Consider the following 72089-nt stretch of genomic DNA (forward strand, 5'->3'; position numbering starts at 1 on the left):
CAAGGTGTGACGTTTAATAATGCCTACACATGTTTACAACTTTATGAGAAAAACATAATTGGAAGTATTCACAGTGGTACTAACAGAACACCCAACATGAAGAGATATCTTAAACCGGATTCTGATTTATTGCATTCAGAATTCAGTTGAGTGTGCAAGCAAGTAGATCCGAGAAGACAAAGCACGGTAGAATATTTAATTCTCAGGTGTCTGATTTGAAACTCGGTCGACGGAGAGAGAGAGAGAGAAATAGGGATAGAAAATATAGTAGAAGAGTAGGTGAATGTGAAAAGTCGTGGGAAAAGTTGTAGACCTTTTATTATGGAGAGGGAGAAACAGCATCATTTTGTTTGGCTGTTCCGAGGCTTCGCCCCTTCATCCTTCTAACAAGAGTAGGAGTGAAAGTGAAGACGAAACTCGGTCGAGGTAATGCCCGTCCTGACTGAGCGTTTACTCGGTCACACAAAAGCTCCAAGCTCCTTCAAGCTCCTTCAAGCTCATCAAGACGATGAAAACAAACAACTACCCAACTAACTATATGACACATAGTCTTCCTTTGTAAGTTCACACTTATTCTGCTGATCAAAAATATTCCCAGCTCATATGGAACTGGTAGGTTCGTTAACAAAAATGCCCGTCATTGCAACCTACCCTAGCCATATATAACCAGTGAATGTCTATGTATCTTTTTCTCTAAGATATTTTTCAGTGTTTTCCTCCTAACCCTATAGTATCTATGTCTAAGCCCCCCCAAGTGACATTTGCCTTACAGGTTTGGCCACCAATGCACTGAAAATTTACACATATGTACCGTGTTCCAACCAAACTCGACTCCCTTCATCTCATCACCTTAACCAGATCAGGCGACAAAGAACTGTAAACCTCTTCTACATTCCGCGGTTTCTTCCCCTTAAGGTAAAGCTATCCCTGCAACAAGCCATGGAGGCACATGGGGTTGTGAGACGGCGAGGCTCACAGATAGCGGTGAGGTTATCGGCATTAAGCGCCGGCAGCCCTTTACCCCCATAAAGATTCCTGGCTGAATCGACCACAGGGACACAGTGCGGGTGGAAGGATTAGGTAAACTGAAAAGTGCAATGGCTTCATCAGGATTCGAACCCCTCCTGTGTACGAGACTGAGTACGCCCCAGAGCCAGTATGGACGTTGTGGTGTAGAGAGAAATCTTTTGCATGTACCGATAATCGAACTTCCACCCTTCGGTTGTCCAGCCAGCAGCCTAGTTTCTATACCGGCTAAGCCATCCCGGCACCTATGCGATAGTACAAGTAATACGGCAGTAATAATAATAATGTAGTTAGAAAGCTAAAGCGCTCCTTGTCTCTAAGCTCCACGCCATTAAGGCCTGTAGGTAGAATAGATGTAAAGGTGTACACATTGTTAAACATTGTCGCGTGGTCAACGCAACAAATCCCCACGGCCGTTAATTTCGGTTTTCTGGGCCGAAGCCGCTATTTCCTTGAAATAGCTCTTCAATTATCCCCAAGGCTGAGTGGACCTCCTTCCAGACCCACTATTTCTCAGAAACTCTGGCAGCGCCGGGAATCTAACCCGGGACCTCTGAATCTGTAGCCAGTAACTCTGACAGTTAGACTCAGAGGCGGTCCACTATTATTAATAAGAATAATAATAATAAATCAATTCGAGAATTTAACAATTAGAAATAAATATATGAAATACCTGTAGCTATGTAGCGAATCTCCCATACCTGTCTCATCGAAGACCAGTTAATGTCTGTTTTCATGAAACGGATAGCCCGCAAACCGCTACAACTTGCTAATGCCCCTCAGTGTGCTTCTGTTATTTTTATTGCAGATGAAGTGAGGATATGGGAGAAAACCACCATGTAACATAGGGTCACGTTGCCTCGGTTGTCATTCCGTTTCTGTGCGTGCCACCGCACCCACACGTCGCGTGAACGTTCCAGTCGCCGCCCATAACGGAAAAGGTCGATCAGTTTGTGTCTGTGTAGGTTACATACAGAGTATATGAGTGATATTCTGACTGAGGAACGATGACTTTCATAGTTGAGTGATTTACTGGAGATTACATTCATCTATTGTGTTCCATTCCTTCTACAGAACTCTATCCGTCTTTGGTGTGAAGGTCAAGACATTCAACGTTTGTCAATTGAAACTTGTCACAAATGAATTATTGTCCTTTCGACTTTCTCTCTGTACGTGGGTATATATCGAACTCTCAATGTTACGTAGTTACACAGCGCATCTCTTGATGGCTATGTGTGGAAGCGTAGAAGTTGTCCCTGTGCTTAACTAATTAAGCATTACGCCATCAAGGTGTATGGGGGGAGTGTCTGTATATATCCACACTAGTTGTTGAATGGTCAGCTTCACCCAACGGCCGCTTAACCCCCCCCCCCNACGGCCATCCAGCCCGTAGCCAGTCGCTATACCGACTGCGCTGTCCCGGCTCCCTGTGAAAGTGTATTTTAAGGAAAGTACCAAATTTTCCCAAGATCTTTCATTACGTCCTTTGGGTGCTTATCAAATAGGAGATGCAAATCAATAGAATGGAGCCTCGCTAATCCAAGCCCACATTAATCCGAAGAGACTTATAATGCCTCTTATAATGCCCAAAGAAAACTTTAAAAAATTGTTCTTGTGCTTAGTTAATCAAGCACCACGCCATAAAGATGTAGGAAGGAGTGGAGGTATCGCTGAACCATTCTTGAGCTCTGCACTAGGTGGAGGTGGGTGGTCTCCTTCACTCCCCGGTCTCTTTACCCCTAAATATGCATTGGATAGGAGGCTGGGTGGGCCCTAGGTGTGTCTGGACGGTACGCAGAAGAGAAGAATCTGTTACCCATCCTTCAAATGGAACTCCGGACATCCAGCCCGCAGCACGTCTCTATACCGACTGAGCTATCCAATCTCCCTCTTCAGGAAAACTGCACCTCCTCAAATTAAAAGTTTTATATGATTATTTTACTCTTTTGCAGTAAAAATGAATTCTTGTGAAACATTACGTACTATGTGTGAATATACAAGTACCTGCCTCTGAAAATGGTGACATATGTAACCTGGTTATCGCTTGCCCCGAACTCGGCGTATAGGCTAACATCAACTGATATTAAAAGTATATTTTACCGTTTTTGGCTCGTCATATATAAAATGTACTTATAAATCTTTTGAACAAACAGTTTTACTTAAAACTTTGTAATCAGTAATCCGACCAATCCGATAGTTCGAACACACGAGCACTTTAATTGATTCGAATTGTCGGGGTTGTGTTATATTGTTTTTAATTAGTCTGGTTATAATTCGTTGTTAATTTACGTAGAAGACCAAGATGAATCGGTTTGACTTATGGTGTCTTTAGAAAGATAGAGTAGGACTGATTGATGTAGAAACATAACAGTATAAGACAAACTTCTTATGTCCATACATATGCAAATATTAGTGTACTGTGGCGTCTGTATAACCTGTACTTTATTACTCTTCGAAAGTATAGTAATTTTAGGTGAAATATAAACATTTTTATGAAAGTGAGAAATTTCTTCCATGAAAACCATGCATTTACAGCACACATCCGTACACAGGTATATGGTGAATTTCACCATGGAGGTAGCGTACCCTGCCTGTCTATATTTGAAAAGCGCTAATATAGTAAACGTTAGTTATTCCATGTTTCTCTTTACTACTAATAAATTATGAAAATTAAGTGAGCATATTATGTATTTAAACGGACAGCAATATTTATTGACTAACCAGCTCTCTCCATATTTGAAAAGATTTTCATGGGGCGATAATCTAAAAATAAATGACCTTGTAGAGGTTTATATTCAGTAAACATGACTTCGTCTTTCAGAATCGGCTAACGTGCAATACTTGGAAAATTTCTGGTCATTGTCAGAGTTGATATTCTACACGTTCAGCACGAACACCGTCCCATACGTAGACACAGTGAGAAGGATAAACCACTGCTCTGTAGGCTATACATGTATATAAGGTTTATGAATATATACTTGTGTTGTCTATGTATTTTACGTTATTCTCACGCCGTAGTATTTTCCATGTACCTACATATTTGGCATGTGTGTGTGTTCAATTCGTTCGGCTTCACCACAACCCAGGCCTTAAAATTCTGTTTTAAGACTAGCCTTTGTCTCCGTATTCATCTTCTGCATCCCAACATATACGAAATTCTTGTTCTCCAATTGCGCCTCATGTTCACTTTAACGTAACTTCTTTGATTTAATTGCGATTAATATATCCACTGATTCTTCATGAGGACAGTGCCATAATTCGTCTCAGTTCATGTGTCAAGACACATCACATTTGAGTAATCTTATACCATTTAAAACCCTCTGAATATAATTTTTAAAGTAGATATGTTCTAAATCGTCGGGGGGTGTTTGAGGGGCTATGCTACAAACCGGAAGGTCGCAGGTTCAAATCCCGATGAGGTCATTGGATTTTTTTTTTCAGTTGACCTAATCCTTCCAGCCGCACTAGTCCCTGGGGTTTACTCAGCCTCTGACTGAAATGAGTACCAGGAATTAATTAAATAATTTTCCTGGGGAGTAAAGCGCGGCCGGCGCGTAAGGCTGACAACTTTACTGCCATCTTTGAGCCGATTGTCTAGATAATGTGGGACCCTCAACGTCTCACAACCCTATGGGCCTTCACGGCCTGTTACAGGGACAGCTTTACTTTTTTTTTATTTTATGTTCTAATTCGATTCCATTGTTATATAACTAGCCGCTCTTCAACCCGTTCCCTTGTGTTACTTTTCTTTCTAGAAATTGCGCCTAATTGTTTCTTCGTAATCGATTCGGTTATCAGAACATGGTTTGAGCTATTTTTTAACCTGAACATTAGTCTAGAAGCCTGGTAATTCCTACATTTGACAGTAACGTAAAATATAACCTTGCTTTGTAACTGTGAAATAAAGGCTTTCCTCGTAGTGCCTGTTTCCACGACTTACGTCCTTTGTGCAGTGCGCGGTCCACTTATTACACCTGCTGCGTGTATTTTCGCTTAACCTAGTCATTAGATTCACTTCATCATTATTTCCCACTTTGAGGACGTCGCCTTTTGTTCTTGCTCCGCGCCTGTTTCTAAGGCCATCATTACGTGATACATCACAATCAAAGTGGCATTTTGTAGTTGTTGCTGGAAGTTACACGTGTGTTTTCGCTTTTACGTTGTTCAAGTATTCGTGCAGTTCAGGATGTTCTGCTTAGTGACGCGAAACTCTTATTGTTAAATAATTAGATTACTAAACTTAATCTTAAAATTTTGCGAAGGAAGAAACTGCGAACATAAAGTGTGAAAGCGTTAGGAAATAAATATTCCCTTAGAAACATGGAAACAAATACTTATAAATGTATTAAATTTCTCTTAATTATGTCTGTAAATTATAATAAACACTCACGAAATTGCGATAGGAAATTACTTAATTGTGACAAAGGTCGGATGCTTATACCAGTCAAGAGAATACATTTATATAACAAATTTAATTTCTCCTACTTGAGAATTGTTATACTTAATACAAAAAAAATAATAAAAAATTTTAACGGAGAATGTTAGATCTGACAAAAAATATGTACACTAGAAGATAACAGAAATATTTTCAAGTATTACGTTTAATGAAAGATTATTTGAATATTAATTCAAATTCCGATGTTCAGTGTTTTTAACTATCAGCATATCACAACGAAGGTCATCATCATAGTACGATTACGTATGTTCAAACAATGTAACATTCTTCTCCCTACAGAACTCCTACGTTCTTAAATAGGAGTACAGAGCAGAAGTTGAATGGAAGGATATTTCTATGGCAGAATACTTATATTCATTAGTAAACACTTGTATAGGCCAAGTTGTGGATCTGCGCTGATATGTTCGGTGAAGTTTTATGCAACTTATCACAATCCACTCAGTTTTGGTGCAGATTTAGGGAAAATGTTATTAAAATTAATTAGGCTTAATCTGAAACCGTGAACACTAGACACCGTTTATGTGTATTTCACGAAATACTTTGTTATGGGTGTACTACTCCATTGAGAAAGTACTGATTGCTGTGTAAAATGTGTCTTGGATTTGTCGAAAGTTACGTTGGTCTCGAGATTGTTACTGTGTGAAGAAAAGTGAGTTTCCAGAGTAACAATGTAGGTAAAGGTAAAAAAAGGTAAAGTTCTCTGTGCTTATCTAATTAAGCACTACGCCATGAAGGCGTATGGGGGATGGATATATAGATTAACATAGTCTTGACTTCGGCACTAGCTAGAGGTTAGTTGGTCAGTTTCATGTCCCAGCCGCTTTATCCCCGGGGAAAGAGAACCCGTTACCCATTGAATAAGAGGTTGGGTGGACCCCAAAGCCGGTCTGGACGATGTGGAGAAGAGACAATACTTGACTCTACGGGACTCGAACTCCGACCCCTCTGTCGCCCAGCCCATAGCCAGCCGGTATTATTTTTTTTTAATTCGATAGTGGGGGTGGAGTCCAGCTGAGCCCACTCGTCACGGCGGCCACCGATTGGCCTATTGTACCTGCCCCGGGTGATTATGATGATGGAGAATTTGGTGGAATGGAGATTGGCAGGGGAAACCGAAGTACTCGGAGAAAACCCGCTCCAGCGCCGCTTTGTCCACCACAAATGGCACTTGACCACACCCAGGATCGAACCCGGGCCGCCGCAGTGGGAAGCCAGCGACTAAGCGCTTGAGCTATGGCGCGGCCTTAGCCAGTCGGTATACTGACTACGCTATGCCGTGTGGAGCAACATTAATTAGGATATACTCATTTATGTATCTCGCATTGTGAATACATTTCCTTAAGCCGTTTGTAGCACATTAGTTTCTTTTAACAAAGACACAGGAACCATGTATCTGTGTGTTATGGTTTAAATATAGACCTCGTGGCACGTCTTGGTGCACTGAACACTATACGTTTCATGTTTCAAGTTAAATGAAGATATACGTTTCGGCAAGGTTGACAGACATTGAAATATGAATTGTCAGTCCTGACAACCCTAGTACTTCATACTTCTCCCAGAATTTATAGTTATAGTTGGCAACATTTCATGACTTAGAATTATGATTGGAGTCTAGACACAGAGTCTAGTGTTAGCGTGCAGCGCTGTCTCAGAATCGACGACATCTTGTGACACATCTGCTTATATAGCTGTCGGCTGTCGGATTGCGTCGTGTAAGATTTGTATTCGGCTGAACGTCTTTGTTTCTGCAGCTAGAAAATCTCTGTAGATTAAGAAGAATTGCACATAAACAATAACGATTTTGGTAATTCCAAAAGAGAATGTTGCTTTATAAATAAAGGAGATATTAGAAGATAACTGAAAGTTATTCTAAAGTGGTATTTGTTTGGGGCAGTTAAGATCTGACACAGAGGCTACAGAATGAAAAGGAAAGGGATGTTTATTTGAAGAAAGCAGTCTTCTGGGATTTGGCACCGTGTATATGTGGTGTTAACCGACGTTTCGGAGGAACGTATGGCCTCCATCTTCAGGGTAGAAGGAAAAATATAAGAAATCCGCAAGCGAAGAGACCGTGAGAACCGGTTACGTTCCTCCGAAACGTCGGTTACCATATATACACGGTGCCAAATCCCAGAAGACTGCTTTCTTCATAGTCATCGCCGTGAAAGCCTCAAATCTTACATACAGATGTTTATTTGTTTGAAAATAGGATACGGTTTTGTATAAAAAGTGAAATATATGAAATGTAAAAAGATATTTTTATAGGTTTAGGACGAGTTGTGATGCTTGAAAATACTTTTGGAAGAATATGATTGTATTTCTAATGGTTGTGGTTTTTGTGAGTGGGGTCTAGTCGCAGACGTACCATTAAGAGGTGACTGAAAATTTACTCTAAATACAATTCCTGTAAAGAGACGTTGCTCATGATTGACGAATAAGCATTTCGGAAGATGCAAAAATGATACCTGCATAGCGGAAAGCGTTAATGCTGGCTTTAAAAATCCTCGCGAAAGAAGGGAGATTATACTGTCACGATTTTAGGGATGCGACAGTAGACGGGGTTTGGGTTGGTGACATGATTTGATGCACACTTATACATCTCGTTATTACACTTCAAAAATCACTTCATAACATGCTATATCTTCTTAATGTGTTAGAATCTTAATTAGCCGTTGCTTGGTAAAGGACGTTAGCAGTGGCTCTTCCTCTGCTTCCATGCCGAAGTCCCGTACAGAACTCCTGTCAACTGTCAACGTAAGTACCTGGGTACCAGGCTGGCGGCCATTTCATACAAACCTCCTAGTCTTCTCTTCACAGGCTGACTTCCAACTGAACTCCCTCACTCACCAAACAGCTACTTCACGCCACTTCATTGAACTGAACTGCTGACAACTCCAACCAGCAACTAACTCGTCAAAGTTAAAGTTACTTTACGATTGGCGGTATACCGCCAGTCAGTTCGTCTTAGATTCAAGCCCTTTGAGACCCACTAACAGATTTGTTTTTCAACTGAACCCTTGCGGCAATACTTCTTATGCAACGCCCTCTCCGACGAGAAGATGGGGTTGTCTCAAATGAATATGCTTGGCCTTTCGTCAAGTGTATGTGTCACACATGTAGCATGTTATTGAAAATTCTTCCTTTTGTAGTATACACAAGTCCTCTGTCAGTACAGGCTTTGCAAAGCAGATCATGCCTATCTTAAGTACTGTTGATAGGTTTACAAGCCGTTACTTAGAAACGAGTGTTAGTTTATCCGCCTATTGCATAGCAACGGCTGTACTCGTCCGTTTCGAGGTCTGTGCCCAGCAACGAGTCTGTACACCAGAATATGAAGAAGAAAGGATATGTCCGTGTAAGAAAAAATGTAAAGCTATCGCTGTAACAGGCCGTGAAGGCCCATAGGGCTGTGAGACGTTGAAGCTCCCACATTATCTAGTCAATCAGCTCACAAATGGCGGTAAGGTTGTCAGGCTTACGCGCCGGCCGCCCTTTACCTCCCAGGAAGATTCCTGATATTCATTTCTGTTAGCGGCTGAGCCGACCACGGGGCCATAGTGCGACTGGAAGGATTAGGTCAATTGAAACATTTACCTCGTCGGGACTCGAACCCGTGACCTTCCACTTGTAGCACAGTGCCCCAACCAATTATGCTACCGCGTGCCCTGGATATGTCTGTATATGAAAAACAATTTGTTTGTTGACAAACAACGTTTTGGAATATGTAACATGGCTGAAGGAACGAAGTGTCCAATGAGAGAGACTTCAGTGGCTGCGGGGTGGAAGTCTACAGAGAAAAGCCACAAACCTCAGAAGTTGTGTAAATTGTGCGAGACTATGCATTGGTCAGCACATACACTTGCAACCTCACACACAGTGCAGTGGCGTGTAAGTAGGAGGAGATCCGTGGTGACATTGAAGTGTTGAGGTGGAAGATGTCGGTGGTCGTGTTTAAGCCAACGGTAAGAGGACGGAAAGTGCGAGGAGAATAACCATAGTGATAGTTAGGAACAGAAGTGAATGATCAGTGGAACTTGAGTTGTTTCAAAACAAGAGCAGCACAAGTACATTCGCCACTCCTCCCTTCTGCTCTTCCTTCTTTGTGATTCGAAGTAAAGAATAGTAAAGCATAAAATCCTGTAGACAGATTTTGTTCAAAGGACTGTACAATAGATCTGTGTTTTCTGTGAGGTAATGATGGGTAGGACCACAGAGCATGTGTCCGTGGGGCGTGACGCAATAAGAGATCCATGACGTCAGTGCTGGTAAAGAACGTGCAGGGGCTGCTAAGGCAACAGCAGGCCAGCACGCAAATGCGATATTTCACTAATTCGTTACGCCTTTCGATAAGGGGTGGGGGAATATCTAAATCAGTGAGTGGATAAAAGAATATTATATAATACACGGTGTTGTTAGACCGCTAAATGTGCGAATGTCTTGATGAAAGGAATGCGCAACTTCTGTTCATTGATGGAGCGGCATCCATTGCAAAAGATATTCTCATATTGGAATGGCATCTCAGCTATTCAAGGCCAATATTCTTTACTCTTTAATGTAAAACCTCTATAAACTCATACTGCTAGATGAAAAGAGGTTCCTTTAAGAAGTAAAGGTAAAGGTAAAGCTGTTCCTGTGTTTAACTAATTAAGCAATATGCCATGAAGGCGTATGGGGGAGTGGATGGATAGATCCATATTTTCTTGAACTCTGCACTAGCTGGAGGTGAGTGGTCAGTTTCACGCCCCTGCAGCTTTACCCCTGGTGAAAGCGCCCGCGGTACCCATTGGTTCGACCCCAGAGTCAGTCTGGACGACATGGAGAACTGGAAATTCTTGCCCCCACCGGGACTCGAACTCCGGCCCCTAGGTCGTCCAGCCCATAGCTAGTCGCTATACCGACTGCGCTGTCCCGGTTCCTTTAAGAGCTTTGTAAATAATCTAAATGCCATTTATAATTTCAATGCATCATGTTAATAAATTGAAGTACTGCATTGGTAGCTTCTCAAGAAGGGTTCAGCTCCAGGAGTGAGTACTGCATAGAATTCAAGAGTGAACAAAAATATCTTGGGGTTATGATAGGATTCTAATTATAGGCATTGATCGAGGACTTTATTTTTTCATGAAAATGGTATCGATATTTCGCGTATTTTAGGATGAGCTTCAGTCTGATAGAAGTAGAAGAATGGAAATGCTCCGTGTAGATGTATAGGCAGAGGGCGTGGTCGGAATTATGACTGCAATTTCGAATCCCTTTACGGGCGTGGATAGTTCGGTTTCCGTGGTTCTAGGCAGCAGTAACGACCTCCCGGAGGGTTAATCCCTCATCCAGTAATTCATAACATAAGTTAAAAAAAAGTGGAAAAAATAAATCTCCTTTGCTGTTATACGACACGGATTCTATACGCTACTCATTAGTAGACACCTTTCGTATAATAATCAGTACAGATTAGTTGTGTTTGCAGGAGTAGAACTTACATCTAACTTACATCTGTAACCTTAATCTAGTATATACTAAATATAATGCCTAGAATCTGCCCGGCAGAGCATTTGGCGCGAAGCGTTTAAGTCTGCTGTTCCGAATTGGCTGGCTCATGAGGTCTGTTGCTAGTGCGTTTGGATGCTTGTTAAATCCGTTACTACCGTATTTACGCATGTATAGGCCGCACATTTTTTGCCAAAAATTTCCAGAGGAAAACTGGAGTGCTGTTTATATTCGAAATATTCGAAATCACACTTCATTTAAAAAAATTATATTCATAATTAGTAATACAGGATGTTCTACTCCTGAAATAATATTCCAAGAAAATTATTTTTTCTATAATTTCTGTCTGAAAATTGTGCTGCGGCCTATACACGCAAGCGGCCTATACATGCGTAAATACGGTATATTTAACACTAAGTTACATTGAAAATTTTGGTTGGAGTATCTCACGGAAACAGACAACTACGGTAGATGTAAGCGATATTATAATAGATTACAAAGTCGTTAACTTGACCTAAATCTAAGTTCTGAACGGTTATTACGATCGTGTGTATTTTACCTGTCTATCTCTCTACAGCCCTTTTGTTGGGCCTTGGTCGCTTTTCAGTTTCTCGACCATTTACGAAGTCGGTAGGACTCCTTAGACGGGGGATCAGCGTTCACAAGGTCGCTACCTGCATACAGGACAGCACAAACACAGAATAAACGCACACAGACATCCATGCCTCAAGTGGGATTCGAACCCACGATCCCAGTGTATGAACATGCCTCACACCGCGTGGCCACTGTGATCAGCGTGTATGTTTTGTACTTAGGATTACATAGATTCTGTACTTTGCACATCCATTATTGTGAAACAACACAGCGTTTCGGATATTTAATTTGTTTCCATCTTAAGGTGAAAAGGTTGAGAGACATCTGCTCATTTAGGTCCGTTGGGGTAACCTCAGTGATTGGGATTAGCTCAGTCATTCTCGTAGCATTTCTGAATGAAAATTGTCGATCACTGGTGGTACGAATCCACAAGTTCGTATACTGAAAGCGACCTCACACATGACAGTTTCCTTCTCGTTCAGAAGTTCCTTATGGTTGCTGTTGATTTAGGTGGTTGTGGCACTATGCTACAAGCCGGAAGGTCGCGAGTTCGAGTCCCAATGAAGTAATTGGATTTTTTTCAATTGACCTAATCCTTCCAGCCGCAATATGGCTTTGGGGCCGACTCAGCCTCTAACAGAAATGAGTACCAGGAATTAATTAAATAATTTTCCTGGGGAGTAAAGCGCGGCCGGCGCGTAAGGCTGACAACCTTACCGCCACCTTTGATCCTATTGTCTAGATAATGTGGGACCCTTAACGTCTCACAACCCTATGGGCCTTCATGGCCTGTTACAGGGATAGCTTTACTTTATTTCTTTTTACGTACAGTTGGGCAGGACTATCTTAGCGTGCCATATAAAAGTCCCCAACTGGGATCCATCTTGGGAGTGTCTGCCAGAATTCCATCCCCTGGATGTGTTAGTTGTTGTCACAGGTTAATTTAAACAGTAATTCTGTAACTGAAATCCATGACAAATATCCATTTTGTTTATACAATTCTATTAACAAATTCTCGGCTTATATAACAAATCAACCTCATAGTTTAAGTAGTGCTGAATGGTAGGATTCTTGTGTTGCAAACAGTGTTGACTGAAGCTGGGGTGCCTCAGTTTATGGTGGCGTCCCATAATTTGTTGTGAGCCGCGGTAGCGCAGTCGATATAGAGACTGGTTGCGGGCTGGTCGGCCGAGGGTTCGGAGTTCGAGTACTGGTAGGGGAAAGATTTAACAGACCGGTTCTAGGGTCCACCCAGTCTCTTATCCAGAGGGTACCGGGGCTGTATCCCGGTGGCAAAGCGGCCGGGACGTGAAGTTGACTACTCCCAACTAATGCTGAGGTCAAGAATACCTGGATCTATACATCCACTCCCCTATACGTCGTCATGGCATAGTGCTTAATTAATTAAGCGCAGGAACAAGCTTACCTTCACCTTACCCCCAAATTTGCCAGGAGGGACTGAGGAAGACGTAGAAGAATCTCGGTCAAGACAGACGGCCTCCGGGCTCCGCCTCCAACCGGGAAACTCTTCAGTACAAACGAGAGTGGTAACTCCACAACGGCGACAGTTCGCACTCCTCGAATTAGGGTGCTGAAACGCGGTTGATATTGATGTCGCTTGAAACTGTAGATAGGTACATCCACAACTGGAGCCTGTATGAGATAAAAGAAATATCTAGCATTATACCGACGAGATAAATGTATGATATCAGTGTGTCAAAACGAACGTAAAGAGAATTTTATTACAATTTCGAGCGGAAGAACATAATCATAAAATCAGCAACTGCTCCTCGATCCTCCCCCACTTCCAAAACGTGTCGATAGCCTTCCCATAAACGTCAAGCGTGGCATATAAAAATATCATACGTAGATTTCACTTATTGCTTGTCATCATTCATCATACATCGCCTCCCGTGACACATGCCGTATGCCGCCATTTGCATTATCTGCATGCAGCTAGCATTGGCGCGCATAGGACAACAACTGACAATCTCGCTCCGTGCACACTGCCTAATATCAATTTGTTCTAGCTGCTTATTTCATGCACGTTGTTTGTTTACCTAGTTTCGCATTTTATGCATTTGCCACGTTGCAGTATGCATCCTAATGCCATGGCTGAAGGAAAGCATATCGTTCATGACATAAAGCAACTTATTCAACTTCTCTTCCAACTAGTTACTATAGGATTCTGACGATGGTGTATAACACACTGATATATTGGGTTTTTGGACTTTATCCATCGTCCTGGTTTTTAAGATAACTAATAAAAACAGACGTTTCGGAAACTGGATCACTGTGATTGAGGCTAGCTCTTTCTAACGGACCCAACAGAATAGGTTTTTTCCTTCGCCTGAGGACGGAAACAGATCCAGTTTCCGAAACGTCGTGNACCTAATGCCATGGCTGAAGGAAAGCACATCGTTCATGACATAAAGCAACTTATTCAACTTCTCTTCCAACTGTATTTGAATACGTGTTAAGACGGCAAACACTGAAACTGTTTGAAATGTTGTTATTTCTGTAAGTTCAAAAAGAAAATAACTTTAATTTAATAATTCTTTAGAATTCCGTCATGTCTCTATGCAAAGGCCTATATGTGTATTCCGCCTTAATACACTTCTAAACAACTTAAGACTTACATAAAATTTGGTATTCACATTATGTCACTGAAGACTGCCCTGTCTGTGTAGATTTTGTACTCTTATAGATTGAAACATCAACACAGCTGCTTTGCTGACTTCTCATTTGGAAGTACGACTGGCACCATTAGAAAGGAACTCTGTAGTAAACCTTTGTCAAGTACGAACATTTTTAATGACAATTTGTGTGTAAAATGTACGAGTAAATCAAAAGCATGGCTACCACCCGAAAGTTATGTACAGGCAATGAACCATTTTTCTGTGCATTTGTAATCCTGTATACCAGTAATAAACATATTACGAATAAATTTATAGGCCTATGGATAGATTTGTACATGTCAGAATTTACAACATGGTGGTGAGCTACCAGATTTTTTCTGAGAAGTAGTGGGTCTGGAACGGGGTCCACTCAGCCTCGTGAGGATAATTGAGGAGCTATTTCAAGGAAATAGCGGCTCCGGTCTAGAAAACCTAAATTAACGACCATGGGGATTCGTTGCACTGACCACGTGACACCCTCTATCCGCAAAAGTTGGCATTAACTTCGCCTACAAGCGGCGGTCGCTCGGTCGGTATAGATCACTTGAGGACTAAAATCACGGAGTTTTTTTTTTTGTTTGGTGCGAAGTTTTGAAGCCATTCGTGGGACATTTAATACACTCGAAGTTTGTATTAATATGATTGTATTTTAAATTTCTGTCTATTAATATAAGGCATGAATTGTCTTCGCTCGCTCGAACTCTGGGATCACGGGTTCGAATCTCACTCAAGGAGTAGATGTTTGTGTGTATTTATTCTGTGTTGTTCTTTATGTAATTAGCATTCTTGCGACAGCCTGATCCCCTGTCAAAAGCGGCCAGAGTCCAACGAAAGAGTGTAGAGCCATAGATAGTTAGGCAGGCAGGCAGAGAGATACATGGATAGATCCTGAGAAATATTTCGATCCTAATTTCTCTACAGATCTTGTTTCTTTTAATATATTTCCCTCTCTTAAGGAGGAAAGTGAAGCTGATAGGAGCATCATATGTGTCTCTTCTAAATTTTAAGTCATTTCACTGAGATTCAAGAAATTAGGTATGAGCAATACACCATTGGAGTGCACTCCAAACTCACACTTTCTGATTTCTTGCAATCGGAAATAACACCATGGCAGACACGAGCTCCTGAGGTAGGAACGCCACTGGCGGCACATAACATGCGGTCCCAAAGTGACGTGCTGTAATAGATCTTCGAATAAAAGTGTAACTTCATAAGTCTTTTTATTTGCTTTTGTGGAATGTAAAACGACATGGCTGAATTGAAAACCTTTCGTTTAGCTTTCAGTTTGACAGCGATAATTCATGGACTACTGGAGATATGAAACTGAAATTTATTGTGCAGATAGAATAGGAACATCCATACATATATACATACATATGGTATATTGTTTATAAGCCGACAGTTACGAAAATGGTAATGGTACGAATCTTTGAGCTTATACGCAGAAAATCTAACGTACACAAAAATAGTACTTAAATAATAACAACAAACTTATGCTTTTTTCCCAAACAAGAAAGTGATGATGATGATGATGATGATGATAATAGTAATAATAATAAAGGAATTTTTTAGATATTAACAGTTAAACTATTCGGTCTGGAGCAGATTTGAATACTATGAGCGTACACCTACGCTTGAGTCCACCACAGTGCTCCATAAGCAATTTTCTGTTGAATTACTAACTTCCAGTCTGCAACGCCTATATAAAAGTAGCGATACAGCGTTTGCAAGATTGAAATTGTGTGTACTAGTCGTTATGAGTTCTGCGAGAAATCCTTCTTCGATTTATAATGGAATGTTTTAGGGAATAGTTGCTTTTGGACTTCACGGTAGACGTAGAAACTTGGCATACATGTACACTCTCGAACCAGAACTAAGTTTCATAATTAAGCTTCGTGTAGGTAAGTCACACACAGCCTGATGTTAAGAGCATGGTGAATACACAAGATTAGACAGCTGCATCTACATCCGCACGTTGTGCGACATAACGGAGATGAAATATCTTTATTGCCTGGATAATGGAATTGTGCGTAACTATCACGTCAGTCCCCACCCCCGTGCTGCAGTTTACAGATGCTGTGTACTGTAACAGAGATTCCCACCCCATCGTGGCAGTGGTTTTTATCTGCCCATTATTTGTATTCACTTATCCGCTTGCATGGATGCTCATACTCATATCACACTCAGAGAAACACTGTAATAACCCTCCACCCACACATCCCTTCAGTTAATCGTGTTATATTTCATCGAATGTAATCGAAGGGGAATATCTGTACACCCTGATGGTAATATATAGGCTCATTTTTATTCACCCCACTCTAAAAGCAAGTGCTACAAGAACGCACTACCTGTGTTTTTAGACTTGGCTGTTCTGAACACAATGCACGTTTGATTTAGGCAAATACACTTTGATAACGATTGTAGGGTGTGTATGGTTATAATAGGGCGTTAGTTGCACCCTCTCACAGTGCAGCTGCAACCACTGCGCTGCTACTTCTTCTCATAAACAAGCCAGAGATCAGACGAAAATATAAACATGGCTTGCATGCTTGCTGAAAAGAGTGAATTAAAATTGTGAAGCAGGGCTGTGCTGTTTCTGTACACTGTCGGGAACTGTTAAGCAACAATTTATACATCTGTAGAATATGAAAACATGTGTAAATAACTGAATTATTTTATGTAATTTAATTGGGGTTGAAATTAAAATAAAGAGTTAGAGTCAAGAGTTTTACATACTGGGATAAAACGCTGTGTAGTCAGTTGAAATTCAAACGAAGCAGGTAGTACACGTAAGCTCTCTTGCTACCTGCTTCATGCTGGTCTCTTGCTTGGCTTCCTTCGACCATGAACATTAAGGCGACATATTCCTACTAAGCTTTGATATTCAATGGACTACACGGCGTTATATCCCAGAAGATATAACTGTTAATAACCACAGACGTGATAACCTCAAATCCTACAAACAGTTACCGTGGCTGGATACCCAGCTTTTCTTGTTCTGTTTTTTTAATACGTGCGTTTTTAGGGGTAGATGAGACAATGTCTGTCACGGTAGCCGAGAGGTCTAAGGGGTGTGTTGTCTTCGCCTGCTCGGAAGCCGGGATCGTGGGTTCGAATCCCACACAAGGCATTGGTGTTTTATGTGTGTATGTGTTTATTCTGTTTGTGTTGCCCTGTGGTTAGGTAGAGGCCTTGCGACAAGCCGATTACCCGGCCGAGGAGACCAACCGTGTGTAAAATGATCATGAAACTGAGAAATCAGCCCTGTGCTCCAAAGTGAGAGCAAGAGGAGAGAGAGAGAGAGAAAATAAAGATGGCGCATCGTCAGACCCACTGCCGCAGTTGCTAGGGACACGATGGTAAACCGTCTGATTACATAAACGCACTGAACTTCTTGGGCAGCAACGCTCCAGACCCTGTAATTAAGGGTTCATATGTTTATGATGGTCATGATTTAGGATTTCAAAATGAATTGAGACTGACAGTATATTACACTGGTTTATATTGAAAACCAGAAGGATTTCTAGAACCAGCGTCTCCAGCGGTCTCTGCTCCCTCCAGTGACAATCGCCGAGGATGCTGCAATTCTCGTATCTTGTTGTCACTCTAAGTTACAGCCACGAATTAAAGTAAAAAAGTAAAGTTGTCCTTATGCTTCACTAATTAAGCACCAGTTATGAAGGCGTACGTATACATCCACATTTTCTTGACCTCGGCACTAGTTCGAGGTGAGTGGTAAGCTTCACGACCCAGCCGCTTTACCCTCCGGGGAAAGAGCCACCGGTACCCATTGGATAGGAGGTTGGATGGATCCCAGAGCCGGTCTGGACGACATGGAAGAGAGAAAATTATTGGCCCTACCGGTACTCGAACTCCGACCCCTCCGCCGTCCAACCCAAAGCCAGTCGCGATACCGTCTACGCTATCCCGGCTCCTTAGAGGCATGAATTACAGAAAATGTTTGGATTTTATTAAACACGTTTATAAAACCATTGTCCCCATCAAGACATAAGGGATTCTATATGACGAAATTGCCCTACGGCATGGAAGTGAGAGCCATAAGAACTGATAGCAGGTACTCTGTAATCAGAAATACTTTCCATGAGACGGGCAAAAGGTTTCATCCTTTCTAACCATGGAAAAAAAGGACACAATTTTAATTGTAACAGATTTTAGTCCCTGTGTCATACCTGACATGAAATTTGAAGGATTTGGTTTGATTTAAATTTGAATATGAAAGGAGTCCAATTAAACTTACAGTAAAATTGATGTCTAACCAATGATACTTTATACGCCCAGACCGTTTTGTTTTGTTGCAATAGCTCCCCTGGCCACACTAGCGAGGGAATTTGTTTTTCTACATAACAGAGGACTCAGATATTGGCTAAAAACAGAGGCATTAACGCTGCTAGTAGAGACTCTGTACTTAGGATGTAAATTCTTTCGTTAGAGTAGTCGCCTGTTGGAAATTTTATCACACGGAATGAACGTTTTGGGAGAAATTTATAATGTCTACCTATTTCTTTAATTTTCAGAATTCACTTCTCTTTTCTACCTCCTCTTCCTCCACCCCTTGGCTCCCACATTACATTTGGATTGTAATAAGTGATGCTCTGGGGACAGAGTCTGAGTAAAACTTTATTCCCCTTTGGATTCTAGGGATTTACAGCGCAGCTGTTTTCCATTCTAATCTTCGTTGTTCTCCGAAGATAGTACTGCTGCTACAACAACCCTTCTCCATGTGCCAACTTTTAAAATCAGACAAAATACTTTGCCTTATATTCACTGGAAATATATATAGGCAGGGTGGTTTGGATAATGTATATCCCGCCTGAAGCTGGGCGGGACCATAAATATCTCTCTGAAATAACTTAGAAGAAAACATTTCGAAGACTTCTTAAAGGAACGAGATTGAATATTATACCCTATGTATGTCAGACACACGACTCTCTCCTATGTTAGAATATGTTATAGAATTCGTGATGAAAGGGCAGGACAAATGGTACAGAATATATGCTTGAAACACAAAGAAAATTTAGTCACTACATTGTCTTAAATTCTGTAATGATTTATTGTCTTTGATGAAAATGTTGTCAAATCGTCTGACCGTAACAGAATTGTATCCACTGGAACTGGTAATTCTGTTTTCTATCAGAATTAGTCGCGGTTCTTCTGTCCTCAGGAGCCCGGCCGAGATTTGAATCAGATGCCCCCTACTGCTAATCTGGAACATTATCAATACACTAACGTGCTCGGTAATTCTTTTTACATTCTCATATTCGTGGTACACATGCGAAGGTATTGTAATCTTAAAAACAATCATTCTCAAAATTTTGACGGATTTACACGTTTCGAACCACCCTGCAAAAGAAAATATATTTGGGGGTGGGGGAAGGGGGAACAGCTGTTTTACTGTGCGTCTGTATGTATGGATGGATGTGCACCTCTGTAGTGCCTCCCGAAAATTTGGATGGATTTTATTCATAATTGGTTTTTAAGAGTGTATCCGTCATAGATCAATTTATGGTGAACATGGTTACCAACTGCTTGGCCCCAAAGTAGAATGACAATTTTCTTGAAAATAGCTCAGACTACTTTGATTAAATTTCAGTAATTTATGGAGACAATATCACAAAAGAAAACTGCATAGACTGTATCTTCAGGAAACAAAGTTGCGGGCACTAGTGGTCCAAAGAAAAAATGTCGATTTTCTAGAAATCTGCTTTAACTGTCTGACGGATTTCTTTGTTGTTCGAAATTTAGCAGTCACCGGGTCCTACCGAGCGACTACAAGGTCAATCCTATGTGAGGAAGTATGTTCAGTGTTTCTGCGCCGGTTTCTGTTCATGTTGCAGGCTAATACTCGGCGGACCGCTTTGTTTTCTGCGGTTTCTACCCATACGACCGACATTATAGTCTAAATGCAGGCAGTTAACCGTGCTGTCGTGCCTCGGGTTCCGTCATAGGCAGGTGCATTTAGTGACGCAGCATATTGGTCACTGATCTGGCAATAACGCAGCTCTCTGTCTGGTGGGTACCGAGGATACATTTCCTCGGAATAAAGATGACCTGATTATGAAGTTCATATCGCGTCTTGGACACCGAACTTATGTACCCTTAACTCTGGTTTCTAAAATTCATTGGATAGCCGGGGAAATCGTTATATACCGTCAACCGACCATCGCAAGCCGATCACAGTAGCCGCGAGGCCTAAAGCGAGAAATGCCTTCACCCGCTCGAACACTGGAATCGTGGGTTTGAATCCCACTCAAGGCATTGATGTTTGTCTGCGTTTCTTCTGTGTTTGTGTGTAGGTAGCGACCTTGCGACGGCCTGATACCTCGTTCAAGCAGTCCTACCGACTGTCTAAGATTAAGGGCGATGACACACGGATCGGTTTTCGCAGACTCGGCGCGTAGTTCTAGTGGATCAGATGGAATAAAACAGACAAGGCGGTGCTCGCCGACAGGCGGCAGATTTGCCGACTCGGCCTGTCGTCTGTAGGCGGTGCAGCGAGCGATTTCAAGACTTGCTCTATAGCTTGAATACATTCTCAGCAGTTATTGACGCGTCCGCCGAGTCGGCACAACCGCTCCGTGTGTCATCGCCCTAAATGTCTGCATGGACCTATTGCTTGAAAGCCTTGTAGTCTAGTGGTCAGAGTTCGATTCCCGACGCTACCAGATTTTCTGAGAAGTAGTGGGTCTGGAATGTGGTCGTGAGGATAATTGAGAAACCATTTCAAGGAAATGTCGGCTCCGGTCTAGATAACCGAAATTAACAGGCGTGGGGATCCGTCACGCTGACCACGTGATACCCTCTATCCGGAAAACAATTGGCACTAACTTCGTCGACAAGCGTCGGTATAGTTCGCTTGCGGACTACAGGCCACGGAGTTTATAGACCTATTGCTTCCTTGGGATTTCCCCCACAATCACAGCCGTTTTACAGGATCAGGCACGTTACGTCTTATCTTTCACATTGACAAATTTGACATTATGAATATAAACCGTATAGGCCTACTACATAATGAGTCAAATAATTCAGACACGTAGCACTGAGCGAGAAACACTTGACTTAGTTGATACTAAAATTTATAGAAATAAAAAATTCGTTTGAATTCTGTTACAGTCAACGTCAGGCTTACGCTGTAACCTATCTATCGCAACACTAATTATCTTCTCATCTGAGCATCTTATTGGCGTGTTGGCTCAAATATAGGACAATGACCGCTTAATACAGCCCATAGACTTACTCGTATACCGATGAGCTATGCATTTCTTTGCTTCAGGCTTGTCCAGTGGCGCAGTGTCACACACAGGAGCAGCTGTCGGCCCTTTTGTTCCGCGTCCTCACAAATAATAAAGGGAAAATAAATGGCGTCATTAGAACAGGGCCGTGTCCTTACATTTTTGCTCGCATTTGTCGGCTCCATTCGCCTTTTCATCAACGTCAAGAGAGGGGAGACTGTGATTTGTCAAACTGGCATAGTCTCACCCTCTTCCTTAGCTCCTGGGATACGATGGTGACAAGTCTCGTGGGGGATGGATGAATGGGTAGATGAGAAGGCGGAGAAGTCTGCAGGAACTTGCAGTGGCCATGAGTGAAACAACGAACACATGCAAACTTAAGACTAAATGGGGCGAATTGTAGAACTCTTTATTATAAATTGAAATCAAGACCGTGCACGAGCCATAGAAATATATAAAAACAGAAACCGTAATTATTGTCTAATCGTTAAATTAAACAGAAGTTTATTTTCTCTAAGAGACGTAGCTCGCTTTCCGGTATCCATCAAGTTTCCTCTCCCACGGGTACCAGCACCACACTCCTCAGACTGCAGTCAGCCAGAAGGCCGTGCCATAGCTCAGGCGGTTAGTTGCTGCTTCCCACCGCGGCGGCCTGGGTTGGAGCACAGGTCAGGTCATGTGGGATTTGTGGTGAACAAAGTGGAATTGGGGCAGGTTTTCTCCGAGTACTTCGGTTTACCCTGCCAATTCTTATTCCACTGACTGCTCCACATTCATAATTTATCATCTTGGAACGGTACAATAGGCCAAACAGTGGCCGACGTACCAAGTGGACTCAGTCTCGCTCCACCCCCAACAAAGTAACTAAACTAAATTCAGCCAGCCTGTGAAGCTAACCATCTTCTTCCAAGTGGTATCTGTTTTCTGAAACTTAGAGCGAGTCACAGCAGTGTCCTTCGGTTTTGTGTTGTTGTACAGTGTGGAAGTACTGATCAGTGCCATCCGCCTAAACAAAAGTAATTATTATGAATTTTGGAATTATATTTTAGTATAACTATACTTATTCCCGTTTCAAAAACGTATTCATACTTTTCATTTATGGCCTAACTAAAATAGTGAATGCCGGTCACTGTGGCCGAGCGGTCTAAGGCAGGAACTGCCTTCGCTCGCTCGGAAGTCGGGATCGTGGGTTCCAATCCTAAACAAGGCATGGACGTTTGGGGTGTGTATGAGTTTATTGTGTGTTTGTGTTGTCCTGTGTTTAGGTAGAGGCCTTGCGACGAGCTGATCACCCGTTCAAGGAGCCCTACCATCTATAAAAATGATCAGAGAAGCTGAGAAATCAGCCCTATGCTCCAAAGTGGGAGCGAGATGAAGAAATATAGTAGTGAATATAAGAAAGAATTCTACAATCGTTCCATTGGTTGGAGAGTTCCATGGCAATTTATGTCATTATAAATTCCACAGAACTGTGACTGTGATGTGTTAAGGATTATATCAAGTATAATCTTTATATCTTGGAAATTTAAGAATGCTCTTCACTTTGCTAGAATTATCCTTAAAAATGGAAAAATATATACGGTTATTAATGTTCAGTCCCTCCTCGCCAACTTTAAATGTTTGTGTAGGCATGTAATGTAGAATTATGAATATGTGCTTGCATGCATGAAAAGGCCTGTTGGTTTTACTAGTATTCAGTATTCTAAGATGTGAATATAGGGAAAACCAGAAAAAGTAAAATATTTCATAAGGAAGACTTCCAAGAATTTTGATGATAGATCAGTTAACCCGGCTCTTAGCATAACAAACCGGTGCTAATAGCAGTTAGGACATTACAAGGACATTACTTATTATCCACCATTTACCATTATCCTCTTAGTCAGGGAAACCTGCAAATAGACTCGAATATGAGCAGTAATAAATTCACACATCTGAAATTATGGAAGACTTTCGAGTCTCCTTCACGGTAACTCTTTTAAAGTAACCGAAAGTCGTATTCGTAGGTCTGTATGATCTTATTATGTACATTTTCCAGTGCCGACGTTAGCACTTCACTTTTCTTGACGTATCAATTTTTTGTGCAAACACCTACTCTGAAGACGTGTGAACAGATACGTTGATCAAGAGATCAATGACAGAATTTGATATGTAGCGCTAATGAACTGCCAATGTTATACATTTGTAACCATTTTTCTTTAATTTGTTCAGTAGCTTTAAGATGACGTCACTTCGGCAACTACTGCTTCCTTCTCAACAAAGGAAATAACCATAAAATTGAAAGAATCCATTCATACTCATTTGAATGTAACGCCCCGGCATGCTTGAGGCCCTAAGCTTACAATTGTTGCTTCAATCTTCCAGAGAATGGAAGTTATGTATCTCATACAAATATCACCTTAACCAAATATTGTCATTTGTTGGAGGTGCTTTGAATTGCGTCATATATCCTACAGTTCATAATAATGTATGTAAACCGCTTATAATTAATTCTAAACCAGTTAGCATATGTGGTAGACTCTTGGTCGAATTGTTCCGTTTGTTTATGTTATTTGATCTTCGTTTCAAAATATTGAGTTTGAACATCGTAACATATTTTGTCGCTATCGCTTTTTAGTTCTTTTATTTTAGTTTTTCATATAAAAAAGTAGCCTATAAAAACTACAGTATGCGCCAAAACTATACAGTACTGAAATGAAAAGACGTTCTGTTGATACCACTGTCTATTCATGTGAAGGCCCCTTGCACGACAGAACCTTCTCAAATCCTGTCCCATGTCCATGTAGCGTTCATGGGTGATGGTAAGAGCATTGCCTTCCTCATCCTCAGTGAAATAGGGGCATAATATACCGTGTTCTGAGACGGCACACCATGTCGTCACACGTGTACTATGTAGCTGTTTCTGGACGATAACATATGGCCGCTCAAAACCAAGGAAGCGAGTTGTCTGGCGACCACTTCCGTATGAGCGGAAATAATAGTCAACTATGAATACTTTTTCCTCCGTCGAGAGACCCGTTTCCAACAACAACTGCACAATACAACTTCCTTTTCACTAATGGGAACACGTGCGGCTGGAACTATGCCCCGTCGACAAACACACATGCGCATTCGAGATGCGCGAGTTTCATTATTGCATGTTTTGGCGCATACTATACATACTAAGAAATGGGGAGAGGTTTTCTGTACTTGACAGTAGTTGCCAAGTACTATAGAACAGAAATGTAGGCCTGTATGGAAATGTAGAAAAGTGCTGAGCACAATAGAGACAACCCTCTTATAACCTAATACAAGCAATTAAAAACTGTAATCGGACAATGTTGCAGATTGCCCGGCCATTGTCGGTAATGACACCTCCTCTTTGGCACCATGGACACTGGCCTTCCATTATTGACAACGCCTCTAGTTTTGGCGAATGTTTATTTCATTGTGTTAAGGCAGACATGTTGGATACTGGCCGGCCAGTGTCTCTCATTCCCTGTTGTCCTTTATTGACAATTACTGGTAAATATTAATAAATTGTTATTGTCAACGATAGTGGCACGGTGTGTAGTTCAGATCACACTGTAAATTACCTGAGACTTATGACTATTGTCGGCAAGAACTGGCCAATTTTAACAACGCCCAATTTCGGCTTTTGACATAACATGCTTTTATGAAATATGCAATCAAGATGCACAGATTTAATGTTGAAATTATTTACTCATAAATTCCTTAAATATAAAACTTGTGTGTGAGATGTGTTTCATAGGTATAACAAATGAAGGTTAAAGTGTGAGGCCAGGGACGATCAACAATTTTTGCGCTATATGTACAATTTGTATCATTGACACATTATTATTTGAAGTTTACTTTCTGTACAGTCTGTTATTTCTACGAAATCATAGAGTTGTTTAATTGGGTAACGCCCTCAGCTATCTATCTTAGCTTCACTGTCAAAATTTTATGTTCAGATTATTTGTTTTAGTTCGTTTCAGGATGGTTTCTCCACTGCACAGAATATGAGAATATGACAGAGAATGATAATTGTGAATGATGTAGAAAGAAAAGTGTGTGACCAGGTTTAATGTAGCCTGCAGTGCCAATATCTGCCTAGAGGAACCGAGGCACTTCACAAAAAAAAAGTCATGTTATCAGGCCTGCAGAACCGGGATCAAACCCGAATAGGAAACATGAAATAAGTCTTTGAAATAATTACGTACTTAAAATATTATTTTGCTGTAAAGTTTTCGTGACGTAACCCAAATTTACCGACTGATTTACATATTAAATTTCTGTTGAGGGTCGGTATAGCGGCGGATTATGTGCTGGATAACTGGGGTTCTATTCCCGGCAGGGGCAAGATTTTTCTATTCTCCATAGTGTTCAGACCGGCTCTGAGGCCAACCCAGTCTCCTATCCCATGGGTACCGGGAGCCCCTTCCCCGGGGGTAAAGCAGTCGCGGCGTGACGCTAACCACTCGCCTCTCTCTAGTGCCGAGATTAAGAAACTTGGAGCTATACCTCCACTCCCCCATATGTCTTTATGGCATAGTGTTTATTTAATTAAGCACATGGATAACGTTGCCTTTTTATCGAGTTTCTGGTGATTATGTTAAGTGTAAACAATCAATTAGAAATATTGATCGTTGTAATAATTGTTCAGAAACTTGTTTTCAGATGGGAAAATAGTCCTCCTAATGCTTCTCCATTAATTGACAAATATTGAAATAATCTGTCAATCATCATCTGAGACACATACACATGTGTTTTTACGTATATAAACACACAATTTTTTTTTCCTTGGCACTACAGCCTAGGTAGGCCTACGCCTACCTCCATGAACTTCTCCGTTCACTTAGGTTTTCTAGATCTTAGACATACGGTAGGACTCCTTGCGGGTGATCAGCTCGTCGCAAGGCCTCTACCTGTACACAAACATCCATGTCCTGAGTGGGATTCGAACCCACGATCCCGGCTTCCGAGCGAGCGAAGACAGTGCATGCCTTAGACCGCTCGGCTACCGTGACCGGCTAAACACACATATTTTCGTACACATATATGCGTATTCGTACGTAGACACAACTGTCTTTTAACTCTTTAAAGCTCAGGGATGACTGCATGTGCCACCAGCTTTACTACGGATAACTCTGCAGTTTTTCCACTCAGTGTATCTGTGCGTTTCGTATCATTCTCACAATAAACAGCAATTATCTCCCTAAACAACATTCACCAATTATTCTATGTAATGTAGGCCCAGTATGTCTACATCCAGTAAGGTGGGAACTGGATTCTTAAATATTATTTAGACAAATAAATTTTCTGTCCACCCCCTTTCTTGTAGTGTCTCCCACAACACCCCAAACTTTCTCTTCTGTTCTCTTCTCTCTTTCTTGCTTCAGAGGTTAATAGTGTGGCTGGTGTAATCATTCTTAAAAATATGATTTTCATCCGTCCCGCCTCAATCAGTCCCTTAGATTAAAAAAATACACGAAATTGGCAGAAACACATCCAGGTTTCTTCTGGCGAAGGAGACATCAGTAATAAATTTCTGGATGATAAGACTGGCATACATGTTTCCCTCCATCACAAATCTAACACAGAGGTGATATAGCAGCAGTACAATAATGTTGGGCCACGGGCTGGACGAACGGGGTTCGATTCCCGACAGGGGCCAGAAATTATTCTGTTTTCCACAGCGTCCAGACGGGTTCTCGGGCCAACCCAGCCCCCTGTCCAATGGGTACCGGGGGGTTCGTTCTCCGGGAGTAAAGCAGCAGGTGCATGAAGCTGATCATTCACCTCCATCTAGTGCCGAAGTCAATAATGGTGGAGCTATACGTGGTGCTTTATTAATTAAGCACATGGACGACTTCACATTTTACCTTTATGCAACAATGTTCTTAAAAAAACAAACAAATTCCGTCCTTAAAAACAAACACATTCCTTGGCCTATAGTCCGCAAGCGAACTATACCGACCGAGCGACTTCCGCTTGTCGGCGATGTTAGTGTCAACATTTGCGGATAGAGGGTGTCACGTGGTCAGCGCAATGGTTCACCACGGCCGTTAATTTCAGTTTTTTAGACCGAAGCCGCTATTTCCTTGAAATAGCTTCACAGTTATCCTCACGAGGCTGAGTGGTCCCAGTTCCAGACCCACTACTTCTCAGAAAATCTGGTAGCGCCTGGAATCGAATCCGGCATCTCTGGATCCGTAGCCAGGAACTCTGACCACTAGACCACAGAGGCGTTTACAACAATGTTCTTATTCCAAAATAAAGTGGCAACATTCCTTTGTGTCTGTACAGTATCCCCGGACGTATATCCTGTAGGTGTAGTTTTTAAAAAAAAGCCACAATCACCTCTCTAAAATCGACATAACATTACCAGCAGTTCCATAAATTATTAAGTCAGGATCAGTATGGCCTTAGATATCTCCGACTAACGCCACTTAATTTCTTAATTATTTAAAATTAATCCTGCAGTTGCCCCCATAGGCATGTTTTCATACCAGGATGCTATGCATGTGTACAATTAATTACCTTCTTCCTACCGCAGGCGCAGTGGTCTGCTACATGTGCGCTATCTGTACGTGTGTGAAAGAAGCTCCATTCCTTCTATAGCTGTGTGTCTCTTCTTCCCATCCTTATTCACCACACTGCAATGAATCAGGAGGAGGGTTCAGACCAACGAAACCTGGTGATATAGTAGACAAACTCAGGAATTCAGATTTACAACCCCTTTCCTTTAGAAGTGTTAAGAAAGGAATTACGGTCTGGTGAGTAAATGAGATGTGTCGGCAGACATACATAGTTCCTGCAGGCCAAGCCATCCATATCATCTACGTAAGAAATAGGATCCAGGAAATGATGTGTGCAAAATGCACGCAAATCCACTTCGGCCGTAATCTGAATTATAAATAAGTCTAATAGCATTTCTTTTGGCAAACAATGTCACTAGCTCCCTCAGTGTGAGGTACTAAATTTCTTTAAGAGTTTCATGTTACAGAAGATAACTCCATGCATCTGAGTCCTTCTTGAGAAGCTGCCAGTCACTCAACCACTCAAGAATTTCCTTACATTTTATCGACCCCGAAAGTTCATTACCGTGTTCACAAGGGCCTGCCACTGGTCCCTAACCCTTACCAGATGAATTTATTCCATATCAACCCGTTCTGGTTCTCTGATATCGTTATAGAAACTTAAGGCCAAAAAGTTCAATTTAAAGGTGCAATGGAATTCAGCTCTTGAACATTTGTTCGATTATTGAATTTGAATATGTTGAGTTTTATGATGTAAAATAAATTTACTTATTTACTTACTCATGGAGCTAAGCCCTACTTGAGGAGCCGCCAATTCTGCAGCTACTGAAGAATTTCCCAGCATTTTATGGAACCCGAAGGTTCATTACCGTGTTCACAAGAGCCCTCCGCTGGTCCCTATCCTGAGCCAGATCAATCCAATCCATACCATCCCATCCTATCTAAGATGCATTTTAATATTGTCCACCCACCTACGCCTTGGTTTCTCCAGTGATCTCTCTTTCCTTTAGGCTTTCCCACCAATATCCTATATGCATTCCTCTTCTCCCTCATTCGTGCTAAATGCCCTACCCACAAAATAAAAGTACCAAGCATATTTAAAGGTACGTTTATTATTATTATTTAGAGAGGGTGGGTTTCCCCATGCACCGCGACCAGTTTGATCTGTTGTGCTTCCCTCTATGATACTCTGCCAGTCTCTATAGCCTACCGATAAATGGTGCGTACCATCAGTCCCGCCGAGCAAGCGAGTTCGGCCACTAGCTTAGCGGTGTCTATAATGCTTCCCCCATCTATTGGAGGCCTTAGAGACTATTGTTGGGCGGGAAACGTCCTGGAATTTGGCTCAGTGATCCCCTTTGGGGATATGAGGTTCTTTTACGTGCCATAAAGTTACGACACGGGACCCACGGCTTAAAGTCCCTCCCGGAGGACTTGTTCCCTGAATTTTTCCGCCCTTAAAAATTCGACAGCCTCCGCCGGGTATTTGAACCCGCGTACTACGAGTCATGAGGTGGGAACGTTACCTCTAGACTACAGAGGCCGCTTAAGGTACATTACTTTGTTCTATAAGTATTTCACAAGTAAGTAAACAACGTTTTCTCATTTCCTGCATCCTTATCTATGCGCATGTCATCAACAAATGAGTTAGCTTCTCTCTCTCTCTCTCTCTCTCTCTCCTTGGCACTACAGCCCCAGTGGGCCTAGGCCTACCTCCATGAACTTCTCCGTTCACATCGGTTTTCTAGATCTTACACATTCGGTAGGACTACTTGGGCGGGTGATCAGCTCGTCGCAAGGCCTCTACCTGTAGACAAACACACAAAAACGCACACAAACATCCATGCCCTGAGTGGGATTCGAACCCACGATCTCGGCTTCCGAGCGAGCGAAGACAGTGCAAATGAGTTAGCTTATACTGTTTAAAATATTGAATTACACATGAAAATGTACATTCCTTTACAGAATTCGTAACTATTAAGAATTGTACTTTTTGGTTATTCTGTGGTTATTTTATAATCTCAGGGTCCTGATTTAGTTCAATCCTTTCCTAGTGTTTCAGTGATCCAATTGTACCCCACGGGTTTGTCGTATGTTCTTGGTTGAGAAACACACTACAGAAGGAAATACGTACTTGTCTGTTTTTTCCACTGCAGTGACTGAGGTCTTGTGCTGTCGACTGCGCCCTAGTAAGTCCCTGACTGGAGCAAGTACGAGTACGTCTTTCTCCTTGTCACCGGGGACAAGGAAGGGAGGGCCGATCTGGCGAGATAAATCGCTTCCGACCCTCGGCTTCAATGTCGGGGCTATCTCTTAGCCGTGTAGGCTAGAGGGTAACCTGGTTACACACAAACACTGTACGTTCCGGGCAGGACCACAAACTATCCCACTAAGTCGTGTATGATACTCAGAACACAGAAAACCATTTGGCGTGACTGTGACTGTTAGCCTCTTAGGAATGTGCAACCATTCAATTGTGTAGCTTCCAGCAGCGTTCAGTTTGAATGCCACATAAATGCATTCTTTGAGTGCGTGAAATTTGATTTTGTTCTTAGAGTTCCCGGTTCAGAAACCGAAACTGAAATGCTGCCATAAAGAATAAAGTTAATAAGCGTTAGAAATAAAAATACATCCGCACCATATTGAATATAAGACTTAAATCTTGCCTCGTAATACAAATATCAATAATATGGAGTGAACCACAAAATTACGTATACTCTACAAGAGACAAAACGTAGTAGGTCGGTCGCACGGCACACTTAGTGTGGAAACATAATGCCCTTAGTCTCAAGTGCAAGATATAGTAATTCAGCTCACTTCATTTTTTCACACTTTCATTCTTCATTGTGAATCTGAACTGCTGAAGTAATGAACTCCATCACTAGCGACTGTATCTATGTTACCGAAATCGAGTCAGAAAATGTGGGAGCCTCGACGTCTCACACTCATATGGGCCTCCAAGACCTGTTACAGGAGTAACTTTACCTTTATTTTAGCTTCTGCCTCAGTATTTCACGTTTGTCGGTGTATTCAAGTAGAATTAAGACTTCGTTCAAAATGTTTTATGAATTATATTCAATGAGGAAGCTAGCTTATTGTGTGTTAATGAAATTACATCACTTATGCCATTGCAAATAATAACTTAACAATGGCTTCCGGAAGTGTCTACATCAGCTGAATCGAATATCAGCTTCTCAAGAACAGTCTGTACCAAGGATGCTATCATCATCATCATCATCAACATCATCGACTTCAAGGTTTAGGCCGTTGGTGAGTTCTGTCTTAGTTCTTTAGTATATTAGTAGCTTCTCTACATACATACCATTGAGGTCACCTCAGAATAGTGTGGCCACGTCATTCCCCGTCTCCCGGCTTGCCGTCCGTAAGTATCTACACTTCTCTCATGGGTCGCAGTGTCGGACAGAATGCTTGAAGTTGATTAACCATCATTAATACCCATGAAACAGTAACACGAAATATTCCGCGCTAAGAGATGTAATATGAAATATATCCTTCCGGGCCACCGGCAGCGGTGATGGTACATATCCTCTGCTCCAGGTTGTATGTGGTAGACAACGCGTCAGAACGCCAACAAGTTGTTAGTTCTACCTGCCCTCCTGCCAGTTCAGAAATGTATAGTGATGTATAGTGTACACCTGTCTGGGAGCCAACAATCTATTTCAGCAGATCTGACATGTAACAACAACCTTTTGTAGCTGCAGTGTAATTGATAGTCTTCCTGAACGAAACCAGCGGTGGCAAGATGATTCTTATGGTGGATTTTCAGTTTTGGGGTTGGAACTGAAAAACGTGTTCGTTTGTCTGTCACTCATATTGTGGCTGTGCAGTTAAGCAGAAATAGTCTGTCATATTGTTAAATAAAATCGGAAACAGTCAGTGGCCTCTCTTGTTCTGTTGCACAGGAAGTGATGCCTATACCTGTTTCGTAAACAATAGTACAGGCCCATAGGGTTGTGAGATGTTAAGTTTCCCACATTTTCTAGACAATTGGTTCATAGATGGCAGTAAGGTTGTCAGCCTTAAGCGCCGTCCGCCCTTTACCCCCAAGAACATTCGAAGAATATTCCTGGTACTCATTTCTATTAGAGGCTGAGCCGCCCCGAGGGCCATGGTGCAGCTGGAAGCATTAGGTAAATTGAAAAAATTCAATGACCTCATCCGGATTCGATCCCGCGACCTTCCGGCTTGTAGCATAGTGCCTAAACCAAATACAAAAAAAAAAAAAACTTTGTGATTTTAGTCCGCAAGCGAACTATACCGACCTCAACCAACTACACTATATGCGAGTATATAGCATTTAGGAAGTCAATGGTCCAATGGTTTTACTAAAAGACGTTAATGTTGCATCAGAATAATTGAGGCACTGGTTGATACGACTGTGGCTCTTCATGGCCGTGGGACGGAAGAAAGATAAACCCCCATGTTAGGCATGTATGATCGTTCACCGAATCATCAACGGATATCATCGTATAGGGAACCAGTTTCTATTCTTCCTGCAGGCAAGACAAGAAGTTTTAGGCACCTATTTTCTGCATTGTTGTTAGGTAATCGGTGGGCACGTGTGGCATTCTCATGTGTAATAAAAGCCAATGATTGCCTGATGATCTATAAGTATAGGCCTATCAATTTATAAGCTACTGAACCATGCTGTGTGACCTGTCCATAAACATAATGTTAACTAATACTTTTCTTAACGATTATTCCAAAGGTTTAATCGACTCGTTCATTAATTCCAAGGGGATCAGTTGTCCGAATAAAGAGCGAAAGCCTCTGGGCTCGGTGTACATCCCATATGTGAAGGGTGTTTCTGAGAAGTTCAAATGTATAGGGAATCGATACAACATTAGGACGATCTTCAAAACTAAAACTCCTAGAAGTTCACTCATGAAAACCAGGCCGGAAAGAGACCCGCAACAGAGGGCACGTGCATCTACAGTATTCCGTGTGAGTGTGGGAGGAGCTGCACAGAGGAACCAGGGGGACCTCTAGCCGTGCCGCTCCGTGAACATAGGCACAATCTCCAACAGGGTCTTCTAGAAAAATCAAAAGTTGTCCAACATGCTTATGAAGAGGGTTATAGAGTAGGCTGGAATTATGCTAAGATTTTTTAAATTGAAAGTAACAGCAGGCATGGCCCGCGCTATAGCTCAAGCGGTTAGTCGCTGGCTTCCCACCGCGGCGGCCCGGGTTCGAGCCCGGGTCTGGTCAAGTGGGATTTGTGGTGGACAAAGTGGCCCTGGGGCGGGTTTTCTCCCAGTACTTCGGTTTCCCCTGCCACTCTTCGTTCCACCAATTGCTCCACAATCACCCTCACCTATCATCTGGGGCTTGTACAATAGGGCAGAAGTGGCCGCAGTACGAGGGACTTAGCACCTCCCCACTCGCAACAAAAAAACAGCAGGTATAGAAAGTGTAAGGAATCGGCCCATATGGCATGCTTAACCAATCAAATCAGCCAGCCAAGTTTGGACATTTCTCCTATCTGGATCCCCCTTATCAGCAGTGAGATTTCTATGACGTGACAGATTCTTCGTGGGTTTCCATAAGATTTCAGTCTCGAGTGTTTAGTTTTACTCCATAGATGGCGCTAGTGGTAGATACTACATATCTTCACAATTTTTCCCCCCCATTTCCTTTCACTGGTACTTATGCACTTGGTTCTGTTGGCTAGGTTTGTAGCACAAATTTCTACCTCCTTTTCTATCCTAGTTCTACACATGTGCGTGCTTTATCACATTTTACTGCATATTTTCTTGTTATCTCCCGCCAAATTAGCCTGCTCTCAGGTGATTAAATAGCTGTGTGAATCTGTCACAGGTTGTCCAGTGATTGAGGTTAGCTTTTTCTAAGGGACGCAATTCACCTGAGGACCGAAACAGATCCAGTTTCCGAAACGTCGTGTTCTGTATTTTCTGTAATACCAGACGATTGAAGAAGTTCCCAAACCTAGAAATTCTGACTTTCCTTAACGTTTCTATTGTCCATCTGTTCTGTTTACTATTCATTCGTTTTTATGTAACTTTAAATACTTTAAATTTACTTGCCTTGAATTTCCTTGCAGCGAAATAAAACGAGGACCTGAAATGTTAGACATCATTACCAGGCTAATATGCAACAGTGGTTAATCAGTCATCGAAAAGACACTAAAAATAATGTAATAATGCCAGACCAGTGCTGGGACGTTAAAAATATGTGTTAAAATTATGTTTAGTTAATGCTGATCCTCCTCAAATAAATGTCTCAGTCTCTCTGACGTAAGCATAAGGATAATTTTATCCATCAGTCTTCAATTTCTCTATGAGATGAATGGAATGGAAATGTGTAGTACAAGGCTACTCTTTTTCGGTCTGTCATGCCGCTTTCATCCCCCTCCTGACTAGCTTTTTATCGACTCAAGAAATATGGATGTCTACTTTGAGAGCAGGGAACACATGAGAGAGGAAGTCAAGATGATAAATTAGACGTCTCCCCATCGTTTATAATGATTGCTTTCTCTAAGGATTCAATAAATAACCCTGGAATCGGCTTCCCTGCTCTAATGGACGGATGCAACATAGCAGGTTGAGCTTTGATCTGCTGTTATAAAGTACGACGTTTCATCATTCATATATCATAAAGCAGGCTTTTCAAACGTATTTAACGTTCTACTAAATCATAAACCCGTAATCGCTTGAAGACTTCTGTCTCGTGGGATATAATAATATGCCTACTCATTTTAGTCACTGATTCAGAACCTCGGATCCAACAAACTCTTAGTCACTTATTTGAATTTCAAAAACATGCTTCATCTTCTTGGCCTAGTTTATTGTATTAAAATTTGTTTGTGTCTGAAGATTAATTTTTGGTTAATGAAGCACATGCTCACTGGGTTCATGTTCACTGTCATTAAGTGTTCCGTGTACGAGAAAGAAAAACGTGGGAACATTATTCCGAACCCTGCTAGGAGTTCAGATTCATCTGCTCTGTATACGTGTCGCGGAGGGCACGGATCACACAAGGAAGAGCTCCATAATTTGTAATCTTTATCGAATATTAAATGATTAAAAATAAAATGGGTGGCCCTATTTCAGTTCGTCATGAATAGCAGAAAATATGATTCGATTCTTCTATCAAGACTTACGCAAAATACGTATTATTCACTGAGACCCTATAGCATATTCCAGACTTTGTGAAGTGAAGAAACTGTTAGGTGTCACCGCTCTTCCATTTTCACGCACCCGCCCTAAATTGTCAGCCATGCTGGAATTCTAAGAACATTGATATGTTAATTGAAGTGGTACCTACACGCCTCTTCATGCTATCTTAAAAAAATAGATGCATATCACAGGGCGTGGACCTCTCTTCCCAGTCTCCATTCCTTTGTTACTACCTTCATTCACCTTGTAACTATGAAAGTTGATGTGAATGCCTCATCTAAAAACATTCATTAAGTCACTACCTCAATTCCTTCAAGTGGAACACAGCCACATCGAAATTATTGTCCCAAAGTTTGTGATATTTGTTAATTCATTACACCTGTTATGTTGGAGATCTCTTCTGATATACACGACGTTTCGAGAGTTACAAATGTACTTCAGGACGTTGCGAGTTCGATTCATATAGCTACCGGTTTTGTTGAAAATGAAAACATAAATGTTATCCAGTACCTACAATGACAACCATTCGCCTGAAGAAGGCAGTAGAACCCACACAGCTTGTGGTTTCTGATAGGCAAGTCGCACTATGGCAGTATTTTTTCCAAGTTCTTCGGTTTTATCCTGTCAGGAATTACTAGAGGCAAAGCTTTTAAAACGGCCTGCTTGAGAGAAAGTGTCATTAACCCCTTTCCGACTGCTGTTATTGAGATGTCTAAAAACTTAAAGAGTTGAAGGCACTGTTAAGCGACTTTGTATTTTTAAACTTTTTTAAAATTATTGTAACGTGTATAGCAAGGCAACGGCTCGATAAGCACCTCAATCGCGTGATGATAATACATGATCAAGGCCAGGCAAGGGCTCCGTAAACATGTTCCGACACGCAACAATGGAAACTGTATTCTCAATGGACGAATGTTACAGCTCGTTGTTAAGCAACAGTCAGCGCGCCAATGAACTGGCTGGATGGTGATCACGTGGTACACCAACAGAAGTGTCACGCAACAATAGAGGAAGCTGTTTTATTCTGTGCGTCGGTCCGTACAGCGGCTATATAACGCGAGTCCGCTTGTAGTTAGTTACACACGCACTAGGATTCTCCGTCTTCACTAGTCGCCTCCTGGTAACGGAATTAAAAGTCTCGCTGTGACTAAATCTTCATAGGCCGACTTCTGATTCTTCCTCTACTACGAACTTGCCATTGCTATCTCCTACGGACAACTGAACTAGACAAAGTCAAAGTCGTAAAGCTTATCTGAAAGGCGTATTTCATAAATCCCTCCCATCAGTCTGTGCCTGTATTTGTATGTTGCTAGGCAATGGCTTAGTAATGAAAAAAAAAACGTTACCGATACAACGAATACATATGCAACAACAGAATAATTGTCGGGAACGTCGTTTTCTGTGAGGTTCGTGTCTTATTAAAGAAAAGTAGGCGATTGGTTCTTCCCAGAACTTCTTGTTCTGGTCTACTGTTCTACTTACAATTGTTTACTGGAAAGTACTGTGAGGCATATGCAGGTCTATTGCTCCTACATTCTAGATATTTATTAAGAGAACGTTTATCCAAGAAATCCAACCCAGCCTTCCACATCGAAGTAATATTTGTATAACTTGTTTATAAATTAGGTGCCCCTATCTGAGTATCTTAATTTTTTAGATATTTTCCGAGATCAAATGTGTCTGCCAGTATTTGTGAATCCATGGTTAATCCTTTTCCTTCACGCCATGGCGCATCCTCTTACTGGGGATGGAGGAAGGAATTTCCAAGAACGAAGGATATCTGATATTATATTGAATATTCTGCAAGCGGTGAGCTTACAAATTTGTAGGCTTAACAACTGCTGCCTGTGAAAGCTTTCGGTTTCCTTGAAAGGAGAGGCGTTTCTTGAATAATTTTTCTACTACTAACTTGTATGCTTACTATTTTTGTTAGCTTCTCTGCTCGATGAAGTTAATTTGTCAGTTAGCAACTTGTAAGTATATAAAGCCGAATTGTTGCAGTTCATATGTAGCCCACGTGTATCGTTCATTTTTTTAAGCAAAAGTGTAGGGAGGACAAAGTGTAAAATGGTAATGCTGGTGGGAACCTTAATTTTTTTTAATTCGCTTACTAGGGGTTGGTTTCCAACTGGGGTCCACTCGGCACGGCGGGCCACTGATTGGCCTATTGTAGCCTGCCCCGGGGGATTATGATGATGGAGAATTTGGTGGAATGAAAATTGGCGGGGGAAACCGAAATACACAGAGAAAACCCGCCCACTTGACCAGATTCGGGATCGAACCCGGGCCGCCGCGGTTCGAAGCCAGCGACTAACCGCTTGATCTATGGCGCGGCATTATGGGAACCTTAATATTGGTGCAATATTTTGACAGAACGTTACTCAGTACTTCCGTCTACCTCGTGTCTCATATCGAAGTAGAGATTGTAGGTACACGTACAATGTGATTCTATATTATTGTCGGGTTTCTCGTGTTCTATAATTTTCCAGCCGGAAAGAAAAAGATAACGCCCGCATGTTAAAGTTGTTTCACATTATGCAGTATTTATTTTATAGATAATAAAACTTTTTGAGTTGAACTCTCATATTCCGTAAGCAGTTTGATTATGTTTTTGCTCGATTCGAAAATGATAGGCCACAGAAAATCCGACAGTAATTTAGAATAAATTCGTATAATGAAACCAAGACAACTGTTATTACTTACAGATTTATTTTTCATGTTTGAACCGTCTACTTTCAGGTCTGCTAGTTCAGAATTTATTGAATATTTTGTTTCCAGTTTCATAAGGTTATTTCCCTTAGGCAAAAACAAGGTGTTAAAATGTTATTTTGTGTCACACTAAACGTTCAGGAGCGCTTATTCCATTTTGATACTGCACAGTTTGAAAGCACGGCACATCGACCGCCTCGCAGGCAGACCTAGCTGCAAGGCAAGAGTAAGGGAAAAATAAACTTCCACGTGCTGTACTGCATTTTTTCATCTTCATAGCGTTGACAGAATGCAACCCTTCACGCGTCGTGTCTGTGAAAATCAAAATAGCCCAAGAAGATGGTTCTCTTTCTCCGGTTACAATGTACATTACTCGTGACGTCATCACACAAATCTTATCTCGCAGCATTCCCAAGACATGTTTTAAAAATTGAAGAGCGTTACTTGCAAGAGTAGTACAACTGACAGAAAGGGCATCATAAACTTTCTAAAGGGTTCTGACGGGGTATGTAACACTCAGAATTAATGTTTTTTGGGGGGAGTTTTGTCCATCGTCCGGTATTCTAGAAACAAGAAAACACAAGAAGAATGCCGTGTTCTGGGATGTGCTGCCATGTAGATATTGTGTTCACACAAAATCTTCACGGCGCCACATCCCAGAACACGGCATTCTTCTTAGACAACGCCGTGAAAACCTCAAATCTTACATAGAAAAAAACGTTTCGGAAAGGCTGTGTTTTCTACCTTAGGATGGAAACTTGTCCATTTTCCGAATCGTTGTGTTTTCTAGATTTTAGTATAACAGACGACGGAGAAATTAAAAAAAAACAGTAATTCTGATCATAAACTTTGTTGTGACCCACAATCAATGCTATAACCAGCTTTAGTTCTTTCGGACAATCCACAAAATTTATTACCATTTCATCACTAGTAAACTGTGCATCAAAGGGAGGTGCTTCGAAACAAAAGAACCCTGACCGGAGATATGTGAGAAATATTCATAATTGGTACCGCAGCCAGGTGCGGGTTCCAGGCTCAGATGCAACCGCCCCTGTTGGAGCCCAGTAAATTTATCCGAATTCAGCAATTTTTGAAGGGGGAAAAGTACTTTTGAATATAAATTCCATATCTGTAATTGTCAATAATTGTCAATAGATTTTCCGTCAAGTGCAACAATATATATTTTGATCACTTAATTATCTCATCTGCCCTACATGTTTCGGTTCCAAGGAACCATCTTCAGAGGCACTTATAACAAACCATGAAGCCAATGGCACAGCTCAACATTCACAATATGTAATTATTCGTGGAAACTGTTACATAGAACGGAGTGTAAAGCACAACACTTCCCAGTATCTTGAATGCATGTATTGCACTTGCATCTAAAAGACCACCCTCAAAACCGAGTCGTCAACGTTAAAATTTAAAGTTAAAAAAATTAAAAAACGTTCAAATAAAATATTATTATTCAGGCTCCTTCTTGGTGAATCGTCCCAATGGGGGGAGGCGTCAGCACAGAGTTGTGTAAGCTTGTGGTCGGGTGTATCTTACGCGGTGTGCGTTGCGTACTATCTGTATCTGTATTTGCATTTCGTAACTGCTTCTCTAACTAGTCTGTTGTCAGGGTTCCGCAGCCTAATGTATCATTTACTAATACTGATTCGTATGCAGAAAGTCCCTGGTTCTATATTCGGCATATGCGATTGTCCTCATAACTACATTTCATGGGTTTCCATGAACATTAAGCAGTAAGTCAATCCTCAAGCTTGCAGGTACTCCTCACAGGGACGCAGAGTGTCTGGGTTCAGCGGTAAGATTTGTCCTGCCAAAATGCGAATGATCAATTCGTCTCGAACTTTTATTCCATATCATAAACGTTTTCTCTGACATTTTCCCATAGGAAGAAATCAAGTTGGCTCAGATCAGGAGAACATGGAGGCCAGACAGTTGGACGGTCGGCAGAACGATGCGTGCAGAAAATGATTGCTTAACCAGTTACGTACTTGGCGCGAAAATTGGGTGGGAGGAGCTTCCATTTTAATGAAACAACATGCTCTCGTGAACATGAAGGTATACGTCCACCAATAAAAAACGGAAGTGTTCTTCGAAGGAAGTCAGCGTACTGGATTCCGCCGAAATGATTCGCTGCCACGCATGGTCCTATTAGATAATCGCCCGCGGTTGCAGTCGAAACGTCGGTTCTAAATTTTTGCTGAAATTAAAAGCGTCGAATGGCGTGAGGATAATTCAGTAACCATTCGTACGGGTGTGGAGACTGTTTACTTCACTCCTTGTGATTTTAGTCCCATCAGTCCACAGTGCAAGTCATATCTACAGCGTTGCATTCACGCCACCAACAGAACTGGAGGCGAAGATTTTTATTGTCGTTTGGCTGCGGCACTTGTAGAAGCCGTGCGTGAAAATAATTTTACTTTTTCTCGTGCATTTTACGCAGAAGTGCAGTCTGAGAGGGATCTGTTTTATATGCAACTCGACGAGTGCTACAAGATGGATTTGCAGCGCCAGACATCGTGCCTGGCATGGCTGCTGGTATGAATACACCTGTAAACGTCAGACTGCGTTGTTAAGGTTGCAAATATATATATGCTGGTTACTTTCGATCTGAACATCGACCCTGGTGTTTGATCCCATCCAATTCGTACAGCAAATTCATATCGGCATACTCAGTATTAGTAAATCGTGCCGTATCCTTTTGCTGTTATCACAGCTTTGCCGACGGATGGAATTGTGCGCTATGAGCTCTGTGAAGGGTCCACAATTGTGGGGAATGGAACAAACGTTTATTTACATTTTCTGCTACAAATTTATCTCCTTAACAACGGCCTAAAATCTGGCTATTAAACATTGAATATTATCTACGTTAATTATACCCGATAAGCTTTTCTTTATATTGCCAGTTAAACACACTGACGGTTCTTGAGAAAACTATAAAGTAAAAAGTAAGTAAAGCTATCCCTGTAACAGCCCGCGAAGGCCCATAGGGTTGTGAGACGTTGAGGGTTCCACATTTTATAGACAATCGGCTCAAAGTTGGCGGTAAGGTTGTCAGCCTTACGCGCCGGCCACGCTTTACTCCCCAGGAAAATTATTTAATTAAATCCTGGTACTCATTTCTGTTAGAGGCTGAGTCGACCGCAGGGCCATAGTGCGGCTGGAAGCATTAGGTCAAAAAAAAATCCAATGACCTCATCGAGACTTGAACCCGCGACCTTCCGGCTTGTAGCATAGTGCCTCAACCAACTACACTAACGCGTGCCCCAAACTATAAAGGTGTAGTACATTTTCGATAAGAAAAACCATCGTTAAAGTATCAGATCTGTGTTTAAAGCCGTAACAAGTATCCCGTGGCCCAGCGGACATTCTCCTACGTCCATTTGTGTAATTTCAGAAGAGAAAAACTCCAGAATCTAAATTATGAAAGTGGGATGAGTGTCTGTGCATGGGTTGGTACCTGTTTATGATCATTTAAAGGAAAAAGTTACAGAACAGTGTAATCACCTGTTCGAAAGTGAACAACTGAAAATAAGAAAGTGATAATGGGCTTAAGTATGTTTATAAACCATCTACGTTTAAGGTACTGAGAAACACCATGAAATAATTCGGTCAAGAGAGTTGGCTGGAGATTTCGTTCCACGCATTTGTACCTTCTGAAAATAAAGGCAGGTGACATGACAAAATGCTGACTTTCTCTACATAAATTAAACATTGGATACAAACTGAGTAGAATACGGACACTTGACGTAAGTAATAAATTCCTTGACTACACTATGTGAGAGAAAGGATTTGACGATGAATGTCGGAATTTTATCTCTATCACTACTTCCGAAGATAATGCGTTGAAATCTGTGCCCTAAGCAAGCAATCATATTGAAACTAGGTCAGGTTATAGAATGCGTTTTTCTTCATAAGAATAGCTTTACGCGAAAGTGTATCGCGATGAATAGAATGCCACAAATACATCTTAGGCTGAACATAATACAGGAGAAATCAGCAAGTATTTGATTAAAGTATTGATCACTTTCACTTAGCAAGAAAACGGCCACTTTTTAAATGAATTTCTCGCTGCTTGGCACAGAGTAGATACAATGTACGGACAGGGAATTTAGGGTGTTATGTTCTTAATCAAAAAGTAAAATCCCCTCTGAGTAGGAGGTCGCTTTTCTGTAAAGGCCTTCATCTCTTGATAGTGTTCGACGTCTTTGAGTAACAATGTACTAATAATTGAAAACAGTTTTTTATTTATTTACGATCTTATTTAACTGACGAAAAGTCAATTAAGAGACAAGCACGAGCCAAGAAGGGAGCGAACAGACACATGCAAAGAGAAACCAAGGCAACTTGCGTTATTTAGACAATAATAAAAATCCAATAATACAATAAACCAGTTTTATGCCGTGAGAAGAGAATACAAGTTCATATTAAGTACAATTTATATTTAGAAAGGAAGAAAATACCACCATAAAATGCAATAGGAAAACAGTTTTGATTGCAAATACTTCAGCGTCTCTGCAAACAGCATCAGCAGCTGAAGCCCATCTAGCAGAGGAACAATTTTTGCGTAAGGAGCAAATGTTGAAGAGAGCATATCCTCTGATGGCTGAGCAGAAATTGAAGGAACAACAGTTTCTAAAATAGGACAGAATTATAACTTTCGGAAATTATGTGCAACTGTTATAGAGGCGTAGTATTCTTTATCATGAAATATAAGAATTAATGACGAGCGCAGGGGTAATTCCTGAAATTGGAAAAAAAAAAAGATATGTGTTTTGAATTCATGAACTTCTCAGCTTGCCCTCATTAAACTTACTTATGGAGCTGAGCCGTTCTTGAAAAGCCGCCAAATCTGCAGCTACTCAAGAATTTCCCAGAATTTTATAGAACCCGAAAGTTCATTACCGTGTTCACAAAAGCTCTCCACCGGTCCCTATCCTGAGTCAGATCAATCCAATCCATACCATCCCATCTTATCTCTCTAAGATTCATTTTAATATTATCCACCCACCTATGCCTTTGTCTGCCCAGTGCTCTCTTTCCTTCTGGCTTTCCCACCAATATCCTATATGCATTCCTCTTCTCCCCCATTCTGAACACGGCTCTTCAAGAAGGGCTCAGCTGCATGAGTGAGTAGTTAGTTAGTTAGTTATTAGAGAGGGTGGGTTTCCCCATGCACTTAGACCTGTAGTGGTCCATTGTGTTCCATCTATGATTTCTACCAGCCTCTATATCCTACCGGTATTGGTGCTTACCATCAGTCCCGCCCAGCCAGCGAGACCGGCTCTACTGGCTGAGAAGTATCTATAATGCTTCCCCCATCTACCGGAGGTATTAGTGACTGCTGTTGNATTCCATGAGTGAGTAAGTAAATATATATAGTAACTATATATCCCTCACTTCCTTTAAGCTACTCTAGCACGCAATTTAGGGAATTGGAAATGGCCACAGACATTCAGAGCTCCAAACAGGGTAAGATAACCTTAATGAAACATTTATATTAACGTTTATTTTTAAATTTTGATGCATGTTTAATGTCTGGCCGGATGTAAAATTGATATAGGGTCTTGCGTTTTGGAAATATTCACAAACACTACGTAACATTCTTTGTAGGGTTTCACTTGGGTGGTCATATTTGTCTCCGGGAAGAAACTGGCTACAGGCAGAAGTGTGTACGCATTTGGCTCTATGATGTATGCACGCATGGCATAACAATATATGGGCACTTTTCAGATAAGATCACTCGACACTACTATGTTTTCACATCTGCTGGCTTTAAAATGGATTGTATGTCCTTACAGACTGATCTTCGTTACTCAAAGATGATTATTATCAATCGTATCTTAGTAGTTACTAAAATATTTTTATCAGCCTCATAAAAATAATAATAATAATAATAATATATCAAGATGGAAGTAAGTCCAGATCTAGCTGCCTCCGTAGTCTAGGGGTAACGTTCCAACCTTATGACTCAAGGTACGCGGGTTCAAACCCGGAAGAGGTCGTGTAATTTTTAAGGGCGGAAAAATTCAGGGAACAATTCCTTCCGGAGGGACTTTAAGCCGTGGGTCCCTTGTCATAGATTTACGGCACGTAAAAGATCCTCGTGTCTCTAGGAGACCTCTGAGCAAAATTAGGCAAAATGTTTCCCGCCTAAGTAGTTCCCAATGCCTCCGGTAGATGGGAAAGTTATCGGGTGCCACTGCCAGTAGAGGGCCGTCCTCGCTGGCAGAAAGGGGAGATAGCGGGCACCAGTATCGGTAGGGTATGGCGACAGTAGATATTAAAAGGGGACGTACAATAGACTATTAGTCGCGGTGCATGGGGAAACCCACCCCCTCTATACTGAATAACTGAAGTCCAGATCTCCAACTCGTGTTAGTCCAACACTATTACGTGTATTTTTCACTTAATAGAAGCGCGAAATCTGAAGTCTTTCTCTCTCTGTTTATTGGATTCATTCGTTCATTCATACTTTCATTCATCAATGGCTCTGCAGGCCTTTGTTGGGCCCTGGACTCTTATTGAGTTTCGTAATCTTTTTTACAGTCGGTGTCGAGTGATCAGCCCGTCGCAAGATCGCTACCTGCACATAGGACAAGACAAACACAGAATAAACTCTCACAGAAACATCCATGCCTTGAGTGGGATTCGAGCCCACGATCCCAGCGTTCGAGCGAACAAAGACAGTTCATTCCTTAGACAGCGCGACCACTGTGATCGACCTCTGTTCATAGATGGGAGGATAATATTAAAATTTACATATCTGGTTCAGGATAATGTCCAGTTGCTGACAACAATAAACCTTCAGGTTCAGAATTTCTTGACTAAATTAATGATTATTAACTTCTCAAGAAGAACTTTGTTTTATGTAAGGTAGGATTCTGCTTTGTAGGTCAGTCATGCAATTGTAGCAAAATGAATACATCAGCGATAACTTGGAAGGCCAAATCCTCTTAATTCCTCAGAAGCAAAATTAGTATTTTAGGAAATCAATCTCATTGCAATATTTCATATTTTAAAAATTGTCATGAAACTTCATTTCAGCTCGAAATATATTCTGTTTCTTCTCTCTTGTCGGCATATATAAAAATATGTAGTAGTTACTTGCACTTTGTGATGTAAAGGGAAATCTGACCAAAGCTTTCGCTGTTGTTATTCTTCTTCTTATACATAATCATATCTGACCCTTTGCAAAATATGAATAGATTTTTAATGTACACTTATTTCCGTTTATCTAAGGAGCACTCATTCGCACGCAACGTGTTAACGAGAGTTGTAGCACTCTTAGAATTCCTCATCAAATTTTGGAGTCAGATGCATTCACTTCCATTCATCATATACATCCTCATCGCCAATTTAAAAAAAAATATGATGATTGCCTCGGTACAAAAATTAAATTAACACTCAAATTATTTCTCCGTTTCCTCGCCTCTTGCCAGAATGGTCTCCAAATGTTATCAAAGTCTGGTTCCAGTGTGTTAAATTGTAACAAGCCACAATAAATAAATATTTGGTTTAGTTTCTAGGTAGTTTGTTGGGACTACCGTACAACAGCCATTGGAAGATTTCCCATACGAAATTATTTGTTATGTAAGAAACTACCTGGCACTGTTTTATTACTAGGGGAAGGCTCAACCTAATTCTAGCCGTATGTGATTTTTATTCATATTTACAGAACTTTGTTGTTATTATCAAGTTTGTATTTGTGATAATACACATAAACAAAATTATCAGTACGTTTAAAGAAAGCTGTCTTTCGAGAATCGATCATTAGACAATTTGAAAGATGAAGTATTGAACTATTCAGAAGCAGAAGCCCACCATTTTGAGTATTCGGCCTTGTAAAGCGAATGCGGAGTTTTGTCTGTCAAAAACAAGAAAAATCTACAATTAGGTCTACTTGTCGTTCGATCCTGTGAATCATTTTGTTCGAGGAAACAATCGCAGTTAATAACTTTCTGCAGTATTTACGTGTATTATAGGAACAATAAAAGGAAGCATGTAAACATTTCATACTCAGAAGAACTGTTACTGTTAACGTACATATGTTTTGCATGGTAAGTTGTTAGAATGGTTTGTTCGTCCTTTTTAACGAACAGAGACTTCTTTACCGATGAAGTTGAATGTTGGGTGGTCTTCACGTTCTGATAATGTTAAACGAAAAAAAAAATTGTGGCTAAAACAAGTCCATCTTATGGCACTCAGCTTTGTTTCCAAATGTGGCCTTTGTTCGTACCTGTTTTCCAATAAAGACTCTTAAAACGTTTAGATACAACAGAGATCTTCTTTAACTCTCTGCGACATGCTGTAGAAATTATCCGTGAAAAGGAATCAAGTTACTTGGAAACCAGATTTGAAAACGGAGATAAGGGAATAGACTGAATGACTCAACGAAAGACGAAACCGGTGAAAGACGGTAGAATTTCAATTTCACGGATCGATATAGTGCAGCAAACCAATTAATGGCGTTTAGACGAGAGTCTATCTTACAGACTGAGACAAGAACCATGGCGTTCGTTCCAAGATGATGATCTTACGGTTGCAGAGGCTGTAATAATGCCTCCTGTTCTTTCATCTCTCCTAGGGTCAGATATTTCCCTCAGCATCCTCTTGTCAGGCATCGTCACTCTTTGTTGTTCTTGTAATCTGAGAGACCAGATTTCACACTCGCGCCAAACTACATGCAAAATTAAAATTTTATATGTTCTAATCTCTACATTTTGTATTTCTGTCGCCTAGGCCCTTCCAAGAAATCTCTTCAAGCCCGAAACCCTCTGTATCATTTGGCAGTACGGAGCTCCTAGTCCGTCGCTCAACCCTTTTCCACTGTCCACTTCTGCCTACTCGTACGCATAATTTATAAAGCATACATCTTATTTATAAGACTGCTTGTTCTTTTACAAGGTTTCCATGGAATTTAAAATTAATCAGGCTAAATTTTTGTGACTTGTGTTTTGATTAATGATTTTTGATGGTGGACCAAATGAATGGTGAAATTTTGTATTACGAATAAAATTCCTTATTGACACCCTAAAGATTGAAATAATATTGTCACACGTTTGTGACTAGACACGAAGTTTAGATGATAATTGGGCTTATTGAACACTTACAACTCGTTACTAAAGGCAACTGTAACTGTTTGACGATCTGCTTCCTCAACAAATCAATACAGCTACAGCACGTATGAAGTCTTCTATGTGTTCATAAGTCATAGCTTCTAAAACTTTTCCTGGTGTTACTTGCGTACCCGTTGCCGTTGACACTTGTTTATCAGCCCTTACTTAGCAACAGTCTTTTATCCTGGTTCCCCTATTCTGGCTTTCAGCCATTATGTCAAAATACATAAACATCCAGTTTGTACCTCACAGGAAACACAAAGGCTTGGCGCCCAGACAAACTGATTGACGGTAAACCGCCAATCGTAAAGTAAATTTGACTCTGACTCTGGTCATGGATCTCGAGGAGACTGAAGCCAGGAATGACTGTGCTGGCGAAGACCAAAAGCAATGTAACTGACCACCCGAAGCAAGTAATTGAGTTGCACGACTCCCAGAGCCATGACACAGTAATAGAAAGTCATGAGTTACGCATGACTCGGAAACAAGAATGACTGTGCTGGCGAGGATCAGCAGCAATTTACTGAACTGGAAGGTAGTGAGAGAGACAGGCTATGCTGAAGGCTCCCAGATCCGTCAGACAGTCAAATATGGTCATGAGTCCCATTGGACTCGGAACCAAGAATGACTGTGCTGGTGAGGGCCAGCAGTAATTTAGCAGCCAGTCACAGGAAACACATTGCGTCACCACTATGGAGATGAATCAGTAAATGCTGTTTAGGGAAACAGACGCTATTTATTACGAGGACCATATGAAAGACACCATGTGGGCAGAATTAAAAATTTTGTAATGTTAAAAGTAGGTGATATTTGTAGAACTACTGAGCCTTAAAGGGTTAAGTTGAATAATTATGTTTGGGCCCGAAATGCATCTCAGAATATCAGCAGAACTAAGAGCGGAAAGTGCAACGTGAAAGTCACGCATTCTCTGGCCACGTCCCCCCNGGTTTGTTTCTTGCTGATGTGCTTTTACTTTTCTTTTTCTTACATCCATCGAGTAAAATTCTTCATTGAAAAAGACCGATACACCCAGCTGTTCCTTATATGTCACTGGCGTATTGCAGTTTCTGTATAAGGAACTACGATGTTTCGTGCCGAGAAAACAAAAGAAGAAAACCAACGAAAGAAACATCCTATAAGAAGTCTAAATATACCTGACTCACGACACGTCCTTCCGTAGTCCGACAATATGCGAGCCACTTCCAATCCGACACAAAACATGTCTTAATTGATTTTTTGTATCATTTTACCCCACTGCCTGCCGACACCGACCATTCACGGTCCAGTGACTTTGAAATATTCCTGTAGGTCCAAGTCTTAATTCTTTTGTTAGCCCTCTCGCTCAAGTATTGTTGTGCTGTTTACAGAGACCCTGATGAACCGTGAAGTACCACTCTCGGTAACAACGGCCTGTAGATGACGGGACGACCAAAATTTCAGTACAAATTGCTGGGCCCAGCCACGAGCTGCTTCGGTATTCCTGTCTTTCAGGCATAGATATCTTCTGTGTGTACGCTCAAATCTATGCACGGTAGGCGAATTTGAAGCCTACAAGTTTGTTAACACATAAGGGGAGTGTTAGCCAATATAACAGTCCTTAATGAGGATAAAGGACATACCTCTTCATTTCCCCCTTGGCACTACAGCCCCAGTGGGCCTAGGCCTACCTCCATGAACTTCTCTGTTCACTTCGGTTGTTCTAGATCTTACACATTCGGTAGGACTCCTTGGGCGGGTGATCAGCTCGTCGCAAGGTCTCTACCTGTACACAAACACAGAAAAACGCACAAACACACAAACTAAACATCCATGCCCTGAGTGGGATTCGAACCCACGATCCCGGTTTTCAAGCGAGCGAAGACAGTACATGCCTTAGACCGCTCGGCAACGGCGCGATAAACACCTTCCCGCTTAATCGCGTGACAACAGTAGGGCGTCCATTTCTAGGCAATGTATCAGTAAACACATTCCTGTGGAGACAGATTCTTTGTAAACAATCCGTTGCTCGACGACGCAAACTTATTTTCCGTGGATACGGTACTCTTTCTGTGCGTAGTCCGTGCCGAGATGATATAAGGGGACAGACGAAGTTCACACATGCAGTATTAGAACGAGAAGCAGGGCGGAGAGAGACCTCGGCAGTCAAGGGAGAAGTGTTCGGTTGAAGATTGATTGCGACCGCCTGTGAGGTCTAGTGGTAAGAGTTCCTGGCTAAAGATACAGAGGTCCCGGGTTCGATTCCCGGTGCTACCAGATTTTCTCTAAAGTATTGGGTCGGGAACGGGGTCCACTCAGCCTCGTGAGGATAATTGACGAACTATTTCAAGAAAATAACGGCTCCGGTCTAGAAAACCAAGATTAACGGCAGTGGGGACCCGTTGCGCTGACCACGCGACACCCTCTATCCGCAAAAGTTGGCACTAACTTCGCCGACAAGCGGCGGTCGCTCGGTCGGTATAGTTTGCTTGCGGACTACAGGTCACGGACTTCGTATAACTGGTTGTAATTGTACTGGCAGTCCAATAAATGGAACCATCCAGTCTAGAACCCGTTGTTATCAGTCACGGAACCCCAAATACGTTGCAGTATTATTTATTATATATAAGGTAGCTTCTAAAATTCTGTTTTATAAGTATTGTGTCGAATAACTGCATTCTGCAGGTACATTTCATGTTAAATTGTGTTTCACATGTAGAAAATAATTGGTCTATTTCCTCACATGTTTCAAATTAGGTTAGTAATATAGTTGCTTACAAGCCCACGTAGAGAGGTTCTCTGAGAAGTTCCTCTAGTTCAAATAAGACTTCAGTCAAATTTTCATGGGAGTGAGATATCTGGCTGTCTTTACTATTTCCTATTGAAAACTTTACTTAATACTGACGTTGTCTCAACTTGCGTGACATGTCAGAATTCACAGATAATTCTATAATTCTGTAAAATGGTGGCTAACGTAAATTTAGTTCTCTTTGGAACAAATGAAATAAATAATATTTTCACGAGTTTATGGCTCCGTGACTAATAATAACGGGTTTAGGATTGGATGATTGGATTTATTAACCCCTTCTTGTACAGTCTCTCTTAATCACAGTCAATAACCCACAATCAATCTTCAACCGAACCCTTGTTCCTTGACTGCCGAGGACTCGCTCCATCCTCGTTCTCGTTCTACGACTGCCTTCTGCTTTACAACTGGACTACTTGTATAGTCTTGAGGCGGACCGATATAAAACACATCCGTTGCCCAACAATGGATATAGGCGAACCACATAGAAAACACCTCTTTCTCTCTTGTATTCACAGCGCGTTGCATAGCAACGAAAGTTGTCCGATTCTTGCCAGCGTATTCGTTCCTGCGGGAATGTGTTTATCGAGGCGTTGCCCAGCAACGAGTCTACATGTCACAATATAATAATACGTCCTGAGAAGAAAGTATATAGCCCACTCTTTTACTTGTATTTATTAAGACTATATAGATCTATATTTATACGTTTAAATGGATAATGCTTCTAATCTAAAGGTAAAGGGCTCTATATAAATTTTAATACAACATAAAAAGTTGAAATATTCGGTAACTTAAAACGCTTGGCTTCCTTGTCATACGTCGTACAAGAGGCATATGCAGCAGTATATTCTGTTGCTAACTATTCACAGTCCAGTGATATGTAACACCTGCTTTAACATACAAAACTGCAGTCTGCCCACTGCCTGTATTTATGTATTTCATATGATTCTAACAATGAAAAACGATCTTTCTGTATCCGGCCGGTCATTTTTATCGAAGACAAAATTTGTCTCCTGTGAACATGTTTTTCTAGCAAGTCTTCGCTTTGAAAGAGTGAAGCCATAAGCTTTTGTCATTAGCTGAAATAATTTTGACATATTATATAGGATTTGTGGTTCTCACAGCCGTGGTTATGAGGAGTTCATCCTTCTGGGATATAACTTCGTGCAGTCTGTTGTATGTTGACCGACAACTTTGAGAAAAAATTCGCTTCTATCTTCGGGGTTAACGACAAATCCATGGAACAAACCAGAGTAAAACAGGCCACAAAGAGGGCTCTGCTTGCTACCTACTTCAAAATAAGAAAGGTATATTATATTGTAGAGGAATTTATAATTCTTTTCGGATGTATCCTGAGAAGCCAGTAACACAGTTCTCAATAAGTTTTCAATAATTATATGGAACCCAATGGTGAATGTCCATGTTCACAAGAGACCTTCACTGGTCCCTATCCTGAGCCAGATGAATTCAGTTCGTATTAGCCCATTCTATTTCTCTGAAATCCATCTTAATATAAGCCTATATTTTAATGTTTACATATTGCAGTCAGGTGAATGTTTATTAATATGAAATTTGAATTTATTATATCATCACATATTTTATGGAGTATGCAGTGTTTTTCGGTTTTGATATATTGCATTTGTAATTGGTGGAAAGTTTTGTTTTTCTAGGGGAGATGGATACATTTTTGTTGTTTTGTAATACAGGCTTTACCTCCAACGAAACTTGCTATATATTAATAGTTCCAATTTTATCCAGCAACGAGTAAAGGAACTAACTAACTCTAACTCTGTGGAACACAGTCCATCTTGAGAAGCTAACCGTCGTTCAGGCAGTCAGTAAATTACAGGGCTTGAATGGAACGTGAATATTTATTACCATGTTCAAAATACGACGCCACTCGATCCTAATCCTTCAAATTGCGTATTAAAATTACTGTTATTAATTATTACCATACTTTGCTGTCTGTAGTTATATCTTCACTACCATTTCTTTAAAATAATTTTACCTTTAGGTGGTCCCTTCAGTAGTCCTTAACAAATCCATTTTAGAAACTTGACGCCAGAAGTAAGGCCCCCTTGCATACAGTACGTTATTATATTATAAATTATTCAACCCCTTCATAATGACTCCATGTTGAGGTCTGTACGGGACAATTGCTGTGAAGGAAGGGATTATGATGTCGTGCTTTGTTTCACAATCCCTTCCAACATTTGCATGCACTGAAAGGTACACGTCAGGGGCTCCTATACACAATTTCGTTAATGAGTCTTGATAAGGGATGTTACGGGTCATTTTAGGCGGTTCAGTTATGAGTCACTTTTCAGTGGTAGCCGACATGCAACAGAACAAGATAATTTCTGTACTGACATAAGGAGCACTTGTAGAGTTCCAAACTAATGAAGGTAAGTTACAGGAAAGGACAAAACTGAAATTTATAACAGTGTAACTTTCTATATATGGCAGCCTGCGTGACACTAAATTCCAAAATTAGAGTTATAAAACGGATTGCTTGGGAGCTAGGCCATATCATGGCTTCTGACAGGGTTCTATACGTTGACTAAAAACCACAAATGATGTGATATATTTTTATTTCATTGTTATATGTAAAACCGACCCCAGTCACAATAATGATAGACCAAAAACAACTGGAGAATGTGAAATGTTTTAAATATTTGTGTAGCTTGTTAACAGATGATGGAAGGTGTACTAGTGAAATTAAATCCAGGATTGTCATGGCAAAAGCTGCATTTAGCAAGAAGAAGAATCTTTTTACCACCAAATTGGACTTAAATTTGAGGAAGAAACTAGTGAAATGCTACATTTGGAGCATAGCTCTGTATGGGGCTGAAACATGGACACTTAGGGCAGTAGATGGGAAACATCTGGAAAGTTTCGAAATGTGGTGTTGGAGAAGGATGGAGAAGATCAGTTGGACCGATTATGTGAGAAATGAAGAAGTGTTAATTAGTCAGTGAGGAGAGGAATATCCTACACGAAATAAGAAAACGGAAGGCTAATTGGATTGGTCATGTTTTACGCAGAAACTGCCTTCTAAAAGAAGCTATCGAAGGAAAGATAGATGGGCGGATAGAAGTGACAAGAAGACGAGGAAGAAGACGTAAGAAGATGCTGGATGACCTTGGGGACAGAAGAGGATACTGCCATTTGAAGGAGAAAGCTCTAGATCGCATTAAGTGGAGGAATTGTTTTGGAAGAGACTGTGGACCTGTCGTGTTGACAGATTACTGATGATGATGATGATGTTATATGTAAACAATGACGCACATGATAGGCACGATACTATGTAAGAATTTCGTTCTGTAGTGGGTAACACTACTGCTTTTTATTTTTGATTTCTTGAATTCGAATATCGGCAGTGATTCCGGCCATACTGACATTCTTTATTCTCCTCAGGCCTTCCATATAAACATTAAGGTGATACGTCAAATAAACCATTAATATTCCTTCTGTATCTCTTCAGAATCAGAGTTCGCTGTCATTTGCTTGGAAATACCGAAGAAAACCCACAAAAGTTAGACAGGTAAACGGTCTAGTGGTTGAAATTCGAAACTGAGAACTTCAGACTATGAATCAGTACGACATTTAATCGAATTTTGGCTATGAGATTTGTGTCTTCATACGAGTAACTTCTATAAGCTCAAGTATTTTAATCATAAATTCACCGTTCACTCATACTCGCGAACTGTATGCTACAGTGCTTGAGACTTCGACCATATGCGGTAGCGGCACACAACAATCGCTGACGCAGAAATTGCCAAGATGTTTGCCAGTCTCTAGACTTCAGGATTCCGAAATTTAGAGTTAAATTAAGACTAAACACAGATTTTAGTTTAATTGTTTGAGGGCCTGCAATTAGATTTAATCTGGCGTCATCCCCACACATTAAAATATGCAAGAGATACGAGACATTTCAGGCGTCACGCTTTATATTGATACCGAAGGCATATTGTGTCAAATACATCAACTTTATAACTTATGCATATTATCCGTGGTGATTTTTATTAATTCACTGTCTCTGTAAGCGGTATTTATGAAAGATGTGAATGTGAAATTTGTCAGTAATTACGAGAATTTATTTATCTTAATATTTAAACGTATTCGTCGAAATGTGCTTAAAATGAACGTAATATTCAGAACACGATTTCAGTTTGTCTCACAGCTTTGAATGCCATACTCCAAGGAGCGGATAGCCCTCTATATTTGCAGAATTCCGCTATAGGATTAGGACGTCCCGAGAAGGAGATCTAACAGGAGGATCTGCTGCTGAAAGGAGCTAAATTTGGCAAATTAACGTTAATTTATTTGGGTTGAACGTAAACAAAGAGATATTTTGTGAGCTGTGATTCACACCTCATTTTTTTATGCTACAAAAAATATTCCACTCTCACCTACCCATGGAGCTGAGCCCTTCTTGAAAAGCCGCCAGTTGTGCATCTACTAGAGAATTTCCCAGCATTTTTTTTGGAACCCAAAGGTTCATTACCATGTTCACAAGATCCCTCCACTGGTCCCTATCCCGAGCCAAATTAATCCAGTCCATACCACCCCATCCTATCGCTCTAAGATTTATTTTAATATTGTTCACCCACCTACATATTGGTCTTCCCAGTGGTCTGTTTCCATCTGGCTTTCCCACCATTTTTCTACATGCATTCCTTTTCTCCCTATTAGTCCTACATGCCCTTCCAATCTCATCCTCTGACATGATTACTGTAATTATATTTGGAGAAGAGTACAAGTTATGGAGCTCCTCATTTTGCAGTTTTACAAAAAAAGAAATTAGGATCTTTGGTTGTGTATTGCATCTGCTGCGGTACGTTTAAAAAAATACGTATATAATACATATAGGCTTAAATTCAATAACACCTACCCGTTTTTATAAAAATGTCTTTTTTTTTAATTTTGCACTGTTGCACACAATCTGTACAATTATTTACATTGTTAGATCGTAGTAACTCCTTTTCATATGACAGAGGTTTCGTGACTTCGGCATGTGGGTCTCATGATAAGCAATCATATATAAAGAAATATGTAAATCTATCCCTGTAACAGGTCGTGTAGGCCCATAGGTTTATGAGACGTCGAGGTTCTCACATTTTTTAGGAAATCAGCTTGCAGATGGCGGTGAGGTCAGCATTACGCGCCGGCCGCCCATTACCCCACAGGAAGATGAATTCTTGTTTTCTGCTTCTATAGCTATATGGCATAAGCCAGACATAGTCTCTGTTTTATGGTGAAATAATATTTTATATCTTGGAGAACCCACATCGTTTTTGTCTTCTCACGACGTCAGATGTTGTGCTACTCGGACTTCTTCCAATCTTACAGGGTGGTGGCCCCAATTTATCTTTACAGCCCCTGTTCTCGTGGTTGGATTAACAATTTTAGATTCGTTGCCATTATCTTCATTGCTAACCGTGAAAGTACATATAATTGCAGCTCTGCTTTACTTAGCTTTTATCACTTCTCTTAAGAACCTGGTTTTACTTCCATATATTATGGCTGGATGCATCGTTACTTTAAAAAACTGTAATCGTCTCCATCTGTTATTTTCTGTCATTGGCACGCGTATAATTAGACACATATACATACTTCAACTTCGTCGTAAATTAATTATTTTCTCGTCATTATTAACGTGAATTAAATCGTAAGCAATTAAATTCTGAAACTGCTCCATTACAAGTTCAATAAGTATCGTGTCATTGAGAACTATGTTTTATCTACAGGGGTTTGCCAGTTAAAGAATTTAATATGGTTCTGGTTTAATATTTTCACATATTTCGTGATATATTATTTAATATCTGTTTATGTATGCTCTCTTTATATTATATTAATTGGAAATTGAAACAAAATACTGTTAACCTGAAGGCAAAGCAATCTACACTCTAAAATAACCTATTCATATCATTGTTTATAGTTTGTTATGCCTAACACTTATCAAGTAAAAATCAAAATTAACTTTTCGTATTCTGTTTTAAAATCGGCCCAGCAAGATTTATTTTTACTCTGGCTATTGTTTTCCAACAGCCTCTCTAAGCATTGAATAATTAAAAATGGTTTAGAGTCAACAGATTTTTTTGTAACTTTATATATCATAATTATGTGTGGTATAAATATGTAGTTTATATACTTTCGTGTAAGAAAAATCTGCCTTCAGTCCAAATGTTACCAAAACTCTTTACAATCACAGATAATCAGGGGCAAATTGACCGAGCGCGTGCATAGGGCTAGTATATGTTGAGAATATCACACGCCATTTTGTAGGGTGCGAGGGCCTAATTGTATAGCATAAGGTTAAGTTCTTCTTACTTTACGTAACTTTACCTTCCTTCCTTCCTTCCTTCCCTCCCCACGGCGCTACAGCTCAGGGTGAGCTTTGGCCTCCTCAACAATCTGCCTCCATTCTTCTCTATCCTTATCTTATCCTTATCTTACGGACATCGTCATTCACATCCTCCAACCCTCGCAGCTCCTTCGCTGATGTCGATTTCCGTTCAGTCCATCCATCCGAGACTGGTTGTCTGGTTTCTGAACAATTTGGTTTTTACGGTGTGAGATTGCTAGCCTCTATGTCCAACTCCCAACCTGGATGACCAGGGTATCCCTCTTCGTCTGACTCCTACCCCTTGACCTGTCCGGCATGGGTGACCCTACCAGTAGCTACTCTACCTCCGGCGTAGCTCTCAGGGTCTCAGGAGCACTCAAACCCCACCACCACGGTAAGGTGGAGACACCATCGGTGAGGGTAGCCTTACCTTTCCCCCCCCCCCTTGGAACTACAGCCCCAGTAGGCCTAGGCCTACCTCCGTGAAATTATCCGTTCACTTCGGTTTTTCTAAATCTTATACATTCGGTAGGACTCCTTGGGTGGGTGATCAGCTCGTCGCAAGGCCTCTACCTGTACACAAACACAGAAAAACGCACACACACAAACTAAACATCCATACCCTGAGTAGGATTCGAACCCACGATCCCGGTTTCAAAGCGAGCGAACACAGTACATTCCTTAGACCGCTCGGCTACCGTGACCGGCTAGCCTTACCTTACCTGCCTGTAAATGTAGGCCTTCATTCCGTTTTACCGATTGATCTTTGCTTAATCAGTGGCAGACACTATTAAAATAATGATCCAGGTAAAGCTGATGCACGTAATTTGCGTAAAAATTACTGCAGTTTATCACTCATATAACACTTTTACTTTTACTTACGATTGTAATAATTTTTTTTGTGCGGGAGTTTCAGTTCACCGTATCTAGTACTGTTGCCACGTTTTACAGGCCAAAGGGCTGTTTCGCAAACTGTGTCCCGCATATTACGTTTGTGTTAGGAAGTGTTATTCTTCAACATCGACCCCACTTAATTATTTTCGAATTCTGATAATGAAATTGTACACTGAACGGGTTGGCGTGGCGAGGAAAAATCAGGATTTTGTACTGAACATTTTTATGTGTCCTCGAAATGTGTGTAATAGCTATAGTGAACTACATCGCGTGGTAATAAAATGAAACATTTCATTTCCTACTGTTCCACTATGATGCAAATTATCACGCTTTATAATACAGCTACCCTTCTCACGTCTGGATGAAGGAATGACAGGTAGACCATCAATTTGGAATGTAAGGCTTATTTCACTAAATAAACGAAGCCCCACTTTTCAGAATATGCAGTGCAATAAGCATAAGATTCTTTAAAAAAAAAAAAGGCTCTCCTTAGCATTTTGTGAGCATGAATCGTCAGCCGGTCTTGAAAGTGGCTCTTTGTGTACTTCTTCCCAATTTTGTTCAGTCCATTTAGGCTGAAGAGAGCATCGATCAACAAGTTCTGAAATATTCAGAAAATGCCGTCATGCTCTATAAAGAGCGATATATCTCACTAGTGATTGTTACTATAACACCAAGCAGCATAATAGTAATGATTTTCTCCTTTCTCGAAAAGTATGTGCCTTTAGTTTCTTTCACTTTTCTTTTGACATAGGCCTATAGCTACACGCGGTAGCGTAGTTGGTTGAGGCACTATGCTGCAATCCGGAAGGTCGCGGGATCGAATCCCAATGAGGTGGATTTTTTCAATTTACCTAATCGTTCCAGCCGCACTATGTTCCTGGGGTCGACTTAACCTCTAACAGAAGGGCGACCGGCGCGTAAGACTGACAACCTTACCGCCATCTATGAGCCGATTGTCTAGAAAATGTGGGAACCTGAACATCTCACAACCCTATGGGCCTTCACGGCCTGTTACAGGGATACATTTACTTTTTTTTTTTTACTTCTATAGACCTATACCGAAGTCCTGACTTGAGATTAGTGAAATGGTAATAAGAGAATATATATCTTCTATCGGAAATCGAACTCCGTCCCCTCGGTTGCGCAGCCCGTAGCCAATCCCTATACCGTCTACGCTATCCCGGCTCCTATAACAGCGATAACAAGTGATAAGTAATAATAATGTAACTGTATAAAGATCATTTCAAAGGTATCGGAAACATAATTCTGGTAAACGCTAGCGCGGAATTGCGAAAAGCTGTCATTCTGGGAACAACCCAGATCTTGAGGTTGGTACTGATGTAACACTAATTTCGTTGGGAATGCGTTTTCCTGGAAGCTATTAAGTAATGCACCTTTGGGATAAAGTTTTAATATTGCACATGGACACGATATTCTATAATGTGGTTATAATTATTAGTGTCATTATTATTGTTAACAATAACAATGGCATTCGTCACGACGACTTATATAAAAGTCTAAAATGAGCGGCTACTTTTTATGCAGAGGCAAAGATTTTTTGACAGCTGAAGAACTCGAGAGACTGAAATTTGCCATTTTCTGGGATATAGCGCTGTGTATTCCGTATATGCGTCGACGTTTCGGAGGAACGTATCACCTCCATCTTCGGGGTCGAAAATCAACCGAGCAAGAAACCAGCGAGAGCAGTTGGCTAGGATGTTCCTTCGAAACGTCTGCTCATACACAGACTACACTGCTCTATATCCCAGAAGATGGCAAATTTCATAACTACCGCTGTGAGAGCTTCAAATCCTACAAATTGAAGAGACTGCTTTTCATTACTTCCTCAGTACCCAGTAGGTACGCATGCCAGCATGTTTCACCTTCGAAACTAATGAATGAATTTAGATTAAATTTGATAAAATTTTTGATCTAGTAATTTGGTTCAAGATAGAGACCAATAGAGGACTGTTGTGAACACGGTAACAAGACTTCCGTGTCCCTAAAATGTTGTGAAATTCTTGAGCAGCTGAGCGACTGGCGGCTTCTCAAGAATGACTCGGCCCCATAGAGTTAGTTATTTGGTTGGTTGTTTGTTAGCCATTTACCCCGGACATTTTTACTCCGGTCTGTTTGTTTTCATAAAGTTCTCATATTAACGGCTAATAAGACGTCCTTTAGGAATCGCTGTAGAAATTTTGTATTTCCAAACGTTTAAAAATGTTATTTAAATCCTCTAATAATGACATTAATAAACATAGGTCCAAAGACATATGTGTGGGTGATATTGTAGGTGAATAGCAAGCCAAGAGTAATGGTACAAAATATTTGTTTGTCATAAAATCTCATCCTTGGCGTTCCTTGAACAGTGAACCGCCTGTAGCAGGGGGAGAGTGTTGAGGACGAATCCCCAGTACGTACCCACAAACTGAAGCACGTAACTAAAGAAAATACACCTATAAAAATGGTGGATATTAGCTCTTACGACTTTTAAGTCACATTCTGTTGAATGAAAATTGTTATAGAGAGGCTTTTAGAGGAGAGGCAATTAGCCTCAGTTAAAAAATGTTCTAAGAAAAACGACAAGAGGTCATATCATGCTGACATTGCGCAGTTTCCAATACCAGACATTCTGTATATTGTGTGAAACATAATGAGAAATACTTTTATTTTTGGTTGTGTGTTTAGTTCTATATTTCGCACGTTGCATACAAGCTATGTAGGCCTAAAAAGCTCTGTCTTCTGGGGTATAAGGTCATGTAGCAGAGCTCACTAGTTCTTTCATGCTTGTTTCTTACGTGGCTTATTAATCAACCATAAATGAGGAGGCAACATGTTCCTCCGAAATATCTGTTACTTTCAGCAGAGGTTAGACCTCTTCACAGCTACCGCTGAGAGAATACCAGATTCTACATATATAGACCCATTTGGTTGGAATATTCCGGAGTCGAACCCCATTTATCTTAGATTGGAGACCACTGGTGCTCGTGAATCAGCATTGTGACCTGCCTATCATTTGGATTTGTGGCATTCTGTTTTCTTTTAGGATTCGTGGAACTTGTGAATATTGCAGTTTAGAAAATCATCAATAGTCTTACTTTGGAAAGTCTAAAAATTTATGTAAAAAATCTTAGTATTGTTTCTGGTGTGCACATATACCGTGCGAGGTTGGTCTACGTCAACTTAAGAATGTGGTGGGTTGTAACAACTAGACAAAATAACGTTGTACTGCAGCATCCCGTTGCAGGTCACTAATTTTCACTTCCTATTCATCGTCTCACATGAAAACTTGTGTCAAAATCTTAAAATTAAGAAAATTCAATTTAAAAAAAATATTTTTTTAAATTATTTTTCACATCACTGCACCAGTAATATGGAAAACGTTTTTAAAACCAAAAAAAAAACTTCAATTTTAAGATTTTATCACAAGTTTGCACGTAAGACGGTGAATAGGAAGTGAAAATGGACTAAATATCGCCTAGAAGTAGTGATTAAACGCATACGTGTTATATACGTGCTGTACAGAAAAACGTTCACTTATGGGATTGAAGGTGGCGTGTCTTCGTTTAATTAAAGGCAATATGCCTGCGTAGGCATATATCTGTGAATGTTGATAGGATAGTGGGAAAGGGGGAGATGAATTTGTCTCTGTGTTGAATCGAGAATCAAGTTTTGGCTCCAGACTACTGCCCATTTCCACCCCAAATCATAACGCCCCTTTCAGAAAATATAATAACCCATATTTTGTACGCTGACGGTTTTTGATATGCGTACGCTTTTCCGATTAAAAAAAAAGCTGACGAATGGGGAATTATAGCTATAAAACAAAATTAGGAGTCGTATATACTGAGACTGGATATTGCTTCTCCCTATCAATTATCCCATATACGAGCGGCGGAGGTGAATTATAGGCTTAGTAAAATATATTGTCATGAAATTTGCGAGATATGCAACTCATATAGCATATTTAATGTTATTAGTCCACCGGGATTACAGATCACTGATGACAGGCAGACCGAAACACTGAACAAGTTAGGCACAATTAAGCATTTACTATAACAATTACGCCGATAACAGAATTTATAGTCTGCAGTGTCGTAACTGCATTTCCGCATAAATTCTGCAGCCTATAGATTACTAATTACAGAAATACAGGCTGAAGAATCGCTTAATATACCACCTGTGTTTCTTTAAGATCTTTAGACAGTTAAGATAATCTTGTAAATTAAGAACAATAAGTTACGGGAAGAACTAATTGCCTACTTGCTTTTGATATGACACAGACCGCATAGATAACCAAAATATTAACAGGGACACAGACACGCAGGCAGCAATGTGATCTCATAAGCCTCCTGACAAAAATTAAGAGGAGCGGGATAAGCAGACAGACAGCAAGGTGATATCGTAAGCTTCCTTTCATTATTTTTTTTTCAAAATAAGGAATGTAATCTAAAAAGAGAGATGAAGTAGTATTTGGCCATAATATATACGTATAAACAGGTGAACTATATTTTGATAGTATCTCAGTCGCCATTGACAGCAGTGTCAGTATTGGTTATAAAGTTTTTAATATAATATACGAGATCAGTATTTGCCTACAGAATATTACGATTGAGTGGGTGGCACTCCTGCTTCGCATTCGAGAGGGGAATCCCAGCCCGAAGGTCAGTTGTAATGAGATTGTTCATAGGTTTTCTCGGTTCCTGACGGCAAGTGTTGGGACACCACCTCAAAGGGGTGCCAGGGACAGCTTCATCTCACATCTCACCAGTTCATTACCTACAAGTCTTCTGCTATTGGATGCAATGTAGTTTGAAGTATTGGCATTGTAATTAGATGAATATAATTAATACAATTAATAATGCCTCATAAAGGAAAATACAATATTTCATGTTATTGAGTAAATTAGCCACTGCTCTGGTGAAGTATAATTTCGTCCATTATGATCGACTTAAACCGCCTCTGTGGTCTAGTGGTCAGCGTTCCTGGCTACAGATCCAGAGGTCTGGGTTCGATTCCAGGCGCTACCAGATTTTCTGAGAAGTAGAGGGTCTGGAACGGGGTCCGCTCAGCCTCGTGATGATAAGTGAGGAGCTATTTCAAGGAAAATAGCAGCTCCGTTCTAGAAAAACCGAAATTAATGGCCGTGAGATTCGTTGCGCTGACCACGCGACACCCTCTATCCGCAAAAGTTGGCACTAAACTTCGCCCACAAGCGGCGGTCGCTCGGTCGGTATAATTCGCTTGCGGACTAAAATCACGGAGTTTTTTTATGATCCGTTTTCTACGGGCATTGAAGTTGGCGCGTTGAACGATAGAAGTACGGTCTCGTTTTCACTGTTAACAGATATATTAAATATTCTATTAACGTGCTGTAAATGAGATTACGGTACTGGGCGCACCAGGTGTGAATTTCCTTGGGTTCATGTGATCCCGAGCTGCTACAAGCAGGCGGTGGAAATGTCTTCACGCGTGCCGACTCCTGGATTACTGGCGAATAATGGGTTCCTACAGCTGCATGCGGACTATAAATCGCCAGCCATGTTTCTTCTTCCATCCATTTCTCTTTGTTTTATTCTTCCCCTCCCCCCCCTCCTTAAATTCCTGGAGAAGAGAAATTGACGAGGAAATGTGAATTAGTAAGAATGGTCATCAAGTTGACAAAGCCACTTCAATCCATTCATTCGTTTCTTTACTTCTTTCATCCGATAAAATAATCCTTCCTTGCTTGTCCATTTCTCAATTTCTCCACCAAACAAAGTTTGCCACCAAGTGCTACTGTAACACCTTATCGTTGCTGGAATGTTGGCCAAGGAGTAACATTATCTTATATAAGTAAAGCATTGATGTTATCTTGTTCTATGTAGGTGTCATTTCGTAAAGCATGATATATCGTACATAAATTATTGTTGTCATAAGAAACACAATGCCGGATATGTAGCCCACAAGAACATAGAGCAATAGACATGGGGTAGTCACATAGCCACATTGCGAAAGATGTGACAGTCAGTGAAGGAAACGTGTTAACTCCTTGAAGAATAAATTTCGTTTAAACATCATTTAACAGTTAAGTTCCTACCTCACAGGAAACACCATGCATCGTCATTAAAAAGACTAATTGATTAATGCTGTACTCGTATAAGGAAATAATCACCGTTTATTCTGACAATCATATAAAGTATATAAATACACTTTATGGGCAAAATGCTTAGTTTCCGACTATTAAGGCAGGCCGTATATGTATGGGTAGTTGCCACTGTGCTTAAACGGCTAACATGTAATGAAGTTCAGCTGGTCGTTCAGCAGACTGTGCCTGCCGTTCTTATGGTTGAATTTCAGTCAAATTGGACTAAGGTAAGTTTTAGGCCGCACTATAGCTCAAGCGGTTAGTCGCTGCTTTCTCACCGCGGCGACCCGGGTTCATTCCCGGGTCTGGTCAAGTGGGTTTTGTGGTGGACAAAGTGGCGCTCCAGCAGGTTTTCTCCGTTTACTTCGGTTTCCCCTGCCAATCTTCATTCCACCAATTGCTCCACAATCACCATCACCTATCATCTGGGGCTGCTACAATAGGCCAGAAGTGGCCGCAGTACAAGGAACTTAGTCCCACCCCACTAGCAATTAAAAAAGGCAAGTTTTAGGAATCTGATGTTTCAGTTTACAGGCAGGACGCAGGTAGCAAGCGGAGATGATTTCTTACTTGATCCCTGAAGATGGAAGCAATACGTTCCTCCGAGAAAACCGGTTTAATTTCAACGGACTATACGGTGTTACATCCAAGAAGATAGAACGCTTCATAACCACTGTTGTGAGAACCTCAAATTGTACATCACAAATTTTGTTTTTCATATGCATACTGCATGTCCCGCCCATCTATTTCTTCTTAATATATTTACCCTAACAATGATAGATACAGAATATAAAATATGTTTGCTCCATATATATCGTTTCCCGTTTACTTGTTAATGTCTGTAGGACCCACAGATTCACAACGCAGTGTTCCTGAGGGCCCGAGCGCCTCCTGTCGTAGTTGAAGTTATGAACCTGATTCCTTACAAAAGGGCAGGATCATTATAGTACCACATGTTTCAGTTCTGGATCTTTTAGACTAAGAAATTTAGAAGTGAACAGTGACCTAGACAATTGTATTAATCCCTACAAAAATCAGCATAGTTTTGCTCGCGTGCTCTTCTTAAATTTCTCCCATTAGAAGAGACCAAAGTAAAAAAAAAGTAGTCCCTTATCTTAATTAATTAATCACTATGCCATGAAGACGTATGGGGTGTGGAGGTATAGCTACACCTTTCTTGACCTCGGCACTAGATGAAGGCTAGTGATAAGCATCACGCCCCTGCCGCTTTCACCCCAGGGAAAGAGCCCCAGGTTCCCATTGGGTGGGCTCCAGAACCAGTCTGGACTCTGTGGATTAGAGATAAATTTTTAGCCTCTGCCCTGAATCGAACGTGGGCCGTCCACCCCGTAGCCTGTCGCTGTACTGACTGAGTTGACCCATTTCCTGATTTAGAACAGGCGACAGAAATATTTGAAAATGCACTATTTTTGCATTTCTTGAAGGCCGTGGACGACCGTCAAAGTAATATTGTACTGTTGTCATTGTGTGCCATCGCGCTTGGCTATTCCAGAAGATGGGCGCACACCTGCTTTGTCAAGCAAAGCTAAGGTATTAATTAGAACCTGCTGTCAAGGGTCTGAGAAGCTTGGCTAACCAGCGGAGAGACAGCGATGGGTGTTGATAAAACTTAGGTAACATTAAGCATGACTTGCATGAGATTAAAACGCTAATCAGATTAAGTCAGGCTTACAAAGCGCTTCATTGTGTATACTTAAGTAGCCTTCGGACAGTATCCACGATTCGCATGTGGTCAACAGCATGACTTCGTATTACAACTCCAGGCTATCTTGTGTATGTAAGCTAATCCTGTACACGTTAATGTGTATTCTGTAATGAAGTACTGCATACGTGCATGTTGTCACTCCCTATGGATACTGAGGATTTCGTAAATAAAAAAGAACTTGGATACTTAGCTATGCTTTCTGTGACGATTTATAACGTATGGCAGAATTTTGTAAATTAACATGAATAACGCAGCGAGTTTTAAATTTTATATTTTAAGCTTCAACTTCTTGCGGATAGAGGGTGTCGCGTGGTCATCGCAACGGATCCCCACGGCCGTTAATTGCACTAACATCGCCGACAAGCGACGCTCTCTCGGTTGATATAGTTCGTTTGCGGACTACATGCCACGGAATAAGTATTTTAAGCTTCATTTGAGATAGTTCTCTTTCACATGGACAGAACCACGAAAAAATATTAATGAATAAGACGATACAAAGGCAGTGGACCGTCGAAATTTAAAGCAGATGTCTGGTGGCATCTAAGGCTTCCGCGGAACAGGTCTGTCATGTCTGTTATGATATTTTTTACATTTCTTTAACAATTTTTACTTTTCAATGAAATATGAATGTAGTATTATTCGGCCCAGGGTACTGACTTAGATGTACAACTGACTTTTGAGACGCTGATAGTTGCTCGCGGGTCAGGAAATTCATGGACTCTTTTGATACCCGAAGGTTGATTACAGTATCCACAAAGTTCGCTGTTGGTCGCTATCCTGAGACAAGTGATACAGTCCACCAGCTCTCTTCTTGTGTTTTTAATACTGATTGCAATATTACCATTCCTTCTACGTTTGGTTGTCCTACGTGATATCTTCCCTTCGTGTTTTCCGATTCACATTTCTCATTTCTTTCATGATGCACGTTCCGTCCACATCAGTACTGTAATAATACTGGCGAAGGTTACAAATTATGAAGCCTCTTGCAATGAAGTTACTCCATCCTCCTATTACTTCCGCCCTCCTAGGTTCTGAAGCTCTGGTCAGCAAGTTGTGCTTCAAATAAGCGACAGGTATAACTCACGTAAGGAAAATAATACATAATGCAGAGTGAGCAGGCTAAGCGTAAGTACAGTATGCGCCAAAAATACAGTACTGAACCTCGTGCATCTCGAACGCGCATGTGCGTTTTGTCGACGGGGCATAGCTCCAGCCGCACGTGTTCCCAGTAGTGAAAAGGAAGTTCTGTTGTGCAGTTGTTGGAAATGGGTCCCTCAACGGAGGAAAAAGTATTCATATTTGGGTATTATTTCCGCTCATACGGAAGTGGTCGTGAAAGGGGACCGAGTTTGAAAAAAGTGACAGAACAATTCCAAGAGAGATTTAATAAGACGGCACCAAGTAACACAGTTATGCTGTCTATTGTTACGAAATTTCACCGTTCTGGTACTTACGACGTATGACGAGCATTCGAGAGATCGTTGGTTGTTTCTCGGGATCGACTATGTTTCTTTCAACCAAATGCTATGCGAGCGTGTATGATGGCCAGCCGCATTTCCTCATATGACTAATCGTCAATTATTTTCAGAGAACTAATTTCTAATATGTCTGTAATTTAATTTTTTTTCATTGTTTCTTACATTCTTAATGTTACTTAATAAAAAAGGATAGATAACATTGTATTTATAATGTACGTTCTTAGTACCAACATCGCAGCATTTTGTAACAATTATCTGTCATTAAGCCATCGCCTTAAGTGAAAAGAAAAGACCCGCAAGATAAAAAACCTGACAAAATACACAACAGAGATCATCTTCGCCATTATAGTGATAACCAGGTAAAAAGGTACGCGATGTATCATCTTGCCTATGTTCGACATGATCTCCTTGTTGGCAGAGTGGAGATCAGATGTTGAAAGTTCTTTTGCAGAGAAATGAGTGACTACAAGCCACAGGTTTAGTAACTCTGGCGCGGATGAAGTTGAACTGCCTCCAGGATGCCACGCCTCAGTGGTGACTGGTAGCGTCGCGTGGTATGGGCGCACAGTTTGTCATTGTCCCATTTGCCACTGCACTTTATTTTCAGAGCCATCAAGTGGAAAAGAAAAGAGCAGAATGAGGGAAAGAAACGGATAGAAAGAGAGGGGAAAAGAATATATAGGATCCAGAGTCAAGCACTAAATTGTAACCCGGTGCATGTTTAATTTCCCACCTGGAGCATTAATCTCCTCAGACGTGAGCAAGGCACAAGGAGAGCTTAAGGGACCCATCTTTCTCGCTTCCCGAGCTCCCTGGCCCGCAGTCTGACTATACCTTCTCTTATATCTTCCGCAAGAATTGCCTCATCTTCCTCTAGTATTTATCAGAGCAGATTTCCCCCACCTTTACTTACTGCTACAACGAATTAAATTGGTCACGGACAGAACATTGCATGAACACTTTCCTTGATAGACTTCTTTATGGGGGAACCTGCACCACCATTTACATAGGAGACGCTGCAAAGTTAAAGTAGAAATATGTGATTTGAGTACCGTCGCTTTTACGGTTTTATATCCATCTCCCTTGCTTTATGACTCCTCTGTTGGCAAGAAGCTGTCTCCTCGAACCGGAAAGGATCTCACTAGTTTGATGGCTCCACAGTAATCAAAGTGAATCCCTCATGATCAGATTCAAAATGTGCTAACGTTTTAAGCAGCAACATGTTTTCACTGCTTGTCAGGTCCCAAGATAATCTCTTTGTCTCCCCCACTATTCGTCCAGCTCTTCTCGACCGATATTTACAATTATCTTCATCGACTCAGCAAAGTAGGTGTCCAAAGAAAGTGTCCTCAGACTCCTCATTGTTCATATAGTTATTGTTATGTTTCTGGCAGCTTAAAGTAACACATTTCATTGACTAGACGGCGTCGTGTTGTATTAAGGAACGTTTTTACAAAAGGAATTGCAGTCAGAAAGGTTATACTTTAATATGAATATCTTTCATATTTCGCTTTCACATGATAAACGTCCTGTTCGCTGCCCCTTATGCGGAAATGAAATATGTACCAATGTTAGCAAATGTTGCTGTCATTCTTTTAACATCATTTTTCTCGTTAATTTATTGAATACGTAGTTTCGGTATTTTGTTACGTTCACTGCTGTTATAAAGTTACGCGTGTCATGTATCTACCGTGCAGTGGTATGTCCTATATGAATGTACCAACGTCCTGCGCCTCTGAATTGTTTCCTTTACATTCTGTTTCTTTGGTTAACTCTGCATTTGGTTCGTGCAGCTGTTGAGTTAACACGTAAACGTAAAGAACTTAAATAGAATGAATTGAACTGAACCACTCTCTGTCCATTTTTAACGAAATTTAATAACGAAACCCGATGAATGGATGAATTAGATGACGTAATCATAGAGTTAACTTTGATGAGTTAGTATAACATTAAGAAATTCTATTCATATTTTTCTTGAAGGCCCAGATTAATTTTAAGTGTCCCATTAACAGTATATTTGATCTAACCGCATTTGAGACGAAATAATTATGTATATAAAGTAAAACGTCTAAGTAAAACTATCCCTGTACCAGGCCGTGAAGGCCCATAGGGTTGTGAGACGTTGAGGCTCCCACATTATCTAGACAGTCGGCTCAAAGATGGCGGTAAGGTTGTCAGCCTTACGCGCCGGCCGCGCTTTACTCCCCAGGAAAATTATTTAATTTATTCCTGGTACTCATTTCTGTTACGACTCCAGGCCCATGGTGCGGCTGGAAGGGTTAGGTCAACTGAAAAAATCCAATGACCTCATGAACCCGCGACCTTCCTGCTTGTAGCATAGCCCCTCAACCAACTACGCTACCGCGTGCCCCCCAGTAATTACGTATATAGTAAAATAAAATGTTGACCTTTTATTAAAACGGAGCACTTTTGAGGAAATTATTTTCTAATATGAACTTAATATTGAAAAATTTATCATTCATTTGTTGTCAAAGGCAATATCTTCTACGCGTTAAGACGGTGTCTGAAGAATTTGCCTTGGCTTACTGGCATAAATTTAGGACGACAGTTTTAGCAAATCTATACACACTCGAGATTGAAGTTCTTTTCTTGTATAATTACACAGGCCTTAATAAACATTTTCAGTCTTGAACGTTAAGAATAGAAACAATTACACTTCACTTTACCTTCTGTCATTTTATATTTTTTGGACGTTTTGAAGTAGGCTAAGAACCAGAACAAAACAAATAGTTCTCTGAAATACTTGATCAAACTACTGCAGGAATTAAAACTGGAAATATGGCAAGATTAGCCCAAATTTTGCTACATATATTAATTAGTACATACATTCTGAGAAGCCGTAATAAACACACTGCATGCTACAGGGTGAGTTTCGCAACTAAAAATATTCTGTGTAAGATTTAAGGTTTTCACGGCGGTGACTATGAAGAAAGCAGTCTTCTGGGATGTGGCACCGCGTAGATGTGGTGTTAACCGACGTTTCGGAGGAACGTATCGCCTCCATCTTCAGGGTAGAAGGAAAATAAATCCGCAAACGAAGAGACCGTGAGAACCGGTACAACGTTCTACCCTTGTATTTGTTCTGTCCTGATATTTGCTACTATAAGATATTGACTCACAGGTAACATGTTACGTCTCCGCCACAAAGACCAACCCCTTAATACATTTTAGGACAAAAAACGCTGTTTATTTTGACAACAGTACGAAACACACAGACACTCTGTGGATAAAATGCCGAGTTTTATACCTTAAAGCAGGAGGTGCATAGAGTAACCACTGGATTTAAAGGGGTTCATTATGTTCACGCTATTATCAACTTCGTTTATGGCAGGAACATTGAAAAAATACAGAAACTCGGGCCGTCCTATGGCACATGGCATAGCAACCGGTGGAGAAGTAGCCGTTTATTGGGCAATATTTAGCCTACATTCCTAGAGCAGGATTATGTAATCTCCTTCCTGTCTGTGTGTCTGTGTAACTTCTGAATGGCTAATCCAGTCTTTAGAATAATTGGTATATATGTCATGACCTCTGAGACAATCTCAAAGACGTACATCATAAATCCCTACCTACGGCCTGTGTGTTTATATGTGTATCCCCTTATCGTTGCTAGGCAACGGCTCAGGAAGAACGTTACCGCGGTAACGAATACACAGGCAACAGTAGAAGAATTGTTAGACGCGTCATTTTATATGCGTTCCATGTCGTATCAAGGAAAGTGAGCAATTAGTTCTTCCGAGAATTTCTTGCTTAATTCGTAGTTAACTTTTTTTTAAACGTTTTCTTCCAGATCACTGACAGTATAAGAGAAATTTATCTCTTGACCAAGAACATGAATGTCCTAAATAAAAACCTATCATAACAGTTGCCTGAAGGAGTTTGTTATATATAGAGCAGCCTCCTGCACTACGAAGAAACTCTATGAACACTTCTGTAGCAGACCAAATACATTTGTCTTTGTAATAGCTTGTAATTCTGTCAGATTTAGTAGTACCATAATTTTGTTATGAAAGATAAAGCTTAAGCAGGAATAATCTGCAGTAAAAACCCCCTCAGCTGGTAAAATAACGGAAGTGAGTAATCGTAAATCTGTCTGTTTGCAAAGAACTGCGTGGGCATTGAATGGACGGAAGAATGAGAGTGGGTGACATTTTATTTCGAAAATGGGATATTTTACTTTGTGCGCTCAATTCACATTTTGTTTCAGATGTTACAGTTAACGTTTATTCGCTTGCACTCGTTCTAGAATCTCTCACATGTAATGAAAGCAAGGTTTTTATGAGTTCAATTTTATCTGAGTAGACTTTATATTACAGAAACATACAAGCGAAGTTAGCCAATGCAGCAACAATACTTAACGTCTGGATTGTGTACGAGGCTGGACGCTGTAACTTTGAATGGGATCATCCATTGTATATCCCTCCTTTTTGCAGATACAAGAAGCTGGCTTTTGCAAGGAAATAGGCGCTCTTTTCCCTATATTGTTGCTTTAAATTTAAAACACGTATTATATATTTATTCTTGCTCCTCCTTATGAGAGTTGGATTTTGTAGAGTTGGTGTAGACTTCAGGGCCAGTTGGGGCTTTTTATATCTGCAGATTGACCACCGATATTTGAACCTACGATCTGTTGCATATCAAATGTAAAGCTATTCCTGTAACAGGTCGTGGTGGTCCATGTGGTTGTGAGATGTCGAGGCTCACACATTTTCTAGACAGTCGGTTCACAGATGGCGGTGAGGTTGTCAGCCTTACGCAACGACCGCCCTTTATCCCCCAAGAAGATACCTGGTACTCATTTCTGAGTCGACCCTAGGGCTATAGTGCTGCTGGAATTTGGTCAATTAAAAAATGCAATGACCTCATCGGGAATCGAAACTGTGACCTAACGGCTTGTAGCACAGCGCCTCAACCAACAACGCTACAGTGTGCCCCCGATCTATTACGTATATAGTTTTATTATGTATGTCCTTAACTCTCTTATATTTGGTCCAAATCTGGTGTGATATATATGTGTCGGCCGATGGGATGGGAGTGATCCTCCTCTGTAGAGCGTGATTATATCCCAGGACAGAAGTTCGTACCTCTTAAGCAGATTTTACGATACGTTTCTGTAATGAAGACAAGTATATTTTTCAATATATTTTTGAGCCACGAACTCCAACTCAAAGCAAAGCATGAATATGCTGCTTGAACACTCAGAATTACTGGGTTTTTGGACCTTATCTAGCGCCCGGTATTCTAAAAACCAGAGAACACGACGTTTTGGAAGCTGGATCTGTTTCCGTCCTCACATTAGGGGAAGGGGAACATTACTGTATTGAGTCCCTCAGAAAGAGATAACCTCAGTCACCTCGTGTAAATTATTCTGTTTGCTGGAATTGGATCTCTTTCAAAATAATATGACAGGGATACTACTGATTTTGTTGATTCGTTTTCAAATTTTAAACCCGGAATGTCATTAATAATAGACGTCTGCAGTTTCCTTAACAAAATTATGTCCGCAAAACTAATCCAAGGATATTTGGTCATCCCTGTGCTACATCTTGCCTTATAGAAGCTCCATTGCTGTTGGGAATTTCAGTTGCTCCTCTTTCTTCTTCTTCCCCCCCCCCTTCTTTTTTTTTTTAATTACGACGAATTAATGCACTCGAGTTAGCACCGCAATAACCGGAAGTGAGGAATCCTGCCTAACGCGGTGTCGTGGTG

General features: G+C 40.8%; 1 long non-coding RNA gene across 1 annotated transcript; it reads right to left on the reverse strand.

Annotated features, from left to right (window-relative positions):
• Positions 1-13147: 13147 nt before the first annotated feature.
• Positions 13148-31504, reverse strand: LOC117282368. Its single transcript, XR_004513098.1, has 3 exons — positions 31326-31504; positions 28005-28120; positions 13148-13210 (listed from the first exon to the last, which is right to left on the reverse strand). It is a non-coding gene; the product is annotated as an uncharacterized LOC117282368 (long non-coding RNA).
• Between the last annotated feature and the right edge of the window lie 40585 nt (positions 31505-72089).

Source organism: Cryptotermes secundus, unplaced genomic scaffold (genome assembly GCF_002891405.2).
Source record: "Cryptotermes secundus unplaced genomic scaffold, Csec_1.0 scaffold92, whole genome shotgun sequence".
NCBI lineage: Eukaryota > Metazoa > Arthropoda > Insecta > Blattodea > Kalotermitidae > Cryptotermes > Cryptotermes secundus.